We start from the raw sequence: 72,089 nt of genomic DNA, 5'->3' as shown, positions 1-72,089 counted from the left end.
GTTCCCTGCTGGGCAAGGGGGACTTTCCCACCAGTAGGGGACCACATTAATGGTATCCTCTTCCAGAACCTCATTATTCATTTTCCCAGGGCTTTGTAGCTTGAAGATGTATTCATTTATTTATTTTGCACGGATTATCATCTTTAATTGAAAACTTTTAGAAATCAATTTTTTATCGTGCATCTGGAGCGTATGTTTTATTTTGCCAGCTGTCCAAGTTGCTAAGACTTCCCCCCTGCTGGCTGGGGAAACAGATTTTATTTTAGACAGCAGCTATGAATCAAGAACACACTTGATCGTAAAGGTGTTCCCTGGCTTGTTAACCAAATCATTACAAGATAAAGGAACAGTTGGATATTTCTATGTTGACAAAAAGCATTGGCTTTCTTGTAAGGGTGATTTGCCGCTTCAGACATAATTAGGCCACTTAAGCACTTATCTTTGTAAGTCAATGGACTGGCTAGTCTTTATCCCTATCAGGAAGGATGTAGTTAAAAGAAAACCTCTCATCTCTAGCAGGAGAAGATGTTCAGCATTCCAGAGTGAGGTAGTTGCTACTGGTTATCGGACATTTTAATCCCTGATCCTTCCCAGCAATTTGGCTTGTGAGGTCACTAGACATTTACCATAGCAAAATAATTTTCCTGTTTCCCTTGAAATGGGATTTGACTGGTTCTTTTCATTTTATTTTTGTTTGTTTGTTTGCAGGGAGTGTGGTGTATGGCTAGACAATTCTCTTTCTGTCTTTTGCATTCTTTGTGTGTGTGTGTGTGTGTGTGTGTGTGTGCACATGTATGCAGAGACCAGAGAGGATTCTCTATCTGACTCTGGCTTGGCTATCACGAAGACAGGTCCACTTCTTGGCTTTGTCATAGTGTAGTGGGGGCTTGTGCCTGCTTTGTCTGGATCACACAGAAGGTTGTAAATACATAGTTTTCTGTCTTTCACTAATAAAGTTTGGCAGCCTCATTTGTAATAAGCAAGTGTGGAATTCTAAGATAATGGATTTGAAAGTTACAGACAATGGTGTTTAAATGGATAAGGGTCACGGACTATGCTACTTTGATGGATTTATATGGAAAAATGGTCAGAATTGGACCCACTTTGTTTTAAATTAGGAAGTAGACATAGTAATAACTCTACCACGAGGTTATGATGATTACTTGGAAAAGTTTGCTTCATTTAATTGCATTAACCAATGTTGTGATGAACAATATTTTCTAGTCTCTCCCTACCTTTGTGTGTTTCAATGCTAAATGTTGTTTCTTCCCCTTTATATGGGTGATTTATAGCACCTACTTGACAGGCTGTTGCTTTATAAGAAAATAGTGAGTTGTGACATGCATCTTCCACATTTCCTTCTACTCTGAGCTTACTCTCTGGTATATAAAATTATGTCATCTGATATATTTGGAAACATTTTAAGGAACCATTTGTGACTGAAATATAAATTGAAACTTAATTCCATTACCACTCACTTTCCTTGGCTCCATCCTCACTAGTGGCTTCCTTCGGATCTCTTCTGCCTCTAAATAGGGATAATTTGACTCCTTCATCTTTCCTCTTTGTATCTCCTCTCTTTCCATTGTTTCCTTGCTCTAGATAATAGACTAAACACTTCAGTGAATAAGAATAGAGATTATGGGCACCCTTGTCTTGCTTCCAATTTTAAAAGAAACACTTTAAACAAATCTTTCCTATTCAGAATAATATTAGCTGGCTATAAGTTTGTTGTGTATAGTCTTTATTATGTTGACTTTTCTCCCACTGCCAGTTTACTTGGGACTTTAAAAAATGGCCTTTCTGTGTTTCCAATGATTAATATTGTACACTTGACAGGCTGTAGAATGGAGACAAGCTTCTAAGGAATGCCTGTGAGAGATTATCTCTATTAGACTAATTGAGGTGATCAGACTCACGTTAGTTTGGCATGTCACAGTCCCACGGGCTGAGATCTTGGAATAAGAAAGAGAAAGTAAGTGCAGCAGCAGCAGCAGGAGCAGGAGCAGGAGCAGGAGCAGCAGCAGCAGGAGCAGGAGCAGCAGCAGCAGCAGCAGGAGCAGCAGCAGCAGCAGCAGGAGCAGCAGCAGGAGCAGCAGCAGCAGCAGCAGGAGCAGCAGGAGCAGCAGCAGGAGCAGCAGCAGGAGCAGCAGCAGCAGCAGCAGCAGCAGGAGCAGCAGCAGCAGCAGCAGGAGCAGCAGCAGCAGCAGGAGCAGCAGCAGCAGCAGCAGGAGCAGCAGCAGCAGCAGCAGCAGGAGCAGGAGCAGCAGCAGCAGGAGCAGCAGCAGCAGCAGCAGGAGCAGGAGCAGCAGCAGCAGCAGCAGGAGCAGGAGCAGCAGCAGCAGCAGCAGGAGCAGCAGCAGCAGCAGCAGCAGCAGCAATCCTCTCTTTTCTGCTTCCTGACTATGGACGTGATGTGACACATGCTGCCTGCTCCTGCTGTGATGCATTGTGACCCTGGAACTGCAAAGCGAAACAAGCACTTCCTATGCTAAGTTACTGTCATCAGGTACTTTGTTACAGCAAAGAGAAAACTAACCAACACAGCAGTTATTGAAATGATTAGGATATCATTGGTGCTTTTTAAAAAATGGATTTCCGTTGGGGATTTAGCTCAATGGTAGGGCACTTGCCTAGCAAGCACAAGGTCCTGGGTTCAATCCTCAGCTTAAAAAAAATGGATTTCCATATGTTGATCCATTTATCCTTGCACCTCTGGCAAGAAAACCTACTTGATTTCATTGTTTTCTGATCTGTCTTGATTGAGATTCTCTTCCTTTTAGTGTGTTTTGAGAATTTGGTCTGCGAGATTTTTTTCTAGGAATTCTTCATCTTCGTTCATCAGAGAAATTGCTCTAGTTTTCTGTTTTATTGTGTCCAGTTTTAGTTATGATATCAGGTTAATACTGGCTTCATAGAATGAGTTTGGTGGTGCCGTTTCCTTTCTGATTCATGGGACTCATCGAAGAGCATTGGTGTTAGCTGTTCTTCAGAGGGGTGGTGGATTTCACCACTGAGCACTAGGCGTGGGTTCTTTGTTGGAAGATTTTTTTTTTGAATTTTAATAACTATCACAAACATCTTGCAAAGAAGTAATATTAACTCGACCCAAAGTCTATATAACTCAGTGAACTTCTGTACATTTAGAACAGAGACATTTTCTTGCTACTTCAATCTCATTGCTTGCTATAGAGCCGTTTCAGTTGTTCGTATAGTTTTGATTTACATTTGGTAGGTCATATGTGTCAAGAAACTTAGCCATTTGTTCTGGATTCTCCAGTTTTGTGGAATATGCTTTCTCAGCATTTGCTAATGATCCTCTGGATTTTATTGGGGTATGCTGTAGTCTCTAATTTTAATCAGTTTATTTTTCTCTGTTAACTTGGATAGGAGTGGGTCGATCTTGTTTATTTTTTCAAAGAATTCTTTGTTTGGTTATATTGTTCTTTCACTTTCCATTTCATTGGTTTTTTTGCCATGATATTTACTATTTCTTGATATACACTGTTTTATGGTTTTGCTTGTTCTTATTTTTATAAGACCTTGAGTTGCATCATCAGGTAATTTTAGGTTATTTCTAATTTTTTTCAGATAAAGAATTACTGTATTTATTTTGTTTTATTGTTCTTTATTCTTGAGGATTTCATACACACATGCAATGAAACATTTATTCCCTCCACATTTCCACTCCTCAAAATTTCCTCTTGTTCTTCTCAATTTCAAATGCTCCCTCCCAACTTCATAGCCTTTGTGTTTGTAACTTATTGAGTCCAGTTAGTGTTGCCCATCTATTCATGGGGTTAAGGCCATGCACAGTGGCATGGGAATCCTACCAGTCACCAAATATTCAAAAGGAATATTTCCACCTCCTTTATTAACTATCTACTGCACAGAGTTCCTCAGTAAGACGTGGAGCATGGAGATCCTACACTCCCCACTCCACCAGAATTTTGGCTAGTTTGATCTTGAGCAGGTTTTATGCAGTTAACCCTAGCTTTTGTGAGTAGTTAATAGCCATGTCATGCCCACAGCAGAGCATTTCACAGCATTCCTCTTATCTCAACTCTCATATTCTTTCAGCTCTATCTTCCTTCATGGTCCCTAGCCTTGTATGGGGTTGATATAAATGTCCCATTTAGGGTTGACCTCTCAGTCTCTTATTCTTAACACATTGACCAGGTATGCACCACTTTGTTGACTACTTCCCACTGCAAAAGAAGGCTTTCCAGACAGAAGTTGAGAACAGCCCAGGTCTATTGGTATAAACAGAGATATATAGCAGGTTGTTTGGGCAAAACCATTTTGCAAAATAACAATATAAGGTTGCATGTTAGACCTATGATTTTTGTAGCCATGAGCATTTGAGCAGAATGACAGTACCGGGCATGAAACCTAGCCCCCACCAACATAGAGCAGACCTCGAATCTAATCAGAAAACAGTTACTTACCCTAGAAGAGTCATCCCACTATTGTGTCAGGGGCCACATCTTGCCAGTGGGTTGGTATTTCAATATTCAGGGTCCAGCAGCAGGTAAGACTATTGATGTCTCCTTTAACTCCCCAGCAGTCTACATAGCCCTTTAGGACAGTATGAAAATTAGCTAGTAGTAGGAAGTTTTGAGTCAGTTTGAGACTGATTTCTCTATGTGCTTCAGCCAAGTGTCTACACTCATAGCTATAAACCAAGCTTATGGAGCTCCTCTACCTAGATCCTAAAGGTGCTTGCTATATGTGCTTTCATTTACATTTGATTCTAGGATCTCCTAATTTATTCTCTGATTTCATCAACGACCCAGTTCATTCAAGAGTATATTGTTCTCCAAAGTGTTTGCACAGCTTTTGTGGTTTCTTTCGCTACTTTTTGTAGGTTTATTTTACTATGATCTGATATGATGCAATCAATTATTTCTACTCTTGTATATTTGTTAACATTTTCTTTTGTGGCCTAGTATGCTGTTTCAGAGAAAGCTCCAAAGTTTACTAAAAAGAATTTGTATTCTACATCTCTTGGATGGAGTATCCTGTAGATACCTGTTAAGTCTATGATATAGTTGGACTCTGAAGTTTATTTTTATTGATTTTTAATTTGTAAGACCTATGAAAAGATGACAGTTGGGTATTGAAGTCACCCATTATAATTGTATCAAGATCTATCTTACTTTTAATGAACATTAGTTGTTTATGCTATCAGGAATCCAAATGTTCAGTCTGCATATTTTGGTAATTGCTGCATCTTCTTGATCAATTGTGGCCTTTACTAATGGGTACTGGTGCTCTTTATATCTTCAGAGTAGTTTTGCTTTAAAGTCTATTTAATGAGATACCAGAATAGCAGTGGCAGCTTGGTTTTGTTTTCCATTTACTTGATAGAGTGATTTTAACACTCATTAGGTGAGTGCTCAATCAGTAGGTGTGTTTGTGTATTTCCTAGAAACAACATAGTTAAATTTTGTTTTGTAATCCATCCAGCAAAGATGTATGCAATGAATAATTGAAGAACTGAGATTCTATTTCCATTTTAGTTATTAGTGAGAGAAGTTGATTAATGCCTGCCATTTTGTTGACTCTTTCCTTGGCTGGTAGATTGTTTGCTTTTTTCTTTCTCCTCTGTAGGTACTCAAGGGTTTGCTTATTTAAGCATGATGAGTGTGATAGAATCCTTCCTCATCTTCCTTTGGTCATGTATTATTCTCATGAATGTATTATTTTCTGTGTTCTAATGGTTATGTCTTCATCCCCCTCTAGATATCTTGTGCACTTGTGGCTCTGTGGTTACAAACTGCCTTATTTTGTGCTGGTATTACAATTTCAGTTTTATCAGCTAGATTTTCTGATTATACAAGTATTGTTTGGTAGTTATTTATTTTCAAGGATTGAAATACAGTGGTCCAGGTTTTCTCAGCTTTTAAGGTTGCCGATGAGATATCTTATTTTACTCTGGCATGCTTGTGTTTGTAGTTGAGTGAGAGACTTGCCCAACTAGCTTTTAATATAGTTTCTTTCTCTCTATATTTTGACATATTGACCTAAATAAGTCATGGGTAAGTTCTTCTCTTGTCAAGTATATTTAGAATTCTAAGTGTGTCTTGTGGTTTGATGTTCCATTATCTCTCTAAATTTGCAAGGTGTTCTACATTTTTATGGAATCAAATTTTTATGACTTTGGGTTTTTAATTTAACTTCTTTCTTACAAGATTCTTTGGTTTTTGCCTTTTAATTTTGTTTTACTAGTGTATGTGTGTGTGTGTGTGTGTGTGTGTGTGTGTGTGTGTGAGCATGTGGAGGTCAGAGGACAATTTGAGGGAGTCAGCTCTCTCTTTCTGCCATGTAAGTCCTGGGGATTGAACTCAGGTCATCAGCTTGGGTGACAGGGCCTTTGCCTGTTCAGTCATCTCGAAGACCCCTGGCCACTTCATTGTTCCAGTTATGAGACATTAAATTCTGATTTACTTAATTTTTTGTCCATGGCTTATTGTATTACTGATGCAATATTTCCTGTATCCTTTCCTCCATCCCTTATTATTTCTTCTGTTTAGTCAAGCTTCCATTGTGGGTTCCCCCTATAGATAATATTGAGTTGTTACTTCCAAGATTTCTATTTGTTTTTCTTTTTAATCTAAATTTTGTTGATAAGTATTTTTTCAATGTTGCTGACTTTTCCACCCATATTTCAATCTTTTAGTACCTTTTTTTTTTAGTTTTTTCTTCATGGCGCTGGCTTTCTTCTCTAAGTCTTAGATTAAATTACTCTGCCTGTTCTTATCTTCTTTGAGAGTATTGATCTATTTTACTAATAAACTTGAAGTTTTCATCTAGAATTTCCACCTATTTGGGGATATTTAAATTCATTAGTTGAGAAATTGTGATCTTTTGGAGGAGTGATATTGCCCTGATTTTTCATGTTTCTTGTGTTTCTGAGTTATGATTTACACATTCACTAAGTTTGCTATCTTTTCTAATTTCATCTGGAGAATTTTTTTTATTGAATAGCCTACTATTGAGGGCTCAATTCCCAGCACCATTCAATGAGGAGAAAGCAACTGTTATAACATCAATACCACCAAACCATGTAAGATATGGAAACATACTTAGATTTTATTAAAGTTCACTAACACATCACCAGTAACTATGAAATTGAAAATGAGAAAACTAAAATAAAATGTGCTATGAAGTTGGAAGCTATTTGAGGAACTAACAAGATTGCTCAGCAGTTAAGAGCACTTCCTCCTCTTTGGGGGACCTGAGTTCAGTTCCTAGCACCTATGTCAAGCTGCTCGAAAACATTTTTAACTTCAGTTCCAGGAGATTGAACACTCCCTTCTGGCCTCTGCAGAGATAGCTACACATATCCCTCCTACACATGAATAAAAATAAATTATTTAGGGAAAGCATTGAAATGTGAATTTTATAAAGAAAGGAATTGGGGAAAGGAGAAAAATAGAAGAGAAAGCAAAGGCAGATTGAAGAAGAAGGAGGGTGAAGAATATTGCGTGGTGAAAGAAAAAAGTGCAGAACCAAGAGGTTAGAAAAAAATTTAAAAATAAAAAAATAAAAAGTAACAAATTCCTAATAATGAGAAAGTTTGAAAAAATTAGATAAATGTAAAAAAAGGTAATTAAAAAACAAAAATATGATAAAACCCCCAAGTAAAACCAAAAAGACACTATCAGATAAAGTCCAAATTCTACTAAAAGCAGAGTGGAGAAAACAAAAACAAACCAACTAATCAAACAAACACGCAAACAAATTAAAAAAAAGAGAGAGAGACAAGAAGCACAGAGGTCAATCAAGAAAAATGAGAAGAAACAGACGCGTAGTAACGAAAAATTCATAAACGAGATTATGTGGATATATGAAGGGGACTAAAATACAGTTTTAATAACATGAAAGTAAAAATACACAGAAAGTGTCATCACTAAGAAAGGGTGGGGAATAGAGAGTGTTTGGACTGACTTCTTCCTGGGTTCTTAAAAACTGGAGGCTGCCTGTTCCATGTGTGGGAGGAGGGAGGACCAGTAACATTTGGGTGAACTTGCCCTCTTTACGGCTTATGCCGTTGTTTTGCTGTCTTGGACAAGTGTATGATGTCCATCAGTGGGGGCTTCATTTAGCACTGTTCTCTTTGCATACTAGAGGCCTCTGCTGGCCACACTTAGATTTGCAGTCTGTGGGCTAGGCAGGGTCTCCCATTAGCCCAGCCTCCTCAGTTTGTACTTCCTTGGGTGACTCCTGTTCTAGCTGGGAAAGGGAGAGGTGTCTCAGTTGTGTTTACAGTGTGGGAAGCAACCACAGTACTGAGATCTGTACGGTTAGAGGGCCTGCCTTTGTACTTTCAAAACCTCTAAGTATCAATAACCCCGGAGGAGCGATACAGCTATGGGATGTCGAGTAGACACATGGGGATTCAGAATTTTCAGGCTCTGTAGCAGTGAACAGCGGAGTGGCGGCTCCAGGGGTAAATTCATCCATCAGCCTCAGACTCAGGGGTATCAAACTCCAGGGTTATTTCTGCTGGTGTGATCTGCCCCTAGCAATCAAGGGAGGGGTTGCTTTTCCCTTGGTACCTTACTACCTCCTGTAGTCTGCACATTGTGGCCTGTTAGCACCTGCCACCCCCATTCTCTGCCACCAAGAGTTTTTTCTCACCAGGGATGATGGCAGATGAAATCCAGAGTTCCCCAACTTCTGCTTGTTTCCTGTTTTGAAGCCCCAAGGGTAGTTTAGTTTTAAACAATAGATTCCTTCAGGGTTAGGCACCCGGCCACTTCCCTGTCAGTCATACAAACTAACCAAGTGGGATTCCTCTGAAAGACTGACCTATCCGTTGGAGGAATTGCTCTTTCTACAACCTGAAACTGCTTTGGAGGCTCCTGTGAGCTGTGGGCTTGTCTTGAGGATTGCCAGTCTTTTCCCACTGGGGTCACCTGTCTTACACTTCGGAGGAGTTTTCTGCATCCCTTTCCCATTGGGAGATGGTTGGCTGGAGCTGGGTTCAGCTGGGCTTCTTTTCTGTATATTATTTGCTTTTAAATACCTTTCAGGTATCCTGCCACCACCTCGGAGAATTTTGACACTCTTCCTCTCTTTCTCTCTTTGGACCTCCTCCCCTCCCGCCCCCACCCTCATTCTTAGCCCTCTCCTTCACTGCGTGACAACAGGCAGCTTCTAATCCACTGTCTTACCTAGAAATCTCAGGCCAAAGTATTCTAAGTCAGCATATCGTAAAGATACATGTACATCCATGGTTTTTTGCTACAGTGTTCACAATAGTGAAGATGTGAATCAGTATAGAAACTCATCAGTTAATGAATGGACAAAGAAAATGGGGCAAATACACAATAAGTTTTCTTCAGCTATAATGAAGTGTGGAATTATGGCTTCTCAGGAAAATTGATAGAACTGGTAATCATTGCATTGTTTAACCAGACGGAGAAAGAGAAATAGTGCCTACTTTTTCTCATGTAGAACCTGGATTTGATGTGTGTGTGTGTGTGTGTGTGTGTGTGTGTGTGTGTGTGTGTGTGTGTGTGTGTGTGTGTATGTGTGTGTATGTGTGTGTATATGTGTGTGTATATGTGTGTGTCTGTGTGTCTCTGTGTGTGTGTATGTGTGTGTCTGTGTGTCTCTGTGTGTGTATGTGTGTGTGTGTCTGTGTGTCTCTCTGTGTGTGTCTCTGTGTGTGTGTGTGTGTGTGTGTTTGTGTGTGTGTGTGTGTGTGTATGTGTGTGTGTATGTGTGTGTCTGTGTCTCTGTGTGTGTGTGTATGTGTGTGTCTGTGTGTCTCTCTGTGTGTGTCTCTGTGTGTGTGTGTGTGTGTGTGTCTGTGTGTGTGTTGGAAGCAGAAACTGGTCCATGAGAAGAGAGGAAGAGATCTTAAGTGAGGAGGGAGTAAGGGAGAGAGGTTAATAGAATATATGTGCCATGAAAACAGAAAGAAAGGATTGATCAGCAAGAGGGAGATATGGAGGAGCAGTGAGTATGGAGGATGAATTAGAACTAAATATAATGAGATATATAAAAATATCACAATGAAACATTATTTTGTATGGTAACTTAGTAAACCAAAAAATTAAAAAATAATGTCCCAATCATTTTACATGCCTACATTATGCTCATTGCTCAAACTATTAGGAGCTGGCTTTCTCTTGTTTACACCCTTTAGCATGCTAATGATAATCCATGCTGAATTTAACTGCTCTTTGATGTGCTGAGAATCCATACTGAGAGGATTAAATAAACAAGGCATTACGTTAAGAACCAAACTATGAGCGAGGTCGTAACTTATCGATGAACTCTTGTCGTCAAGACATATGATTCTAAAAGTAGGGAAACACTTAACTTTTAATGTTAATAAAGGATGGGAAATAGTGGGTGATGTGTGTACTGCAGTCTTGGGATGGAGCCACTTAGGGGCCAGGTTACTGAGGAAGAGTTGAATTGAAATTGAGCCTCTTTGCAGCTCAGCCATGGCTTATTGACATGATTCAAGTCATTGTAGATTATCTCCCCCAATGTGAAGGTGGCAGAGAGACTCAGTACTGGCCTCTGATGATGTGCACCTACAATGCCAGAGCATATCTTTCCAAATAGCCTATATACATGGTGGTGAATAGGGTCTTCCAGGGATTTGAGTAATAGTCTTTTCCATTCTCAAGAATAGGGTCTCTCTCTGTCTCTCTGTCTCTCTGTCTCTCTGTCTCTCCCCCTCTGTCTGTCTCTGTGATATATTTGTATATTTTTAGTGAGCTGGTCAACATGGCTGTTTCAGAGGCTCCAGCTATATGTATGTAGTTCACAGATTCAGTTCCCAGGGTCCCCTTTATCCACTGTATCCAATGAAGGTTGGGAGTTTACAGGGGGACCTTGTCTTCCTTACTAACATGTCCATGTGGTACTTGATACATTTACATACTTGCAGAGATTTCTGGAAAAAATACGAACAACTAATTATCTTCAACTCATAACCCTAACCGTAATCCTACCACAGGATAGAGTAAGGTTTACTATTATTTGTTAAATTTCTGCTTGTCTATCTCTGTCTGTCTATCCTTGTCTCTGTCTCTTTGTCTGACCCTCTCTCTGTCATGTATGTGTGTGTGTATGTTGTGAATGCTCAGAATGAAGTCTTTTCCATCATCCCTGAACACATCTTTTCCCACATAAAAATACTGTCAGCTTTCAAACACACACACACACACACACACACACACACACACACACACACACATACACACACACAAATAAGATTTGCATCAACACAAACTGAAAACTATACAAAAAATTTTAGCTCTAAAAATGTATGTGGCTCATACAGAGCTTATTGATGTCATCTTGCTGAGGTAACTCACGAAGTAGCAAGTTATCTTATGCTACATACTGATAGTCTTGGATGATAGTTTATTTTACCCTCATTGTACGTGTAGGGGCACCTCTAGTACTGTTGAAATCTGTGCAAAGAAATGTATCATGGTTCATATGACCTTTTTTCTGTCCATCCAAAAGGAAAAATACAGGTTTGTGTGTGTAACTCCTTGCACATGTTGTAATAATGAAGTAGAAGTGGGAAGAAAGTGGCTTAGTGGTTGGAGCTATGTGCAGAGAAAGAATCTGAAGAGGACATCTCTTCTCCCCCACCCTCTCCATTTTTTTTTTTTTTTGAGACTTGATATGTAGCTGAAGATGACCTTGAACCTCTGATTCTTCTGTGTCTACCACCCAAGTGCTGGGATTGCAGTCACATTCCACCACCCTAGGCCTTCTGTGGTGCTAGCAATAGACTCAGGACTTCCTGCATGCTAGGCAAGCACTCTCCCAACTGAGCTCCATCCTCAGCCCAGAAGATGCCCTTTTTGCATAGGATTTGTAGAAAGGACAATAGAGAACCAGAGGCTTGACAGACAATTCCTGAGGAAGTTTTATTCTGGGGGCAATAGTAGCTACACAGAGTGGGACTACAAATGTATGGAAGGGAAAATAAACTTTTTAAAAATATGTTTTTCTTGTGGCAAGAAACTTAGTTCTACTTTTAAAACGTCAGGGCTGAGGAGGTGGCTTGGTGTATAAAGCGCTTGATATAGAAGCTTGAGGATAGAAGTTTTAATCCCCAGAACACATGGAGCCAGGTGTGGGAGCAAACTGTAATCCCAGTGGACCTGCACAGAGATGGGGGCTGGAGACAGGAGCCTCCTCAATCAATAGCTTGCAGGCCAGGTAGACTGTGTTTGTAATAGTAAACAATAAGACGGTCTCAACCAAGCTGGAAGATTATCACTGATGTCTGAGGTTATTTACTGAATTTCACATGCACTCATATTTACACACACACACACACACACACACACACACACACACACACTTCAGAAAAGGCCGGTAAAAATTTCCTTTTGCCACTGAGGACAGCAGGAAGTAGCCTGATTTTATGTATGTATGGATATTTATTCTAATTTATACAACATGTTTCTTTAACTGTCATTCAAGCTTTCAGGTCAGTTATTAATATTACATTTCTTGAAATTATTTTCTGATTTTGTTTCATTCTGAGATAGAGGCCAGTGAAAGTCTAGAAGTGGGCTTGTGGCCCCGATCTGGGAAATTTATAACAAGAGGGTCTCCTTTCTCTTCTGGTTGCCTCTCTCTAACCCCAGCCCCACCGCCACACACTTTTAAATAATATCATGATTGCCCACAACCATGCAGCAGCTTGTGGGGTAGTTTGAGTAAAAATGGCCTCAGAGGATATCATGTTTAAATACTTGGTTCCCAGTTGGTAGAACTTCGGGGAAGGATTAGGAGACATGCCTTGTTGAAGGAGGTGTATCACCCCGGGCAGGCTTTGAGATTTCAAAGTACTCATGGCAGTCCCAGAGTCTCTTTCTGCCTTCAACTTGCAGATGGAGATGTGAGCTTTCAGTTGTTTCTGCCCACGTGCCTTTACTCTGCCATCATGGACTCTGACCCCCTGAAGCCCAAAGCCTCAAATTAAACAATTCTTTCATAAGTTGCCTTGGTCATGGTGTCTTATCACAGCAATAGAGAAGTAGCTGAGATGGCCCCTCTGTGTGATGGGCTGACAGTGACAGAATGCAAGGGCAGAAAGAACTCCATTCTCTGTGACTGTTGAGCTACTGAACTATTTCTGTACTCTCACCCACCCAGGCATTCTGTCCTCTCTGCACACACTGACATTTCCTTCTTAGCATGCATGCATATGCTGTCTTCCTTCATTTCTATTTTGAGTACCTCAATGAGGTCTCCCCCATGCACTCTGAGCATGTGTATTTGTGTGTGTGTGTGTGTGTGTGTGTGTGTGTGTGTGTGTGTGTGCATGTACATGTTCAGGTTTGTGTGCTCATGCCTGCACTCACATGTATGAAGGCTGGAGTGTGAGCTTGGTATCATTTTTCTGGCACCACTTTTATCTATCTATCTATCTATCTATCTATCTATCTATCTATCTATCTTTCTATCTATCTGGAACAGGGTCTCTCCCTGGCTTGGAACTCACCAAATATAGCCTGCTAACCATGGCGCCAAGGTATCTGCCTGTCTCTACCTCTGCTGTGCTGGGATTACACATGCCCATCCATCCCCATGCTTTTTAAAATACAAGTTCTAGACATTGATCTTAGATCTTTGTGCTTGCAAAGTGAGGACTTTGCTGGCTCTCTCTCCAGTGCCCCCTGATTTCTTTATAATCTCCCTTATCTCTTTACACTCAATGTGGTATGTGTCTATATCTCACTTGAACATTGGCTCAGAGAGGGCAAGGCCTCTTAGATGAATTGGATACATGAGTGAACTGTTGGTTCGCCTTCGTCTTTCTCATTCTGTTCATTCTGATTCTGCCCTGATCGATGATGTCTTTTCGTCCAGTTTCTTTCGGTCTATTCCCCTATCCCTTCTTTTTAAAAGGGGAGAAATTTCAGTTCTTACTTATTCTTTTTTAAAGGCAGGCCTCTTGCTTCCCTTCTGATGCTATTTGGTAGCTTCCTATTTTGTTTCTGCATCAGGCCAGCCTGTTGCCAGGCAGCATGGGAAGCTGTGCTCTGCAGGTACCGACTACTGCAGCACCTTAACCTTGCAAAGAAGAGCCAGCGCAGACAGCCTGGGGCAAACAAACATACAGGCAACCAAGCCTTCTTCTGGGTCTGCATCTTTTCCACACACTTCCTCCCACCCCTGTTCACCTTCTTCCCACCAGGAGCCTACTGGGATCCTGATGCTGTACACTCTCTCTAAGAGAATGGATTACTCATCTGTAAGTGTTTGTTCTTCCTTCAAGCACCTGTGTAAGGATTTGCAAGAAAAGCAGTTTAAAGTCTAAAATACCTAGAAGTCTGTCCTGCACAGGTTCTTGTAAAGATATATAAAATTGGACTGGCCTCTCTAACTTCCTTCTTTCATCTGAAACACCTGAACACTAAGACTCACTTTGTTGTTGTAATGACTGTTAAATGAAGAGAGACATAGATGGTCCTTACCATAATGCATAGCGTAGCAACCTAGTTTTTTTAAAAAAAATGACTTTACATGGGGTTGAGTATGTAGCTCAGTGGTAGAGTACTTTAGGCCATAGGTTTGATCTTTAGAATGGAAAAACAACAGCAACAACAACAATAACAACAACAAGAATAAACTAGGCCAAAAGAGGTAGATGTTCAATGTTATGTTGATGTAATTTGCCTTTTAAGCATCCTTTTAGTTCATTCAGTAAGCCACTTCTGTTCAAACGAATAGCCAGTTTTGCTATAAGCATGGAATTGGGAGCTGCTGGACATGAGACTAAGCCAAGTAGAAAGCAATATTCTAAAACATCAATACAATCATACACCTGGATTCATTTCAACCAGAGCCTAAAGCTTGGGTCCTCTCAGCACCCTGATCCTTCCTGGAAGGCTGGAGAAGCTGTGTAGCCCCGGATTGGGGCTTTTTGCTCTCCACTGTCAATTGGGCTTCTGTCCAGGGTGGGATGAGCTGCAAGAGCATGCCTGAACTACATGTCCCTAGGCTTGAATCCCAGTGTCTCATCACCACTCACTCTCCTCCCTCCTGGCAGCGGGGTGAGGATGAGGCAGGGCTGCCAGTCCACTCATCTTGGATGACACTGTATGTCAGGAAAGTGAGAAATGGGACAGAATGAGTTCCTGCTGGCTCTTCTTCATTGTGCTCAGTTCTTTACATTGCATGGTATGGGAATCCAGGGGAGGGATGGAAGAGAGCGCTGCCTAGAGACAGGTGGAGTCTTGCCAGTACCTCCAGTGATGATGGAGTTAGTCAGCAGAGGAAGACCTGTTGAAAGGCCAGGAGTCAGCAGCTTCCTGGCTGTATGCAGACGAAGCAGTTTTGTTTACCAGAGAGAACTCCATTTAGAGAATCTGCAACAAAGGTTTAGGGCCAGGCTACTCTGAGCTGCCTAATTCAGACTGTGGGCTGGGAAGTCCCTGAGTATACTGCAGACAAGGAGGCTGGCTTTTTGGCCAGGATGAGGAGTATGGATATCAGCCAAAGAGAGATGGGGAAAAAAGGCTCAAATAAGGCCCCCTTTTCCCTTGAGACAGGGTTTCTCTTTGTAGCCTTGACTGTCCTGGAACTCACTCTTTAAACCAGGCTAGCCTCAAACTCAGAGTTCCACCTGCCTCTGCCTCCTGAATGCTGGGATTAAAAATGTGCATGACCACTCTTGGCTTAAATGAGCCCATTTTTACCTCCTGACCTTTGCATATGCTGTCCTAGGAACACATCTTTAGCTCCCACATCTGCACTGACTCCTCATCTCTTCATTCCAGTCTTGCCCTCAGAATATTTTCCCAGTGAGGCTTAAGTAGACTTCTCCTTTCTGTTAAACACTCCCCCACTACTTCCCATTGCCTGCAGTGTCTCCAAATGTTTCCTTAGTTTGATCAACATGCCTATGAGCTTCTAAGTCAATATTTGACAAATAAAAGAATAATTTCCCAAGAAATTCCCCCATCAATTCAGGTACCCACTGTGTAATCAGTTTCTAGACTATAAAATAGCTATTTGGATGAACCATATTCTCAAGTCACTGGCTGCAGCTTTGTTTTGGTCAAAGGAATAAGACTCAGGTGGGTCTGATTGGTATTCCATCCCCTGCTGCAAGTGGATGCTAATCATCTGCCAGTGTTTCAGGGGTCCCTCTCCAGGCATATCTGTCTAGTTAAGGGTGTGTAGTTAGAGTTTTCCTGCCTGGCCCACAGTCAGGACAAATCTCTCTCACCCCCCAGTCCCACAGTTGCTCAGACCCAACTAAGTAAGCACACAGAGACTTATATTACTTATAAACTGTATGGCCGTGGCAGGCTTCTTGTTATCTACTTCTTTTATCTTAAATTAACCCGTTTCTATTCATCTATACTTTGCCATGTGGCTTGTGGCTTACCAGTACCTTACATTTTTTCTTGTCATGGCGGTGGCTGGCAGGGTCTCTCTACCCAGCCTTCCACTTCCCAGAATTCTCTTCTCTTTTGTCCTGCCTATACTTCCTGCCTGGCCACTGGCCAAACAGCATTTTATTTATACAGAGCAATATCCACAGCAAGGGTGAGCTGTTTGCAAGAGTTACACTGGTCGTTTTCTTGTTATTTGAGCCATTTTCAGGCAAAATTATCAAGTGCATAATTAGGGGGTCAATGTTCACTTATTTTTACAAGAAGCATAGCAAGATCTGGCAGAGTGGAAGTTTCCTGATTTAACCATTAATGAGCTTCAGAGGCAAATGTAGGAATATTAACTTCTGGGTCTGAATGTCTTACCAGGCTGAAGTAAGTTCCAGGTGATAGAATTAGTCACTGGGGGATTGTTCCAGCTTCATGAAGAAGAGCTATGGACTGGACACAGTTAGCTCTGTCTTGGGTGGATTAGCAAGCTGTGGTTGGCTTAACCTACAGCTGGGCTGGCATCTAGCAGTCTCACTTATAGACTCAAAAATATGTATGGATCTCTAGCACACTAGACATTTTCCAGGTACTGTGGCATTCAAAGACAAGCATCCCTACCCTTACAGAACATTCGTTGCAGTCAGGGAAGAAACAGGATCAAAACAAGCAGAAGGAACAGCCTATGGAAGGCAACAGGAACATTTGACAAAAAGCAAGGAGACTAATGTGTCTGTGACTCTCAAGTGTGAAAGTCAGAGGGCAGGAACTGAGTCAGGAAGGGTAGGATGCAGACAGTGAGCCCAGGTCAGAGGAAGGACTTGTGTGTTTTAAAACTGTGTGAAATGTGAAGGTAATTCTAGGTTTCACATAGGAGTGGTGTCTCACCCAGCTTAAAAGTATCCCTGGATTGAATTGCTAGGTGCCTTTGTTAGGTTACCCAGAATACCAGATTGGAAAAATAGATTGAAAACATTGTCATCCATAAATGTGGCTGGACTCAGAGCCCTTTACATGCTACCGTGCCCTCTGTTCATTCAGACAAAACCCAAGAAAGAAATTTTAAGTGCTGGAATCCCTTTCCCTGTAAGAGATCATGATTATTCATCTCACTTTTTCTTATTTCTCCCATTGAAGGAAGCAAGAAAATTTAGGTAAGTGGCTCAGAGAAGTCAGCTTGTAATATCCATGCCAATCCTGCTCTGACATGTTTCTGGTCATAGCAGAATTCACTGGAGAATCTTGTGCTCCGATTGCCTGAATCATTGTTCTCTGCTAAGCTTTTGATGCTGATGCAATTATTCATTTCATGGCCTCTGAGCAAGGATTTCTATGAAACCCAAGGTGCTTTGTCTGACAGAGGATTCCTGTTCTGATTAAAAAAAAAAAAAGTCCCAGAGATGTGGTTTGTATGCAAAATATTGGACTTTGAGGGTTTTGGTTGATCATGGAGACAAGAGTCACATATTCTGGACCAGGTCTTCTCAGTGCATAGGATGGGTAGGATAGCTTGTTTTAGTGTACTTGGGGAGGGAGAGGAGTTACAGAAAGGCTATCAGGGAAATGTTTAATGGTACTAACATTGACTGAGCATTTGCACCCAGCCTCAATTGTGCCTTTATCAGATCAGCATGACCCCAAGGATTACTGTGCAGATGTTGTTCGAGATTTTCCTAGAGGAGAATTAGATGCACAGCCTAAAAGAGGCTCACCTGCTCACAGGAAAAGCTTCTATTGCTAGTGAATACAAACAGCTCAACAGAAATTCCCATTGCCTACTGCATTACCAAATGTGGCCCAGTTCCCAGACAAAGACCCTCTGGAATGAAGAGGAGGGGGAGTTTCAAGGAAGTCCTGTTGCATCTCCAGAACTGTGTACTGTCCACTTTCCTTATGACTGTGCCTACAGAGAACTATGGCTATTTATTAGGGTGACCACATACAAAGGAAGTGGGTATCATTAGGTTATTAGGAACTATTGGATGATGGAAACACAAAATGCCACACAAAATGCCACCACCATCCACCAGACAGGTAATCAACAGGATCTGAAGGGTGTGCTACAGTGGTCCAGAAACCCGTCTTGTAGTTATTTCTCCAGTTCCAGAAACTGTAGTTGGAAAAGGACTATCATTAATGTGGACTGAGTCTCCTCTTCCATCAAACTCTGTTAGCCTATCTTCTTCCAGGTTGCAAAATGTCCAGTTTGCCTATTGGTCAGGATGGTTCCTTTGTGCTGACAGATACTGTCTCAGGCTGTGTGAAGACAATCACCCACCATGGCTGTCAGGCTACCTACCTGTGAGGCATACAGCCAAGGATGATGGCATGTATGGCAACAGGCAGCATCAGGGAAGGGGAAACAGATCCCCATCCTGCCATTTCTCCCTGAACGTCTCTGGGCAAGCCACTTTGTCAATCTGAGCTTCAAGTGTCTTACCTTTAGGAAACAAGTAAGGCAAGCAATGGACCATAATGAAATCTCTCAGAGGACTTAACAATACGGATGGGAAATCCCTATGTTGGAGATTTAGATTCAGCTGGTCTGGGGCTGGAGTCACGCTCCCATATATTTAATGTCTCCTCTGGTGTTCAAATGAGCCTTCGGGGATGTGCCCTTCCATCTGAAATCATCCCCAAGGTTCATTTCAGCTCCTATAGGTAGAGTCTACATGATCTTTCCCATACTGAGTGAGAGAAATAGAGTTGGATGTATTTGTAGTCAAAGCTTAGAAGATCTTCCTGAGGGGAAAAATGGAAAGCCTCTATTTCTCAAATTAAAATCTATAATATGAGTCCTTTATAGAAGACACTTGATCGGTGAGACCACAGAGAAGCTGGGTCAGTGAATGTCAGTGTCCCTGAAATTCCTACTCTTACACCTAACATGATAGCGTTAGGAGGTGTGGTTGTTGGGGGGAAGTGATTGAGTCTTAAGGCTCCACTCTCATGAATGGGACTTTTGTCCTTTCAGAATCTTGAGTTCTCCCCATCACGCATTGCTATGCCAGCCTGGGCAGACTATGGTAAATCCAAAAATTACTGGCATTGTGAAGAACTCTAGGAGCTGTCTATGGTGTGTTTTTACATACTAGACACAGCACCAAAACTGCCCTTTTGTTCAAACTATACCCTACCGTAACCCTTCAAATGTGGTTTCCCCCTCCTCAGGGTCAGTTACTCAACTTCAAGTACAGTCTAAAAATATTAAATGCAGAGTTCCAGTAAAGAATAGTTCTTAAGTTAAATTACATGCTATAGTGAGGAATGAGATGAAATTTTACACCATTACTTGCCACCCAACAATACCAAGAATCATTCCCTTTTCAGAATATTCATGCAGAAAGCATTTTGGCCCCTATCAGTTACTTCATACCTACCTTGGTTATCAGATGGGGTATTGTGACCCAAAAGTAGTAATACTGTCACAGTTATCACAGTATATTGTGATAATTTTAAATGTCATGATGATTTTTGTGATTATATTACTATAGCATGTACATCTCTTATTCTAAAGTTAAACTTGACTGTAGGTATATATGGAAAGACATAGGATACAAGAAATACAGTCCTATACATAGTTTCAAGCCTCCACTAAGAGTCTTGGCATAGCACCCATGGATGGCTTCTAAGCCTTAATTAACTACAAATTATCTTTGTGACCTTAAAAAGGTATCCACCCTTCTTTTTGGGCAAGTTTACCCCATCTTCTGTTATACATATGTGACTCTGGGGTTTCTTCCAGATGAAATGCTCTATGTTACTGTGATTTTACAAAACTGATAGCTACTACAACCAGAGAGTCCCTGACAAGAGAGACTCCATGTTGTGACAAACCTTCCCAGACACTGTAATAATGGATTGTTGTTTCATCTATCTATCTATCTATCTATCTATCTATCTATCTATCTATCTATCTATCTATCTATTCATTTATTTACCTCTCTATCTCTCATCATCCATCCGTCCATCTGTCCGTCCATCCGTCCATCTATCTATCCATCTATCTATCTATCCATCCATCCATCCATCCATCCATCCATCCATCTATCTATCTATCTATCTATCTATCTATCTATCTATCTACCTACCTATTTATCTATCTCATCTATCTCATCTATCTATCTATCTATCTATCTATCTATCTATCTATCTATCTATCTATCTATCTATCTATCTACCTATTTATCTATCTCATCTCTCTCTCTCTCTCTCTCTCTCTCATCTACCTACCTACCTATCTATCTATCTATCTATCTATCTATCTATCTATCTATCTATCTATCTATCTATCTATCATCTATCTTGTTTGCTTGCTTGCTTATTTATTTTTTCACCTGGCTGTCAGTAATGAGCCAGTTTTGAAGAACTTTGAACAAGGGCTGCTAGATGGCGCTGTTTCCCCAGATTTCCTGGGAATCAGTTTCAGCAGATGGCTGTTGAAGAATTAACAATTAATGTCAGCTGTATCAGCCAAAGCCTGCAGAAAATATGTTATCCTCTAGAAACTTCAGAGAGCTGAGATTGCTCAATGATATTTTCCTGCCAGTTGATTCCTCTGCTGGCCAAAAATGTAATCATACATGGCCCAGCCTGTCTCCCAAATTGGTCTCCCAAATAATAATAATTAATAACTAGGGTAAACAAGGAAGATTATAATAAGAGAGTTTTATGCTGGTTTTCATAGCCTTATTAATTTTTCTTCTGAAAAGTTTTCTGCTCATAAAAGTTAGAAAATAGCCATTACCAGACTAGAGGATGGCTATGAGGTGAAACCAATCCTGATGTGAAACCATTGGCTGCAAGTTAAAGCAGGAAGCCACAGTGGAGGCCTGGGCTGCTGCTCTGCACTCCTGGGCTCGTTTACAAGGCAGGACAAGTGCAGGTTCAAGGGTATGGTAGTAGTGATTTCTTGACATTTCCTAACCTATTATTTTCTGATGAGGCTATTTGAGTCGGAAACATGAACACCACAAATGCTACTCTCTCAGAAAGAGAGTCAGGAATCGAACAGTCAAAGAGGTTGTTATGTTTTGAATATGAAAGTGAAATGTCCTAAAACAGGCTCATGTGTTGTCTTTTGGGAGATTCTGGGAAACAGGAAGGTGGGGCCCAGCAGAAGCAAGTAAGGCCCAAGGTGTGTAACTTTGAGGGCTATTCCTAGTTCCCAGTTCCCTGGCCCTCTTTGTCTCCTGTCTCCCAAGTAGTGAAGCAACTGACTCACTGAAGGGTCCCACGACCATGATATTAAAGCTCAGACCCACAAGGCTAATCAACCATGGACTGAGTCTTTGAAACTACCAGTAAATTGAATTCTTCTTTCTTTAAGTTGCTTTTTTTTTTTTTTTTTAAAATCAGATATTTGGTCGCAGTGACACAGAAGTTCTATGGGGTCCAATTTCTCTAACATTTGTCAGCTTTATCATCACTACTTACTACATACAGAAGGTGCACTGAGGGAGTGAAGAGCTCTCTAATGAGGCCAGGATCTGGAGGGGAGAAGAACACTATCAGGTTACAAGATTCTGCATCCTCTGTCCCCTTCTGACTGGTTTTAATTGGAGGTATGTGTATATTGGGAAAAGTGAATGCTGTTCTGGCTGGGCTCTCTTTAGTCATGTTCTGAGACACAAATTCTGCTCCTTCCAAGCTTTCTCATTTTTCCTTGCTGTCTGGCTCCCCCACTTCTTTCTTGCCTGGAATCAGAAGCCTGTTACAACTAAATCATTGGCTGCTCACCTTCCCTCTGTTGTGCCCCTAGCAGGTCATTTTTTCAGGGGGTGAAGACTTAAAGAATGAGACCTACACATCTCCTTCATATTTTCCTTCTGCATAAAGTTTGCCTCCTGAGAATTCCTGGGGTGCATTGTTTAGATTTAGAAAAAGTATCTCAGTGCTCACTTCTCTGGTAGCATCTAACACACACACACACACACACACACACACACACACACACACACACACACACACACACACACACACACACACACACACCATTTGCAACAGCTCAGATGCCAATCAGATATTGATAGTGGGGGTTGGTTGTTTGAGAACAGAACATCTCCCTTTCTGGCAAAGAAGGGCAAGTCCCCTTGACTGAAGCCACCAATTATTTTATTTTTGTTGTCTTCTCCTTCCAGTCCCAGAAGCAGCTGGAAAGAATGCAACACACCATGACTTCCTAGAGTGTCCTGCTGGCTCCCTGAGGCTTCTAGGCATTTGCCCATCTGGAGAGTCCTCTAGAGCAGGGGACCTAATTAGGTGTCATCTGGCCACCTGAGAAGGCTCTGTGGGCCTCTCCCCACCTGCCCTCTTTTCCAGGCAGGACTCTGCTCTGCCAGCTGTGGATCTCTGGAGTTGGTTTGGTTTAGCAGCTGCCCTGGTTAATTATTGGATTGCATGGTCCCCAGGTGGCTGCCTCACACTGGAGGGGAGGTGGGAAGAGACTGGGAGTGCCTAGGGACATAAAGGAACAGGGAGGGGAATGACGTGAGAGGGAATAAAAGAGCAGTCCAGGGAAAAGGAAGGAGGGAAGATCTGCAGGAGCTGTGCAGTTCAACTCTCCAGAGCAGGAGTATGAGGAAAGTGTCCACTGACTTATAGCAGGAACACGGATTTCCCAAAGGAGTACCTATGTGCTATACTACCCTGCCACCACCAAATTGTATTCTAAAGTCTTGTCCCTTTACCCCTTTAGCACCATTACCCAGTCTTACTCCAGTCCAGGAATTGAGCAAATGTTTTTCATTAAGAAGAACCTGTGTGTGTGTGTGTGTGTGTGTGTGTGTGTGTGTGTGTGTGTGTGTACATGTACACTGGGGGAAGTACAAGGGGTTTGGAAAAAAGATTCTTATTTGATGTTGCTGGAATTTTAGGCTTCAGGAATGTGTGTGTTGTAGTATGTTCATACCTCTTGGTTTCTCTACTGTAGGGCAGCTGGCTGTAGAGTTGTGTACTTGCCCATAAGCAAAACAGATACGCTCCCAGCTCCCAGGGTGCTTTCTGTTTGTCTTCTGGGCAATCACTCCAAAAGCTAAGACAAATGAAGGGGAATTAGATAAGAAAGTAAAGCCATCCACAGGAGACTGTGTTAGCAAAAGAAACATCCTCTAACTTGCTGGAGTTCTGAGGCAGTATGAACCTCTCTTGCCAAAGAACTGAAGCAAGTAAACCCATAGTTTCCTCTTCAGTAATATAGGATATCATTTGATGCTATGAGATAAGGATAGGTAAGAGGACTAGGTAAAAATGAACTCAGTATAGTTTTTATCTTGTTTTATCCATGTGTGTTACCTTGGATCAGCCTTTGTGTTTCCTCTATGTGTCAAGGTTTCCATACTGACATGAAAATATCATATATGTCCCTTTTAGTGGGCCAGAGTTAGCATTCTCTGATAACATTCAAGGTTGAAATATTTTGTTTTTACAATTTGTGAAACTGTGTCCAACACAGAATTTGTTTTCTTCCCCATTCCATAGCTGTTATAGTGTCATTGAGGGTGGTTTCATGTGAGAGAGGAAACCGTGTATGCCCTGCACACAAGAAGGGTGGGGGCAGTCCAGATGTGCAGGCTGTCAGCTATGGCAGTAATTGGAAGCATGGTGGGATTTCCAGGGTGGTGGGAGACAATCTCCTCAAGACTTTCAAGTCTTCTCCGGTTGACTCATGACTGCTCATCCCCTGTTACTCTGTGACTGAGATGGGAAGCTTCAGCCCAGGAGAAAGGGTTCAGAGATCTGGATCTGTCAAGTGAGACTCAAGAGCCATTTGCCTCAAACACTAGGTCCTGGCATTCCATTAGTTCGAGATTGTCTTTTTTGTTGTTGTCTTTGACTCCCAAGGTCCTCTGGGATTAAATCCCAGCTGTACAGAAAGACCAGGGGGAAGCAGCGAAGGAACAATTGAGGAGAATATTTCAGCTAGATGCAAAATGGTAAGAAGATGAATGGGTCTAACTTTTCATTCATTCATTCATATATTTTCGGTTTTTCGAGACAGGGTTTCTCTGTGTAGCTTTGCACCTTTCCTGGAACTCACTCTGTAGCCCAAGCTGGCCTTGAACTCACAGAGATCTGCCTGCCTTTGCTTCCCAAGTGCTGGGATTAAAGGCATGCGCCACCACTGCCCAGCTGTGTCCATCTTTTTAAATTACTCTAGAGCCAAGATAGATTCTAGAGGATAACTGTTGCTGTTCCCTGTAGATCAATGAATATCACATCTTTGTCTTCCAGCTTAAAATGAAAATGACCAAATTTATAATTGAAGTCCATAGCTCTTCAGGGGGACTTGGTTTCTGAGAATTGATTTGGCTTGATTGTCAGGCTGCAGTAGCAATACTACACTCCAATGTCACTGAGGGATGGAAACCCATCTTCTGCTTGGCTGCCCTTAAGCAGAAGGAGGACAGCATAGTGCCTTATAGGCAATTCAATCTGATAGCACCATTCCTTGTTTTGAGCTCAAACCTGCTTTCTTGAAACATATGTTCGCCAAGATATGCAGGATAAATATAACCTTTTTTTTTTTTTATCAGATGAAAAACCTTCAGGTAGGTGAAGCTGATAATCACCCAACCTTTTTTCCAAGATGTAAATTCCATAGATGTCATGGTAATGAACTCTTCAGGGTACACCCTGGCTCTTTAGTATTTAGACCTTTCAGTATTCAGGAGGGAAAATGATGGAGACATTCCCAATATTTTAATAGGGAAAAATTAATATAGGGATTTTAAAATACAGATTACAGAAAGACAGGGGTGTTGAAATGCCAAACATTAGGCAAGTAGGGACTGGTAACTTCTAGAAGAAGCTGTCATCACTGGACATGGAGAATGAATAGGAGAACATGTACCAGAGCCCAGAACAACAAGGGTGGTCACCCAGGGCAGAACAGGTACTATCAGAGGCACCATGAGCAAGGCAACAGCGGTCCTATCCAAAGACATGAGCTACAGGTGCTGGAATATCTGAAAAGCCACTGCCTGCCTGACACTCAGCCTACACAGGCTGCCAATGTGTACTCATGCTGTGTCTCAGCAAGTGAGCCCAAGAAGTGTCTAAATGAAGATGTCAATGGCACCCTAAAATCACTGGAGATGAGCTGCCATTTGAGGCAGGAGAGATGCTGAGAGTGCATTCAGGAAGAATGTTGCTTCTACATCCATCCCACATTACAATTCAAGGCTGTCCCTTGGCAGAGTTTCATTGGAAGGCAGCTGTTAAGAGACTTGGACAATGTGTGTTCCCAGGGTCCCAGGTTTTCTAATAGAACAGATGATAAAAGAGAGGGAATAGGAGCTGGGGCAAATACCTTTACACATTCATGAAAGGTAAAACTAAGAATTGAAGACAAAACTGTGTGAGATAGAATGAGGCTTAGGCAGAGCAATTTCTTCCCATGCTTTGACAACAGTGTTATCAGTAGTCAATATAGATAGATGACTTATTTTGAGTTTGCAGTCACCTTTATTAACATAAAGGAGATGAGGCAAAAATCACATATACACATGTATATATGTAATCTCTTCCCTAGGAATTCTTTCCATTTATTCTGATGACAATATACCTAGAAAAACTGCTTTTTTTCTTTCATGTACCCACTTGGCTGTTGATCAGTTATGGGACCTTGGCAGCCCTGATCACTAGGAGGGTACAGGAGACAAGCTTTGACAATAGAGCAGAAACACTAAGGGACAGATGGCTGGTGGACTACAGCCTTCATAGCCATTCTGCACAGAGGCAGGCTGTGAGCTCTCTAGTTCCATCCTGAGAGAATGGAAGAAATCCTTCTTGTGTAGTCATCTTTTTTTTTGTAATCATGTGCTCTGCTCCAGTTTCTTCTGATGAAGTCCTTTCTTGCTTCTGTTAGCCAGAGTCTATTCTGTTGCTCATAAGTGAAGAATCTGGGATGACATGTATTTTCTGTATTCATGAGACACCACCTGCTTGGTGGATAGCTATCTAATACAAGCTTAAAAGGCAGAAGCACACTCTCTATCTTTCTATCTTCACAGACAGAAGCAAAATGAATTATTGCCAACCTAGGAAGTGAACTTGTGGTCATGAGCTAAAGCAATCCACCTGTTCTGCTATGGAGTTCCAGACTGATAAATACATGGAAATCACATTGGGAGAAGAGCCTTTGATGCAGTTATATTGATGTGAGTATTTTGTTTAGCTCTTAACAAAAATAACTTAATTTTTCCAAAAATATTTAAGTACCTAAATTTTCATTTCCTGGTAATGTGAACAGTGAATATCTTAGAGTCTTGTCCCATCACTGGGTTTCAATTTATTGCACTTCTGGCATTCACTCAGGAATGGGATTACAATCAGCAATGTAGTTTATGTGTAGTTATGCCAACTGCCATTTTTTTTTAAAGAAAGAATTATTTATTACATATACAGTGTTCTGCCTGCATGCCAGAAGAGGGCACCAGATCTCATTACAGATGGTTGGAAGCCACCATGTGGTTGCTGGGAATTGAACTCAGGACCTCTGGAAGAACAGTCAATGCTCTTAACCTCTGAGCCATCTCTCCAGCCTGCCAACTGCCATTTTAAAGATTTCTTTAAAATTAAAATTTTCAGGGCTGCCAAACTGTCTTCAAAAGAGTTGCACCAAACTGTCATGTGCTTGGTTTCTACACAGTTATATAAGTCATGAAAATATGCCTAGTATACAGGGTTATTCTTCAGAATAGGATCCTGGGGCTACAGAGTTGCAGCATTGCATGGTACATAGAATGGCATTTATGTAATGTGTCTCCGGTAGTTAGCAAACCTCTTCAATGAAGAAGACATTCAATCCATGTGTATCCACATTGTACTTAGAAAGAGTCTGACCATGGCTCTTGCAATCTGGGCCCAGGAGACAATGCTGACTTCTCATTACAACTTCTCAATGAGAAACGAAGCTGTTTCAGTAAAGCTCATTTAATGAGAATCAAGTTGGCAACAATAATTACATTTAATAATAGTGTTTTAATTACTACATGTTATTTAAATTTTTTTCTAGGTATCTTGCAGCTTTAGAAACAGGCTCATTTAGGGTGTGAATATCATCAAGATACATTTTCCATGTGATAATTTCACAACAGAACCCACTTTTATATAGTTAATGAATGCTAAAACCCTATCTGTTCCATGTTTTTTTAAACTCAAAGCTTGTTCCTGTCCTCTCTTGTCCTCTCAGACCCCCCTTAACCATTTAGGCTTTTGAGTGGCCAATCCACACCCCACACCTTCCTTTGCGATGTCTTCGACCTGGATCTGTGTGGCCTTGAACTCCTTTAGAGAAGCCTGGTTCTTCTTATCATCTTGTTCCCTATCTCAGGTTTCAATTTTCTACTAACCATATTCCAGCCTGAGAATCACTCTCCAGGAGAGAGAACACAATGGTCCTGTTTCTCTCTGTTAGCTTTCAGGATGACACTGTGGGCCCCAGCAACCGGCCTTCTGTTCCCCATCCTTCTTCCTTCTCTGAGCTCAGTGTGAAGACCCATCTCAGCCCTCACACTAGCACTTTAAGCCCCAGTGAGGTTTGCGCTCCATTGATTCTAGCATCCTTATAGCTGCTCTGTATTGCTTAGTCATACATACCTCCTTCAATTATTTCAGGCATTTCTTCTAAAAGCCTTAGATTATGGAACTCCCCATAGATTTTAAGAAGGTGTTTCCATATTTTTCTTCTTCTCCAATGTTATTATTGAGATACAAATCTTTTCTACGGAATTTCCTCTATAAGCCATTTTTAACTCTTACAGGGCTCATCTTGAATCATTCCTACCTTTTCTCTGGACTTTCAGACACCACATTTTCCTAAGCCCTAGAGGTTATTTAATTCTGACCAATGCTCCATTCAATGACTGTGAGGAACTCCAAAAGAAGGACACTGTCTATGTTCTCTAGGATGATTGAGTACATACACTATGTCAGGAACTATGCTAAGACACAGTGAAAGGGAAGTGGCCTCTGGGTTGAATTGTTCTGGGTCCAGATTTCTATTGGTTTTCTAATTACCTTCAGTGTTCAAGATTTGGGGAATTTTCAGCAAACGGGGTCAACTGTACTACTTTTAAGAGCTGTTGTAAAACTATGAAGAATACAAAACACCTTTAACTTGATGTTAGTTTCTGCTATTATTGCCTACACAATGTTTTTGATCTTTTAAGAAGTGTTCTTGCCCTAACTTCCATTCTGTAATAGATAATATGAGTTAGTACTAGGGTGTAGATGAGTTAAAGTTACAGTCAACAATGTTTAGACTCAGTATGAACATATTGGTGGAAACTAGCATACTGATTAAACTCACATGTTATGAAGCTAAACTGTATGGCTCAAAAACCTGTGGTACACATATTTGATTTGTGATCTGGGGTAAATAACTGCAGTTATTTGTGTTTCCATTTATGTAACATAAAATAATACTAACTCATGAAGTTGTTATAGTAATTTAAGTTCACATCTTTGGCACCCAGTGATGGATTAGCTCTTCTAACTTCCATGCTGAGGACATCTCCATGCTGCTACATCCAGTATGACTCCAGAGATGGACCTGACTGGCACAGTGAGCAAATGAAGAAAAGAAAGCTAACTAGATACACACACAGAAAAGTTGGGATCAGGGAGAGTGAGAACTCAAAGAAACCTCGATACTATGGAAACTCAGGTTTTTATTATAAAGAGTGGAACATAGAGATGGTGTTATTGCATTGAAAAATGAGGAGGCAGGCTTATGTTATATAGCTAGATCAATCTCAGTTGGAGCAATCTCTATAGGGGAGTGATCTTCAGTCTGTAAACATCCAGGTTGGGGAAAGCTATGGTGGACATTTTCTGCACACACTATCAACGTCCACACATGGGCCAGAAGGAAAGGCTTTGCTATTTCCCTCAGGGGATGAGACTCCTCAGCCATCCTGTATCAACAGCAAATATTCTCCCAGGATTTCATTCACTCAGGGCTTCCTCTGCTTCCCACACTGTATGAACTTAGAGCCGAGATTCCATAAGTGCCATCATTGCCTTGTAAGACAGAGCATCTGAAAGAATACCAAGAAACCATTAGGGATAAACAAAGCTATAGAAAAGAAACACAGAATGCCTCTGAAAATGCTGACAGGAAATCTTAGAGTAATGTAGCTCCACTGGGAGACATGAACTCTGTTGGAGGAGGAGTTCAAAGAAACAGCACTGTGAGAGATTACATTACAAGGGAAGGCTGAGTGTTTACCATGAATTTAGGGTGCTTTTTGCTGAATCATTATTGTCTGAGATGCCCATCCAGAGGCATATCTTCCTATAGGACTAGTCATAGGCATCATTCCCAAGATGAGGTGTCAGTGCTTACATAAGAAGGCATCTATGAGGCATCCATATATGCCATTCTCTTCCTTTTTTTTCCAGTTAGTCAATTCAGCTCCTTAAATATGAGAGATTGCACTGCAGGATTAACTCCAGGAAGAATTACAGAGAGGAAAAGCCCTTACAATAGTGTCAGTGCCTTTAGGACTGCTCCCTAGACACTAGAGAAACAGAACACTGCTTGGAGATTGGAATAAACACATTTTCAAATGTGGGAACCCCATCTGCATGAATGGGGTCCTTTGCCAGAGGGAAAGCACAAATGAACACTCTCTCCTCCTTCAATGTCCTAGTCATTCAAGTAGTTTACCAAAATATGATGTCCTTGATTATTTGGGAAGTGGAGAGGGACCAGTAAGAGGTGGGGGAAGGAACAAGAGAGGGTAATGTAGGTGAATGTGATCAACTGTGTGAAAATGATTAAGGGACATCATAATATATATGAAATATATAATTGTATACTGAATGCTACACACACACACACACACGGTTTGTACCTGGGTTAAACATTCTACAAGGCTGATTGGCTGATTATAATTTCTTTGATTGTAGAGACCTAGAATGTAGCAGGCCCAGAGACTGATTATTCTGGGCCATCTTTATCCCTCTTAATATTCATTTACTACCTACTTCGGTGTTTGACCTGATATTCTTATGACTCTCAGGTGAAATCCTCTTCGAAATGTGTAAATAGACCACCAGTATCTACCAAATACAGGCTAAGAATGTCATCAGATAACATCTGAGGTCTATGGCAGAGGTTCCCTATGTTATTGTAACTCATGTTTCTGCCAATGTATTTTGGAGGTGCCTTGATTCATGACTTTCTTTGTTCTTGAAAAACTTCATTAAGTGGTTGCCTCCCTCCTTTGGAAGCTAGTCCTTCATGGGGAGATGATTACAGAAGAAGCTGGGAAGAGAGTATAGGGGAATAGCAGGATACAAATGACTTTGTAAGTTTTCTTGTCAATAGTTTGGTTTTTCAGCAGGCACAGCTTTGTGCCATGGATAGGTATGGTACATACTGCTATGATTATCTTACCTCTTCAGCTGTCCTCAAGTTGGTTTCATTCCTTACTGAGCACAAGTTGGAGAAAGTCTGCTAGTCCCCCTGAGTAGTCCTTACTCAGTAGCTAACACTATTGATTTATCAGGGCTTCTCCGTGTTGAAAGTTGCCCGCTAAGGTCTGCAGTCAAGAGTTCAGCTTCATAGAGGGAGCCCAGAGAGCATTTATGTGGGGACCTAAATTGTCTTTCTTGGGAGAAAGTCTTGTTATTCTCCCTCTGAGGATATTGTGATCCTGTTGGACCCTGAGCTTGCTGTAAGGTGGGATTTCTCTTCCTCTTTACTAGGAAACATCATCCAAATTGACTTCCTGGGCATGGTGGACAAATGGGTGCACTGCCCTTCACTGACATCATACTTAATTGCATTGTGTTAGTTTCTTCTTTGATAGTAACCACCCATACCCACAATCACCTACGTGCCTTGTTTCCTCGACTGTTCTCTTGACAGAGAACTATCTGACACTCTGACACTACCACCTATGCATGTCTGTCTATTTATGAGAATCTTTTCCACCTCCAGTAGGTTTCTGCATTATTCCAGCCAAGTCTTTTGCTGCTGGTGCATTCCTTTCTCTGGGTGGACATTCTCTGTCACAATTTTTAGTCTTGACTCTCCCTGTTGTATGAAACTGAGGGGAGGGAAGTGGGACACTGGCATGGCCAAGTGTCTCTCCTTGATGGCTCCCATCCTTGGCTCCTTTTTGCTTTTCACATTTATAATGAATGCTCTCCCTGACAAGTGCATTTTTGGTTCAGGTCTTGTGCTGCTATCTGCCCTGTTGGGAGATGGCGTGCCAACTCTAGATATAGGCAAGGGCCTTTTGCATTTACTTCCACTCTTACAACTGCTCTGCGCTCTCGCCTCATAGCTTACTCACGGACTGATGAGCACTGCAATGCTGGGCTCTGCAATAGAGGAGGCAAATGTGGCAGCATACAATGCTAACAGTAGCAGATGGCACAAAAGTTTCCTTTAGAATCAGATGAGCAGTTATTTCTCCTGGTGCAATTTTGTTATTGAGTTTATTCTCATCGTCTGGCTAGAAAAATCTATCCTTGTGTTAACTTATCATGTGCTAGAATCATCTTGCTTCCAACATTGGAAACAAAGAGCTATTCATGATATCAATTTAAAATACTCTCCATATGTTCCCGTGTGTGACCGTCAACTCTGATATTTGGAGCTGGCCTCTGTGCTAGAGAAGCAAATACTTACCTCAAAACAACAACCACAACCAACAACACTACCACAATCACCACCACCACCACCACCACCACAACAAATACCATAACAACAACAACAACAACAACAACCAGCACCACAACAATCACCATCACAACAACAAGCACCATCACCACCACCACCACTACCACCACCAGAACAACCACCACCACCACCACCACCACCACAACCACCACCACCACAACAACTACCACTACCACAACAACCACAACCACCACCACCAGAACAACAACCACTACCACAACAACCACCAACACCACCACAACAACCACCATCATAACAACAACCACCATCATAACAACAACCACCACCACCACAACAACAACAACAACAACCATCATCACAATAACAACCACCACCACCACAATAACAATAACCATCATCACAGTAACAACCACCACCACCACAACAACAACAACAAAAACAGCAAGTTGATTAAAACTTAAAACCTCAGAAATTTAAAAGAAGTTAATACTTCTTTGGAATTTGGGGGGAGTTAAATAAGTCAAATAAATTTCAAATAAATTAGCCTTATGTTAGGCCTTAAAATCTTGAAGCTAATCCTTATTTCCCAACAGCTCAGAAATGGTACCCTTCAAGTCTACCCTTGCTCATTTTTAAGTTTTCATTTTCGATTTCCAGTGGAAAGTATAATTCATCAAGCTGTCTGGAAATTGAATGTAAGTGGCTCAAAGAGCAGTTTAAGAAAATGTCCATGGCAGCTGGAATAGAAGTCTCCCTGTTATTGCTGTCAGCAGCAGGACCTCCTCCATTGTTGCTACATCTTCCTTCACTATGGTTCTGGCCATCATTGTCCATCAGTTTCATATGTGTCAGAAGTGGCATTGTATTGTATATATTTGACACTTCCCCTATCAGGAATGCTAGCTGCTGGTACCACAGAATTCTAAGAGGGCAAAGGGTCCTTGGATGGTCATCTTACTCAGTTCTTTGTTTTCTGGGGGGGGGGATACAAACAGAAGGAATTGTTTTCAATCAAATCTCCTTTGTGATGAGGAGGATGATAAAAAGATAATGGGCATCAACAGGAAGTTAAAATGAAATGCCTCTTCTCTATTCACAGCATCTCTAGTTAGTAGTAAAGGACTGTTCATGCTTCAGGAAAAGGCCATCACAGGTAATTTTTTGAACCCTGCCATAATCTTCCTATTGTTGAGAGATGTGCAGTGAACCTGATTATTTCTCAAAGAACTGTCATTTTCCCAAGAGCTGGCATTTTCAGCCTCTTGAAGAACACCAAGCACTGTTATCACAGCTCTAACTTCAGCAATCAATCAGAGGGTTGAAATATTAAAGCTGGAATATATAATTTCATAGGGGATAATTCACTTTGAACTGTAACACCTTCCTGTTTAAACAAGGCGGTCACAATCTGCTCCTTCTGGTACTTCCAGTTCCTCTCCACACTCACCTCACCTTCTTCTCCAGCTAAAGCAAATAAGAATAGGAACATGAGGTATGGAAATGCTGGGCTTCATTGGTCCACTGGAAAGAGGGTCCATTGCTAGGCCTGTGCCTACTGAAAGGATCCATGTAGAGAATCATGGCTTGATAGTCCCAGATGTGCAGTCTAACTGTGCTTTTCTGCACTTATTCACAGTTGATTTTTTTCCATATCCTCTTGGAAGGTCAAAATTTTAAAAGAAAGATATATTTGTCACATATATGTATACATATATATGTGCACACATATATACACATGTGCCTGGATGTGTGTATGTGCACTGTGTGTTTTTCTGATGTGTGTGGAAGCTAGAAGAGGACATAAGATTCCCTGGAACTGATATAGATAGTTGCAAGTACCATGTGATGCTGGGAACTAAACCATGTCCTCTGCAAGATCACTAAGTGCTTTTAACTGCTGGTCCAGAAGGTTAATTTATAGACACTCTGTGATTTCAGAATTTTCCTTTTTACTACAGGCAATCTTTGGTATTTTTCTCTTTATTCTCCCCTTGCAACTTATACTCGATGTTCTGGAAAACAAACCTACTTTTGGGCAAGGGGCTACTAGAGAACCTGGCCTGTCTCCTCTCACTGTGCTCTAACTCCAGGCTGGAACAGGAAGCTATATTTAGATTTTTAGTAAAGCAAAGGAAATTGCTTACATAGTGTCTTAGTTAGGGCTTCTATTGCTGTGAAAAGACACCATGACCATGGCAACTCTTATAAAAGAAAACATTTAATTGAGGTGGCTTGATTACAGTTCAGAGGTTTAGTCCATTATCATCATGGCAGGAGACAGGCAAGAAGACATAGTGCTGGAGAAGGAGCTGAGAGGATCTACATCTTGATCTGCAGGCAACAGGAAGTGAATTGTATCACTGGGCATAGCTTGAACATAGAAGACCTCAAAGTCCCCACAGTAACACACTTCCTCCAGCAAGGCCATATTTACTCTGACAAAGCTACATCTCCTAATAGTTTCACTCTGTATGAGCTTATGGGGGGCAATTATATTCAAACTACTACGCATGGTGACTGCTACTGTTGCTGGAGGTGGATGAAAGTGATGTTGAGGGCAGGGGGCAGGGTATCAGTGACAAAGGTCCCACAGTTGGAAGCAGAGTTCTGTTGAGTTCATGAAGACCATCTGATTCTTTCATCACTGTGCAGAGGCAATATGAATCAGAATCTAGTTAAAAAGATCAGGCTTGTTAGATAATTATATTAGGTAATTACAGGAACCCAAAAGTGGAAGTCATTTGAAGCAACTTGAGAGAAAGGAAGGGTGAGGAAAGAAAATATTTACACAGTATTTATCATCTGCTACTATTTGTGTTATTCCTCAATTAATCATAATAACAAGTTGGAGATTGGTGTGAAGTCTATTTTATATACAGGAAGTGTAGGCAAGGACAGGTGTAATTAAACTTGACATTTGTTAGTTTTCAGGCCATGTACTTCACAGGAGATTAACTGAACACAAATATCAATGTTGGGCATTGAGAGATCCCCATGAGACAGAACCATCTTATGGCCTTCACCTCTTGACTGATTTGGATGAGCCAGATGCAAGCTATTCATGCATTCCCATTGGCCTTGGGCCAGTAACTCACAAGTCATCACATGGGCCACATAAAAAGAAATAACGCAAAGAGAGGTCTGGCTGGGGAATTATTAGAAAAATGCTTTCCATGTTTTGTGTATGATGCTCAGGATAGTATACTATGTAGATATGAATTCTGGAACCAAAGTAGCCATTGGTTAACCTTAGGAAAACCAACTTGGAGATGAAAAAGACATCACAGAAGATAAAGGAAAGAGGCTCAAGCCACTGTCTTTGTGATATGGTTGGTTCTTGATTAAATACTCTATAAAACTTACTGTGATTTTGAATTTATAGAACATGACTCAAATTTTCACTCTATAGCTTCACGCAATAATCATCCAAATTTTAAGTGATTAAAACCTGTAATTCTAGGCTTTAACTTTGACTTCAATATCAATCCTTTCCCATGTGCATCTGTTGCTATTAGTGGTAAAACAGTTAAATATTGTGCACGCTCCATTAGAAAGTGACCTCAGTTTTCAGCAGGGGATTAAATCAAACAAATGGCCAAAAAAAGATGATCATGACTGTTGTTCAAAATTGAAGTGGGAAAAGACATGACAGGATGGAGACTCATCTTAGAGTTATTATGGTGATGTTTCAGGAATTTGGTAAAACCCTTACATGTATACCTTCAGCAAATGTTTGCTTAAGCACCTACTCTTGCAATGAGTATTAAGAATATAATATGGCTGTCTTTCTGAATCTGGATACCTCACTCAGAATGATTTTTTCTAGATCCATCCATTTGCCGCAAACCTCATGATGCCATTGTTTTTCTCTGCTGAGTAGTACTTCATTGTGTATATGCATCACATTTTATATATCCATTCTTCAGTTGAGTGGCATTTAGGTTGTTTCCAGGTTCTGGCTATTACAAATAATGGCTGCTGTGAACATAACTGAGCATGTGCCCTTGTGGTATGATTGAGCATTCCTTGGAAATATGCCCAAGAGTGGTATAGCTGGGTCTTGGGGAGATGGATTCCCAATTTTCTAAGAAAGCACCATATTGATTTCCAAAGTGGCTGTACAAGCTTGCATTCCTATCAACAGTGGAGGAGAGTTCCCCTTGTTCCACATCCTCTCCAGCATAAGCTGTCTTCAGTGTTTTTGATCTTAGCCATTCTGACAGGTGTAAGGTGGTATCTCAGAGTCGTTTTGATTTGCATTTCCCTGATGATTAGGGATGTTGAGCAATTCCCTAAATGTCTTTCAGCCATTTGAGCTTCCTTTGTTGAGAATTCTCTGTTTAGCTCTATAGCCCATTTCTTAATTGGACTGTTGGGCATTTTGATGTCTAATTTCTTGAGTTCTTTATATATTCTGGATATCAGCCCTTTGTCAGATGTGGGGTTGGTGAAGATCTTTTCCCATTCTGTAGGCTGTTGCCTTGTCTTGTTGACCTTGTCCTTTGCTCTACAAAAGCTTCTCAGTTTCTAAAGGTCCCATTGAGAGATTGTTTCTCTCAGTGTCTGTGCTACTGGTGTTATATTTAGGAAGTGATCTCTGGTGCCAATGCATTCAAGAGTGCTTCCTACTTTCTCTTCTATCAGGTTCAGAGTAACTGGATTTATGTTGAGGTTTTTGATCCACTTGGACTTAAGTTTTGTGCATGGTGACAGATATAGATCTATTTGCAGCCTTTTACTCACTCATAGGTGGACACTAGATGTAAAACAAAGGATGACTAGACTGCTACTCACAACTCCAGGGAGGCTACCTAGAAAAGAGGACCCTAAGAAAGACACAGGGATCACCCAATGACAGAGAAATGGATGAGATCTACATGAGCAAAGTGGATATGAGGGAGGGGGTAATGAAGGGCAAGTGTTGAGGGAAAGAGAGCTTAGGAGATCAGGAGATCCTAGCTGAATCAAGAACAGAGAGGGAAGACAAGGAAAAAGAGACCGTGATAAATGAAGACCCCATGGGAATAGGAAGAAGCAAAGTCCTAGAGAGGTCCCCAGAAATTCCCAAAGATACCTCCACAATAGACTACTGGCAATGGTCAAGAGAAAACCCAAACTGACCTACTCTGGTGATTGGATGGCTAAACACCTTAACTGTTGTGGTAGAACTCTCATCCAATGACTGATGGAAGCAGATCCAGAGATCCAAGGCCAGGCCCCAGGTGGAGCTCCAGGAGTCCAATTGGCAAGAAAGAGGAGGGATTGTATGAGTGAGAATTGTTGAGACCATGATTGGAAAAAGCACAGGGACAAATAACCAAACTAATGGAAACACGAAAGTTCAAATAAATTTCAAATAAATTACCTTATGTTAGGCCTTTAAAATCGTGAAGCTAATCCTTATTTCCCAACAGCTCAGAAATGGTACCCTTCAAGTCTACCCTTGCTCATTTTTAAGTTTTCATTTTCGATTTCCAGTGGAAAGTATAATTCATCAAGCTGTCTGGAAATTGAATGTAAGTGGGCTCAAAGAGCAGTTTAAGAAAATGTCCATGGCAGCTGGAATAGAAGTGCTCCCTGTATTGCTGTCAGCAGCAGGACCTCCTCCATTGTTGCTACATCTTCCTTCACTATGGTTCTGGCCATCATTGTCCATCAGTTTCATATGTGTCAGAAGTGGCATTGATTGTATATATTTTGACATTCCCCTATCAGGAATGCTAGCTGCTGGACCACAGAATCAAGAGGGCAAAGGGTCTTGGATTGTCATCTTTACTCAGTTCTTTGTTTTCTGGGGGGGATACAAACAGAAGGAATTGTTTTCAATCAAATCTCCTTTGTGATGAGGAGGATGATAAAAAGATAATGGGCATCAACAGGAAGTAAAATGAAATGCCTCTTCTCTATTCACAGCATCTCTAGTTATAGTATAAGGACTGTTCATGCTTCAGGAAAAGGCCATCACAGGTAATTTTTGAACCCTGCCATAATCTTCCTATTGTTGAGAGATGTGCAGTGAACCTGATTATTTCTCAAAGAACTGTCATTTTCCCAAGAGCTGGCATTTTCAGCCTCTTGAAGAACACCAAGCACTGTTATCAGCTCTAACTTCAGCAATCATCAGAGGTTGAAATATTAAAGCTGGAATATATTAATTTCATAGGGATAATTCACTTTGAACTGTAACACCTTCCTGGTAAACAAGGCGGTCACAATCTGCTCCTTCTGGTACTTCCAGTTCCTCTCCACACTCACCTCACCTTCTTCTCCAGCTAAAGCAAATAAGAATAGGAACATGAGGTGGAAATGCTGGCTTCATTGGTCCACTGGAAAGAGGGTCCATTGCTAGGCCTGTGCCTACTGAAAGGATCCATGTAGAGAATCATGGCTTGATAGTCCCAGATGTGCAGTCTAACTGTGCTTTCTGCACTTATTCACAGTTGATTTTTTTCCATATCCTCTTGGAAGGTCAAAATTTTAAAAGAAAGATATATTTTTCACATATATGTATACATATATATGTGCACACATATATACACATGTGCCTTGATGTGTGTATGTGCACTGCTGTGTTTTTCTGATGTGTGTGGAAAGCTAGAAGAGGACATAAGATTCCCTGGAACTGATATAGATAGTTGCAAGTACCATGTGATGCTGGGGAACTAAACCATGTCCTCTGCAAGATCACTGAATGCTTTTAACTGGCTGGTCCAGGAAGGTTAATTTTAGACACTCTGTGATTTCAGAATTTTCCTTTTTACTACAGGCAATCTTTGGTATTTTTCTCTTTATTCTCCCCTTGCAACTTATACTCATGTTCTGAAACAAACCTACTTTTGGGCAAGGGGCTACTAGAGAACCTGGCCTGTCTCCTCTCACTGTGCTCTAACTCCAGGCTGGAACAGGAAGCTATTTTAGATTTTTAGTAAAAACAAAGGAATTGCTTACATAGTGTCTTAGTTAGGGCTTCTATTGCTGGGAAAAGACACCATGACCATGGCAACTCTTATAAAAGAAAAACATTTAATTGAGGTGGCTTGATTACAGTTCAGAGGTTTAGTCCATTATCATCATGGCAGAGACAGGCAAGAAGACATAGTGCTGGAGAAGGAGCTGAGAGGATCTACATCTTGATCTGCAGGCAACAGGAAGTGAATTGTATCACTGGGCATAGCTTGAACATAGAAGACCTCAAAGTCCCACAGTAACACACTTCTCCAGCAAGGCCATATTTACCTGACAAAGCTACATCTCCTAATAGTTTCACTCTGTATGAGCTTATGGGGGGCAATTATATATTCAAACTACTACGCATGGTGACTGCTACTTTGTGCTGGAGGTGATGAAAGTGATGTTAGGGCAGGGGGCAGGGTATCAGTGACAAAGGTCCCACAGTTGGAAGCAGAGTTCTGTTTGAGTTCATGAAGACCATCTGATTCTTTCATCACTGTGCCCAGAGGCAATATGAATCAGAATCTAGTTAAAAAGATCAGGGCTTGTTAGATAATTATATTAGGTAATTACAGGAACCAAAAGTGGAAGTCATTTGAAGCAACTTGAGAGAAAGGAAGGGTGAGGAAAGAAAATATTTACACAGTATTTATCATCTGCTACTATTTGTGTTATTCCTCAATTTAATCATAATAACAAAAATATGATGTCCTTGATTATTTGGGAAGTGGAGAGGGACCAGTAAGAGGTGGGGGAAGGAACAAGAGAGGGTAATGTAGGTGAATGTGATCAACTGTGTGAAAATGATTAAGGGACATCATAATATATATGAAATATATAATTGTATACTGAATGCTACACACACACACACACGGTTTGTACCTGGGTTAAACATTCTACAAGGCTGATTGGCTGATTATAATTTCTTTGATTGTAGAGACCTAGAATGTAGCAGGCCCAGAGACTGATTATTCTGGGCCATCTTTATCCCTCTTAATATTCATTTACTACCTACCTCGGTGTTTGACCTGATATTCTTATGACTCTCAGGTGAAATCCTCTTTGAAATGTGTAAATAGACCACTAGTATCTACCAAATACAGGCTAAGAATGTCATCAGATAACATCTGAGGTCTATGGCAGAGGTTTCCCTATGTTATTGTAACTCATGTTTCTGCCAATGTATTTTGGAGGTGCCTTGATTCATGACTTTCTTTGTTCTTGAAAAACTTCATTAAGTGGTTGCCTCCCCTCCTTTGGAAGCTAGTCCTTCATGGGGAGATGATTTACAGAAGAAGCTGGGAAGAGAGTATAGGGAATAGCAGGATACAAATGACTTTGTTAAGTTTCTTGTCAATAGTTTGGTTTTTCAGCAGGCACAGCTTTGTGCCATGGATAGGTATGGTACATACTGCTATGATTATCTTACCTCTTCAGCTGTCCTCAAGTTGGTTTCATTCCTTACTGAGCACAAGTTGGAGAAAGTTGCTAGGCCCCCTGAGTAGTCCTTACTCAGTAGCTAACACAATTGATTTATCAGGGCTTCTCCGTGTTGAAGTTGCCTGCTAAGGTCCTGCAGTCAAGAGTTCAGCTTCATAGAGGAGCCCAGAGAGCGTTTGTGTGGGGACCTAAATTGTCTTTCTTGGGGGAAAGTCTGTTATTCTCCTCTGAGGATATTGTGATCCTGTTGGACCCTGAGCTTGCTGTAAGGTGGATTTCTCTTCCTCTTCTGGGAAACATCATCCAAATTGACTTCCTGGGCATGGTGGACAAATGGGTGCACTGCCCTTCACTGACATCATACTTAATTGCATTGTGTTAGTTTCTTCTTTGATAGTAACCACCCATACCCACAATCACCTACGTGCCTTGTTTCCTCGACTGTTCTCTTGACAGAGAACTATCTGACACTCTGACACTACCACCTATGCATGTCTGTCTATTTATGAGAATCTTTTCCACCTCCAGTAGGTTTCTGCATTATTCCAGCCAAGTCTTTTGCTGCTGGTGCATTCCTTTCTCTGGGTGGACATTCTCTGTCACAATCTTTAGTCTTGACTCTCCCTGGGCTTCACAATGTTGTATGAAACTGAGGGGAGGGAAGTGGGACACTGGCATGGCCAAGTGTCTCTCCTTGATGGCCCCCATCCTTGGCTCCTTTTTGCTTTTCACATTTATAATGAATGCTCTCCCTGACAAGTGCATTTTTGGTTCAGGTCTTGTGCTGCTATCTGCCCTGTTGGGAGATGGCGTGCCAACTCTAGATATAGGCAAGGGCCTTTTGCATTTACTTCCACTCTTACAACTGCTCTGCGCTCTCGCCTCATAGCTTACTCACGGACTGATGATCACTGCGATGCTGGGCTCTGCGATAGAGGAGGCAAATGTGGCAGCATACAATGCTAACAGTAGCAGATGGCACAAAAGTTTCCTTTAGAATCAGATGAGCAGTTATTTCTCCTGGTGCAATTTTGTTATTGAGTTTATTCTCATCGTCTGGCTAGAAAAATCTATCCTTGTGTTAACTTATCATGTGCTAGAATCATCTTGCTTCCAACATTGGAAACAAAGAGCTATTCATGATATCAATTTAAAATACTCTCCATATGCTCCCGTGTGTGACCGTCAACTCTGATATTTGGAGCTGGCCTCTGTGCTAGAGAAGCAAATACTTACCTCAAAACAACAATCACAACCAACAACACTACCACAACCACCACCACCACCATTACCACCACAACAAATACCATCACAACAACAACAACAACAACAACAACCAGCACCACAACAATCACCATCACAACAACAAGCACCATCACCACCACCACCACTACCACCACCAGAACAACCACCAGAACAACCACCACCACCACCACAACCACCACCACAACAACTACCACTACCACAACAACCACAAACCACCACCACCAGAACAACCACTACCACAACAACCACCAACACCACCACAACAACCACCATCATAACAACAAGCACCATCATAACAACAACCACCACCACCACCACCACAACAACAACCATCATCACAATAACAACCACCGCCACCACCACCACAACAACAACAACAAAAACAGCAAGTTGATTAGAACTTAAAACCTCAGAAATTTAAAAGAAGTTATTACTTCTTTGGAATTTGGGGGGAGTTAAATAAGTCAAATAAATTTCAAATAAATTAGCCTTATGTTAGGCCTTAAAATCGTGAAGCTAATCCTTATTTCCCAACAGCTCAGAAATGGTACCCTTCAAGTCTACCCTTGCTCATTTTTAAGTTTTCATTTTCGATTTCCAGTGGAAAGTATAATTCATCAAGCTGTCTGGAAATTGAATGTAAGTGGCTCAAAGAGCAGTTTAAGAAAATGTCCATGGCAGCTGGAATAGAAGTCTCCCTGTTATTGCTGTCAGCAGCAGGACCTCCTCCATTGTTGCTACATCTTCCTTCACTATGGTTCTGGCCATCATTGTCCATCAGTTTCATATGTGTCAGAAGTGGCATTGTATTGTATATATTTGACATTTCCCCTATCAGGAATGCTAGCTGCTGGCACCACAGAATTCTAAGAGGGCAAAGGGTCCTTGGATGGTCATCTTACTCAGTTCTTTGTTTTCTGGGGGGGGGATACAAACAGAAGGAATTGTTTTCAATCAAATCTCCTTTGTGATGAGGAGGATGATAAAAAGATAATGGGCATCAACAGGAAGTTAAAATGAAATGCCTCTTCTCTATTCACAGCATCTCTAGTTAGTAGTAAAGGACTGTTCATGCTTCAGGAAAAGGCCATCACAGGTAATTTTTTGAACCCTGCCATAATCTTCCTATTGTTGAGAGATGTGCAGTGAACCTGATTATTTCTCAAAGAACTGTCATTTTCCCAAGAGCTGGCATTTTCAGCCTCTTGAAGAACACCAAGCACTGTTATCACAGCTCTAACTTCAGCAATCAATCAGAGGGTTGAAATATTAAAGCTGGAATATATAATTTCATAGGGGATAATTCACTTTGAACTGTAACACCTTCCTGTTTAAACAAGGCGGTCACAATCTGCTCCTTCTGGTACTTCCAGTTCCTCTCCACACTCACCTCACCTTCTTCTCCAGCTAAAGCAAATAAGAATAGGAACATGAGGTATGGAAATGCTGGGCTTCATTGGTCCACTGGAAAGAGGGTCCATTGCTAGGCCTGTGCCTACTGAAAGGATCCATGTAGAGAATCATGGCTTGATAGTCCCAGATGTGCAGTCTAACTGTGCTTTTCTGCACTTATTCACAGTTGATTTTTTTTTCCATATCCTCTTGGAAGGTCAAAATTTTAAAAGAAAGATATATTTGTCACATATATGTATACATATATATGTGCACACATATATACACATGTGCCTGGATGTGTGTATGTGCACTGTGTGTTTTTCTGATGTGTGTGGAAGCTAGAAGAGGACATAAGATTCCCTGGAACTGATATAGATAGTTGCAAGTACCATGTGATGCTGGGAACTAAACCATGTCCTCTGCAAGATCACTAAGTGCTTTTAACTGCTGGTCCAGAAGGTTAATTTATAGACACTCTGTGATTTCAGAATTTTCCTTTTTACTACAGGCAATCTTTGGTATTTTTCTCTTTATTCTCCCCTTGCAACTTATACTCGATGTTCTGGAAAACAAACCTACTTTTGGGCAAGGGGCTACTAGAGAACCTGGCCTGTCTCCTCTCACTGTGCTCTAACTCCAGGCTGGAACAGGAAGCTATATTTAGATTTTTAGTAAAGCAAAGGAAATTGCTTACATAGTGTCTTAGTTAGGGCTTCTATTGCTGTGAAAAGACACCATGACCATGGCAACTCTTATAAAAGAAAACATTTAATTGAGGTGGCTTGATTACAGTTCAGAGGTTTAGTCCATTATCATCATGGCAGTAGACAGGCAAGAAGACATAGTGCTGGAGAAGGAGCTGAGAGGATCTACATCTTGATCTGCAGGCAACAGGAAGTGAATTGTATCACTGGGCATAGCTTGAACATAGAAGACCTCAAAGTCCCCACAGTAACACACTTCCTCCAGCAAGGCCATATTTACTCTGACAAAGCTACATCTCCTAATAGTTTCACTCTGTATGAGCTTATGGGGGGGCAATTATATTCAAACTACTACGCATGGTGACTGCTACTGTTGCTGGAGGTGATGAAAGTGATGTTGAGGGCAGGGGGCAGGGTATCAGTGACAAAGGTCCCACAGTTGGAAGCAGAGTTCTGTTTGAGTTCATGAAGACCATCTGATTCTTTCATCACTGTGCAGAGGCAATATGAATCAGAATCTAGTTAAAAAGATCAGGCTTGTTAGATAATTATATTAGGTAATTACAGGAACCCAAAAGTGGAAGTCATTTGAAGCAACTTGAGAGAAAGGAAGGGTGAGGAAAGAAAATATTTACACAGTATTTATCATCTGCTACTATTTGTGTTATTCCTCAATTAATCATAATAACAAGTTGGAGATTGGTGTGAAGTCTATTTTATATACAGGAAGTGTAGGCAAGGACAGGTGTAATTTAAACTTGACATTTGTTAGTTTTCAGGCCATGTACTTCACAGGAGATTAACTGAACACAAATATCAATGTTGGGCATTGAGAGATCCCCATGAGACAGAACCATCTTATGGCCTTCACCTCTTGACTGATTTGGATGAGCCAGATGCAAGCTATTCATGGCATTCCCATTGGCCTTGGGCAGTAACTCACAAGTCATCACATGGGCCACATAAAAAGAAATAACGCAAAGAGAGGTCTGGCTGGGGATTATTAGAAAAATGCTTCCATGTTTTTGTGTATGATGCTCAGGATAGGTATACTATGTAGATATGAATTCTGGAACCAAAGTAGCCATTGGTTACCTTAGGAAAACCAACTTGGAGATGAAAAAGACATCACAGAAGATAAAGGAAAGAGGCTCAAAGCCACTGTCTTTGATGATATGGTTGGGTTCTTGATTAAATACTCTATAAAACTTACTGTGATTTTGAATTTATAGAACATGACTCAAATTTTCACTCTATAGCTTCACGCAATAATCATCCAAATTTTAAGTGATTAAAACCTGTAATTCTAGGCTTTAACTTTGACTTCAATATCCAATCCTTTCCCATGTGCATTGTTGCTATTAGTGGTTAAAACAGTTAAATATTGTGCACGCTCCATTAGAAAGTGACCTTCAGTTTTCAGCAGGGGATTAAATCAAACAATGGCCAAAAAGATGATCATGACTGTTGTTCAAAATTGAAGTGGGAAAGGACATGACAGGAGTGGGAGACTCATCTTAGAGTTATTATGGTGATGTTTCAGGAATTTGGTAAAACCCTTACATGTATACCTTCAGCAAATGTTTGCTTAAGCACCTACTCTGCAATGAGTATTAAGAATATAATATGGCTGTCTTTCTGAATCTGGATTACCTCACTCAGAATGATTTTTTCTAGATCCATCCATTTGCCTGCAAACCTCATGATGCCATTGTTTTTCTCTGCTGAGTAGTACTTCATTGTGTATATGCATCACATTTTATATATCCATTCTTCAGTTGAAGGGCATTTAGGTTGTTTCCAGGTTCTGGCTATTACAAATAATGCTGCTGTGAACATAACTGAGCATGTGCCCTTGTGGTATGATTGAGCATTCCTTGGAAATATGCCCAAGAGTGGTATAGCTGGGTCTTGGGGAGATGGATTCCCAATTTTCTAAGAAAGCACCATATTGATTTCCAAAGTGGCTGTACAAGCTTGCATTCCTATCAACAGTGGAGGAGAGTTCCCCTTGTTCCACATCCTCTCCAGCATAAGCTGTCTTCAGTGTTTTTGATCTTAGCCATTCTGACAGGTGTAAGGTGGTATCTCAGAGTCGTTTTGATTTGCATTTCCCTGATGATTAGGGATGTTGAGCAATTCCCTAAATGTCTTTCAGCCATTTGAGCTTCCTTTGTTGAGAATTCTCTGTTTAGCTCTATAGCCCATTTCTTAATTGGACTGTTGGGCATTTTGATGTCTAATTTCTTGAGTTCTTTATATATTCTGGATATCAGCCCTTTGTCAGATGTGGGGTTGGTGAAGATCTTTTCCCATTCTGTAGGCTGTTGCCTTGTCTTGTTGACCTTGTCCTTTGCTCTACAAAAGCTTCTCAGTTTCTAAAGGTCCCATTGAGAGATTGTTTCTCTCAGTGTCTGTGCTACTGGTGTTATATTTAGGAAGTGATCTCTGGTGCCAATGCATTCAAGAGTGCTTCCTACTTTCTCTTCTATCAGGTTCAGAGTAACTGGATTTATGTTGAGGTTTTTGATCCACTTGGACTTAAGTTTTGTGCATGGTGACAGATATAGATCTATTTGCAGCCTTTTACTCACTCATAGGTGGACACTAGATGTAAAACAAAGGATGACTAGACTGCTACTCACAACTCCAGGGAGGCTACCTAGAAAAGAGGACCCTAAGAAAGACACAGGGATCACCCAATGACAGAGAAATGGATGAGATCTACATGAGCAAAGTGGATATGAGGGAGGGGGTAATGAAGGGCAAGTGTTGAGGGAAAGAGAGCTTAGGAGATCAGGAGATCCTAGCTGAATCAAGAACAGAGAGGGAAGACAAGGAAAAAGAGACCGTGATAAATGAAGACCCCATGGGAATAGGAAGAAGCAAAGTCCTAGAGAGGTCCCCAGAAATTCCCAAAGATACCTCCACAATAGACTACTGGCAATGGTCAAGAGAAAACCCAAACTGACCTACTCTGGTGATTGGATGGCTAAACACCTTAACTGTTGTGGTAGAACTCTCATCCAATGACTGATGGAAGCAGATCCAGAGATCCAAGGCCAGGCCCCAGGTGGAGCTCCAGGAGTCCAATTGGCAAGAAAGAGGAGGGATTGTATGAGTGAGAATTGTTGAGACCATGATTGGAAAAAGCACAGGGACAAATAACCAAACTAATGGAAACACATGAACTATGAACTCATAGCTGAGGAGCCCCCAACTGGATCAGGCCCTCTGGATAAGTGAAACAGTTGATTAGCTTGAACTGTTTGGGAGGCCCACAGGCAGTGGGACCAGGCCCTGTCCTTAGTGCATGAGCTGGCTGTTTGGAGCCTGGAGCCTATGCAGAGACACTTTGCTCAGCCTGGGTGAAGGGAGGAGGGGACTGGACCTGCCTAGACTGAATCTACCAGGCTGAGCTGACTCCCCAGGGGAGTCTTTGCCCTGGAGGAGATGGGAATGTGGGGTGGGTTGGGGGAAGTGCAGGGGGGAGGAGGAAGGACAGGGGAATCCATGGTTGATATGTAAAATTAAATTAAATTATAAAATAAAGCCCGGTGGTGGTAGCACATGCCTTTAATCCCACCACTCTCACTCAGGAGGCAGAGGCAGGCAGATCTCTGTGAGTTCAAGGCCACTCTGCCGCCTTTACAGAGTTCAATCAGTAGGGAGCAAAGGTGGATAAATGGCCCACATGGACATTTTGCCTTTGCATTGTTTTGTAAATGATCACAGTTTCTAAAGTTGGAATGATGGATGTGGTCTATGTAATAATGATTATGATTGCTACAGATGGGATCTGATTGTGGTAACTGACAGCCATGAGGAAAGCTGAGTTAGAGAAACTAATGGGATTAGGACTTGGAGGAAGTGACATACTAACTATGGTGTTAGATAAACAGGAACTAGCAATATAAATGTTGCAAGAAAAATACTGGGTTTGTGAAGTCTTGGGAGGGGAAAGAAACATGGGAATATGCTAAGGAATTGAGAGAAGGAGGGCATGGCTATATCAGAGTAAAGGAGGAGGAGAATGTCAAGGTGAGATGTAAGAGACCAAGCAGGATCATGGTGGACAATATGGGTCCTAGCTTTCAGTTTGGATTTTCCCTATGTGCAATGAAAAGCCAATTTACCACACCAAGCTCCACTTATGTACTTACCATTACCAAAAGATCTATATGTCTGTTTATCTTCTTTCTTTCTGTCTGTCTGTCTGTCTGTCTGTCTGTCTGTCTCTCTCTCTCTCTCTCTCTCTCCATCCATCCATCCATCCATCCACCCACCCACCCACCCACCCACCCACCCATCCATCCATCCATCCATCCATCCATTTTCTCTCTATCATTTATTTTCCCTTATAACTTGATAATAGCAGAGAGATATTCTATCTTGGATGTTCCAAAGACATTTTCAAACTCAACCTCAATATTCTCTCAAGCCAAAATGCTGGAATAAATGTCAACAGTAGAGATAGACAACATCTTCTTAGACCGATGTAACAAAATTGACTTGGGTTCTTCAGTATTTATTTCCTTTCTTCCCTTTGTCATTAATTTCCCTATCATTGCACAGTGACAGCTTCTATTAACTGAACAAAAGTTACCATGACAGAACTTTTATTATTTTCATCCTCTTATTTTTGACTTACCATGCTCTTCTACCATTTCTGTTAACCTGATCTGAGGCATTTTTCCCAAGATGTAGCTATTGCTTTAAATATAACCAGTTGCTGTTATGAATTTAATAACATTTCAATTTTAAACTTCACAAGAAAAACTTGTTTTACAGACATATTATAGTACTTAAATTTATCTTTTGTAATTACTCTCAAACATTAGTGTCCTATAAATTGAGCCTTGATTTGCTTCAATATAAAGATTGCTGAGACCATGGCAAACCTCCCATTCAGAACTGGAGCAGGTGTTGGGGATTTCCTTACAATCATGATGTTGTAGTGTATTCAGAGACAGACCAGTTTGCTTTCAGGAGTTACTTTCTCCATTTAAGGAATTTTATCACATGTAGATGATTTTTTTCTAATTATCATTGCTGTTGTGACAATTTTTCCAGAGTAGGAATAATATAAGCAGAATATGTGGTCCAGAATTTATTTCGGATTCTTTCAAAATAAATGGAACATCTTCTGTTCTGGAGGCCTGGCAAAGTAGTTTAAGTTTAAACTTGTTAGCTATTGTCATGGATAATCACATAGCCCTTCATTTCTCCTTAGCTAGCCAAGGGGAAATTTATACTATGGCAAATTATTTTACTTGCACCTAGGTAGAATAGCTTATAATTAGGTTGAAAAAGCCATTAGGATTGTGAGAAGAGAACATTTGGAATTTGGGCTACGTTTCACTGCTTCTGTTCTGTGATCTAAGTTTCTGACTGAAGTGTCTGTTGTGGAAACTAACAACCATTTCTATTTCTGCTTTTGGTAATTGCTTGTCCTGCAGTTGGCTGATGTATCTTGCTTAGAATCATAATGTTGCTGTGTAGCCACAGTATTGACACATGATAAGAAAGTTGTCTTTCAACAAGGGAAACAGGACAGGGAAACTGTGGTCTCATCAAAGAATATGTAGTCTGTGCAACATCTAGATCCAAAAGCTCCTCAAAGGTGAAATGCCAATCTTTTACACAAAGGTCCCACAACTCCACTTTATCCTCTATTAGTCCAAAGGGATGATTGAGAAAAAGGAAAGCAGTCATGAGAGCCGGCAGGTAACACACCTAGCCCTAGCTCTATTGGGTAATTGTGGCATTGCTTGTGTTTCCTAGTGTTACAGCTAGTTTGTGGTATATGGTTGAACACCAACAATTCCAAAGAGTTCGGATATGCAGCTAGACCACTCAGACAAGATGCAATCACAATCACTTCATAGCTTCATGATTATGTTTGACTGTTTGGTGCTGTTTGAATAAGATAGAGATGTAAATATCATATATGATGCATAGTGAGGAAATATCACCGTATCTTGATACTAATCGCAACACTAGCCTCACCCCACTTTCACCACACACTTGATAAAATTATGAAGATACCACACTGCAGAACACTCCTTTGCTGCCCAACAGTGTCCAAGAACCACAAACACTTTCAATGTCCCCAAATAACCTAACAGAAAGCCTAATTCCATACTATGATCCTAGAGCATTTCACTGTGACTCTGTGTCTCTTTTTGTGTGTGACCACTCTTCCCTGTTTCAATGAGACAAGATACCCAACTTTGTTCAACCACAGCCAGTGTTCCTGCTGTTCTTTGGCAGAAGGGCACTGACCTCCTCTTCCACTATTTCAGTAATTGCTAGCATCTCATTCATCCTATTAAATGTGCAGGAGTCAAGGAATTGTTCCTGATGTACCTGGTGACTTCATTTCAAGGCCATGCTCCATGATTTTACTGCACTAGCTCTAATCATTTCCTCCTCCACCTCTTCATTGCAACACGGGTGATCTAAGCTGTGAGCATCTCCTACGCTCCCTCATGTGATTGTCTCTAAATGGGCCAACTTGGAGCTACCTTGACTTTCCCTAATCTGTTTCCCACACTGTGGCCATGGTACTCCCTTCTCATTATAAAACTTTAAAAAGTCGTTTACTGTTGAAAGCTCTTTAATGAGCCTTAATTCTCAAGATAAAGATGCAATGACTTAACCACCATGGCTCACAAGATTGTAAAAAGTCTGGCCAATCTTTATTTTTTATTTTTAAAATACAGGGTCTCGTGGAACTTAGGCTGGCCGTGGAGTCAACATATAGTTGAGGAGACCCTTAAGCATCTCATCCTTCTCCCTCTACATTCTAAGTGCTGTGACTACAGGCATGCACCATCCCTGCTGGTTTATGTGGTGCTGGGGATTGAACCCAAGGCCTCATCCTTGCTAGCTAAGCACTCTATCAACCGAGATAAATTCCCAGTCCATTATTTACTCTCACACAACCTCATGCTACCCTTTCCCTCTTTTTATTCCCGCTACACTGAATTTCTTTTTCTTGACTACCAACCACATGTTCCTACTATCACAGGGTCCTTACACATTCCCTCTCTCTGGAGGTTCACTCTTCTCCAGCTCCACTAGTTAAATGATTTTCCACATTTCAAATCAGTTCCATTGCGTGACTGACCTGGGTAAGTCAATTTTGCTTACTTATATCTCATAGTACTATATAGTTCTTTGTATATGTCGGTAACACTTTCCAAATTTATAGTAATATCATTCTTCAATTTCTTTTCTTTTGAAGTTAAAAACTGTCATAGTGTGCTTCTTGTATTCATACTTATTTTGTCTTTGTACTTGCTAGCTTCTCGATAAATATTTGTGGGATGAGGTGCTACTTCTTTTCTGCTACTGCTGAGTTGCCTCATTTAGCATATGCTCTTCAGCTTGCCTAACTGTATGCATCTGCTCCAGTTACCATAGCAAAACAGCACAGATTGGGGGAAATTTATTTTCTCACTGTTCTGGAGTCAAGAGGACCAAGGTCAACTGTCAGGATGGAATCCTGATGAGAACTCTCTTCTTAGCTTATAGATGGTGGCTGTGCTATGTCACTGCACAGTCTTTTGTCTCTGCATGCTGCTCTGGAGAGAAAGAGTGACACTCGGTATGAATGTGTGCATGATGGCATCTCTCTGTGTGTGTGTCTCTCGCTCTATTTTTATTTAAGTATTTAGTTTTGGAAATAGGGCTCTTCCTTTTGTTGTAACATCAGTGTTCTTAGAGTTGGGCCAACCCTTATCACATCATTTAACCATAATCAGAATGGCCCAATGTGACATTGGTGGTTAAGGCTTCGCCATATGAATTTGTGGGCGACACAATTCAATTGATAGCATTAACCTTGAGATTCCTCATCTGTAACAGGGACAATCATGTAAGCCTGCTTCCTGGGAGATGTTATATGGGTTGATGGAAGTTCTGAATGGGAAAGCCCCTTGAAATGTAAAGACTTTTCCCTTTTATGGAAAATAGATTTTTCTCATACAATAATACATCCCGATTATGGTTTTCACTCCCTCTACTCCTCCTAGCTCTTCCCCACCTCTCCTCCCATATGGATCCACCCCTTTCTGTTTCTCATTAGAAAACAGACTTCTAAGGGATAAGAATAAAATAAGATAAATAAAATAAGGTAAAACAACAACTAACACATAGGAATAGGACAAAACAGACAAACAGACAGAAGGAAAAGAGCTCCTCCCCCAAAGGCACAAGAAACAGAGACCTACTTGTTTGCATACTCAAGAATCCCATAAAAATACTAAACTGGAAGCCATAATATATATGCAAAGGACCTGTACACTAAAAAGATATATATTAAAATTTCAAACAACAACAAAAAGCCCTGACATGACCATGACATTATGAAACAAGAAACCTCCAAAGATGCCATTGAGTTCATTTTCTGTTGGTCACCTGTTGCTGGGCATGCAGTCTACCTTTAGAGTAGTTTCTTTCCCTAGTGAGACTCCTTTGAAGAAAACTGAATTTTAACTTGCAAATGGTTATCAGTTGGAGATTGATAGCCTTCTAGATTGTTAGGGATGGAGGCATGTGTCCTCTTGTTTCAGTTCTCGGACTCCATCCTGCAGACTCATGCAGGCCCTGTGCGTGCTGCCACAGTCTCTGTGAGTTTATAACATGCATCGATCTTGTTGATTTAGAGGCCTTGTTTCCTTGATGCCCCCATTTCTTCTAGCTCTTACATTCTTTCCACCTCTTATTCCTCAACTTTCCCCAAGCTCTCAGAGGAGGGATTTGATGGAGATAGCCCATTTTCGGCTGAGTGTTTCAAGATCTCTCACTTTCTGCATATCATCTGGCTGTGGGTCTCTGTATTTGTTCCCATCTGCCGCAGGAGGAAGCTTCCCTGATGATGGCTGAGCAAGGCACTGATCTATGAGTATAGCAGAATGTCATTAAGGGTCATTTTATTGATGTTATCTTTTAGTAGAACATTAGTATTTGGTTTTGGCCATAGGTCCCTGGGCTATCTAGTGTCAGGTTTTTGGTCACCCAGGCAGTGTTGGGTGTGGGTTTCATCTTGTAGAATGGGCTGTAAGTCAAATCAGATATTGGTTGGTTACTCCTACAAGCTTTGTGCCACCATTACACTAGCATATCTTGCAGGCAAGACACAATTGTAGAACAAAGCTGGGTTTGTGTTTATGTTTCTCCTTTGATAGCATGCAGAGTACCTGCTGGTATCAGCCTCTAAGGTGAAGGCTTTATGTAGGCACCAGCTTGACTTCTTTGTGTCCAGTGAGTTGTGCACATCTTGTCTACAGCAACAGGGCCTTGTTGTAAATTTGTGGAGAGAAACATATAGCCTTAGCAACAGTCTGGGTTGCTTGGGAGGTTCCCATTGTATCTCTTTGGGTGAAAACTCAATCAGATGTAACCCAAAATGCAAAGATTTTACCTTTGGAAGAGGACAGGAGTCTGTTCCCAAGAGGGAGGATTGAGGTAAATTTCTTCTATGTTAGGTAAGGATGGTGTTAGTTGGTAACTAGAAACATTTTCTGATCATGAGATGGACTTAGAATCATTAGTCCCTATTGATGATGATGATGATGATTAACATCTGTGGAATTAGACTCTGAGCTGGGTGTCTTCCACTCTCCTCCAATTTTAAGGTTTGTTTTCTGTGCTGCTTCTGAATACTTTTACTCCAATTGGCCATGAGCCTGAGTTGATGTTCTCTGACCACATATATTAGAGGTTAGTAAATTACTAAAAGAGCCAGATAGTAAGTAAATACTTTTAGCTTGGCAAGCCATGCGGCTTTTTTTCAACCCCTGAACCCTGCTGTCACAGCACGGAAGCATCTGAGGCAAATGAAATGTATGCAGCTGAGTTCTAATAAAACTGTATTAATGACACTGAAGTGCAAATGCCATGGTTTCCATGTGTTATGAGACAGTATTCTTCTAGATAAAAAAGAATTTAAATATGTAAAAATCATTCTTCTTGGGTAAACATACAAAAATAGGCAGTGGGCTAGGGTTGGCAATCTCTGATATACACCATTAATTTGGAACCAGAAATACACTGATTTCCTAGGTATCTTTGGGCCAATGAACTGCAGTGATTGTTTTTCAAATCTGGTTAGAGGATCTACTCTTCCCTAATTTGACTTATTGGTTAGGCAGAACATTTACTTTATTGTTTCCATAAGTTTCATTTTACTGCTGGCTCTGAAAAAAACCATTTATCCATTTGCCAGGTTATAGCAGCTGATGCTAAGGCTCTTGAGCCAGATATAGGCTGTTCTACACTCTCTCAGCTTCTGGCCAGCCTCAATCCTGCCATACTCTCTAAGCCCCTTAGGTTCGGACAATGCCAAGCCCCAACCTTTAAACAGCCTATTTCAGTAAACATTTCTAATCTCCAGAATTGTAAAAACACCCCAGTGTCACGTTTATATTCAATTATAAAGCACATACTTGTATGTCAAGGAGGAGGCAAAATGTAACTGATGTTATTCTAGAAGCTTGTAGGCTGCTTGGTAAGAATGATTTGATCTTATTTCAAGATCTTGGTTAATGCCAATATCATAATTCACTAGAGATCCTCACACTGTAGCAAGTAAGAGTTTCTTTAAATACCAGGACATATATTAGTATAATTCAACCATGGGTATTTTTAGTGCAGGTAAATCATTTGATGATTAGGTCAATAGGTGTGTGAAGGGGCCCAAGAAATGGTTGAGCTTTTAAGAGCATTTGCTGCTCTTGCAGAGGACCTGGATTTAATTCCTATGACCCACACTGGGTGGCTCACAGCTACCTTTAACCCTTCTTCTGGCATCACATATTTTCATGCACATATGTAATGGCCATGCATACATTCAGGCATATACAGTTACTCATAAAATAAAAAATTCTTTGAAAAAAATTGTGCATGGAAATAGAATCTGAGTTTTTTTTCTTGGCTACAGAATCATTAACCATGTCCTCAAGCTCTTCTCTCTTTAACATGACATTGGCTAGGAGATGTCAGGTTTTGAGAAATGACTACTGGTTGAGAGCACTGACGATCAATTTGACAGTATCTAGACTCACGTAAGGGATAAGCCTTCAGGCATATTTAGGAGGGATTGTTTACATTTGGTTGGCATCTGGGCATACCTGTGAGGAGTCACCTGATTGTGTTAACCGAGGTAGAGAAAACTACACCAAGAGTGACAGCACTTGCCCTGGGCCTGCGTCCTGGACTGGATAGAAAGGAGAAAGGAATGAGCTTGTCATCCATGGTTTTGGGTTTCTGGGCTGTGGATGGAATGGACACAAACAGCTGCTTCAAGCGTTTGCTGCCTTGACTTCCCTGACATGAAGGACTGCATCCTTGATGTGTGACCTGGATTAAGTAAGCCCTTTCTCCCCTGAGTTGCTTTGGTCACAGCATTTTATCGCAGCCAGAGGATCATTGAGACACCATCTGTGTGCTTTATTATGGCAAAAAAAAAAAAAAAAAGTACAGAATAGCTTCTGTCTGGCCAAGGACAGATGGGCTATTCTGGCTAACAACACTTAAATTTTGTAGGTCCTGTCCTGTGGTCATCATGAGAAAAACTCTAAATTTCACTTATTAATATTTACTGATTATTTCCCACATATAGCGTCCTTACAAAAGAACTAATCAGACAGCTGCATATCCATATCTTGACTTTTAAAAATGTCAGTTTGTGTTAAAATTGGGCGTCCATCCCAGTGATTTCACATATTCCTTCCATTTAGAATAAATTCTTATTTATACAATAAATATTTGATTATCCACCAAGTAGAAGGAAAGCAAGGGATCTGAGGATTAAAATAAAAGGATTGACCAAAGTCCACTTAAAAATAGCATGCAGATTTATTTGTGGAGGAGGTAAGCAGTTTAAAATATGTTATTTTAGTGAGAAAAACTGTGGGAGTCCAGCTCCCACCTTTTGAAGGTTTCTTATGTAGTTTGAGTTTTCTTGCCTGGCCCACAGTCAGGACAAATCTCTCTCACCCGCCAGTCCCACAGTTGCTCAGACCCAACCAAGTAAGCACACAGACACTTATATTACTTATAAACTATATGGCCGTGGCAGGCTTCTTGTTATCTACTTCTTTTATCTTAAATTAACCCATTTCTGTTAGCTTATACTTTGCCACATGGCTTGTGGCTTACCAGTGTCTTTACATGTTGTTTCTCATGGCGGTGGCTGGCAGCGTCTCTCTGCCCCAGCCTCTACTTCCAAGAATTCTCTTCTCTCTTGCCGGCCTATACTTCCTGCCTGGCCACTGGCCAAACAGCATTTTATTTATACAGAGCGATATCCACAGTATTCTTAGGTGGAGCAGAGAGGAATGAGGAAATATTAGGTAGAAAGATAGAAAGAGATGATAAGAAAGACAGAGACATGAGATAGCTTTGGGAGGGCCCTGGGTCAATACCCAGTCGCCCAGAGGTTTATTCAAAAGGACTTTTTATAATATGCCAAGGAGAGAGGCAAAAGACCCGCCCCACCTCCGCAAGATCAAAGCACACTGTAAAGCCTAGTGTAGAACCTTCAAAACACCTGGTAACACACCAGTGTCCAAATCATCCCATTATGCAGCCCTGCTGGGTAAAGCAAGCTCAGATTCTCTGACTCTGAGTAAGGTCTCACTGGGAAGCCTCTGTGGGCCACCACAAAAAAATAACATAGCAGAGGGATGGACCAGCTACCTTAAGATTAGTGAGGCCTTATTACCTTGTCTGAAGAGGGAATTGGGGGTGGGTTGGGTAGTGAAGGCTGGGGGATGGGGTGGGAGGAGGGAAGAGAGGGGAATCTGTGGTTGGTATGTAAAATGAATAACTTTCTTAATTAAAAAAAGAAAAGGAACTCTCCACAACAGGAGAGATGCTTTCCTTTCAGGTTGCTTTTCCATCAACCAGATGTACTTGCTCTAAAAAATACAAAGAGAAAAAGAACAAAATCAAACAAACCAAACAACAGACAAACAAAAAGACTAGTGAGGCCAGTGACTGATGTTTTGAGGTAGGTAGGATCTGGAAAGCTCTGGAGGGGGCATGTGAATGGGGCAGCAAGGAATGAATTGTGTCATCGGGAAAACAATGGGAAGGAACATTCTAGGCAAAGTAGAAAGCAAATGCACCCTGACATCTCCAGAGCATGATTTTTTTTCTACCATAGAGCGCATCATATCCTCACCTCACTCCTAACCCTATTACCCCATTCTTCACCTCTTCTTCCTTTTTCTGCCTTTCCTAGCTAGGCTGGCATGCAATGGATTTGGATGAATAACTTCTGGGAGATGTATGATAAGTGAAGGAAGGGAGTTGAAAGAGAAACTGTTTACAACTTGTGGCGGTATATAGGCTTTTAAGCAGAAGTAAGTCATGGTAAGAAATACTGGAGTGGTTGTGGCCTTGATCGATAATTTATGTGGCATAGAAGAAGCTAGGTTTTAGTATGTCACTGAGGATGCCATGTTGGTAATTCAGTCTGCCTGTCATAGCACATGGCAACCCAATTAGGTGCTATGTGTTTCCTGATAGAAGATCCGCCCCTCTTCCCAATCTCCGATAATGTCCTAGAACAAGGCAGAGGATCTTGTATCTCTCTCAGCCCTCCTGGGAAGTGCCTGGAATCACTTAGCATCAGGGAAATTTGGCCAACATGGCAGATGGGTAGGAACAACACTTCTGCTTGGCCTGAGGTTGAAAATGAGGTAGGTTGCCATCATGCTGAGTAGGGATGGGGAAAACAGAAGCCCACAGGAAGGATGCCATGTAAGCTGCCAAGACATGTGTCAGGGAGAGCCAGGAGAGTACCAGAGGCCTGAGCCAGGAGCAGGAAGTGCTAAGTAGATACAAGGTTTCCTGCAGAACTCTGGCAATCAGAAGGAAGACTGTCAACCAAAAAGTGCCCTTTGCTCACAATCCAAGGCATTTTTTTAAAAACCTGGTCTAGCTCTTTCCAAAGCTTTTTTATTTGAAGCTATGATTGAAATGAAGATATCAAGGGATAGCAACTCGGCAATATTTCTGTTGACCAAATAAATATTGCAAAACCGTTTCCAGATTCCTGGAAGATAGCATGGAGAATTGGGGCTCCAATCGACCTGGGTCCAGTCCAGCTATCCCCCTTACACTGTACTTTGATTTTAGCCTTGCCATAAACTGACTGGACATAAATTTTCTAATGTATAAAAGAAGGTAAAGAAGAGGCTAACTAAATTATATCTAAAATTGCTTTCATACTGTGACTAAAAACCTTGTGATTATGTATATATGCTCTAAAGAAATTATCACATTTAAAATAATAGGAATATTCTGGTTACCGCTAGTCAGAACAGCAATTAGCATAAATCATCTGGGAAGCAATTTGGTAATCTATGCTAGGAGCCTTAACACTGTTCTTACCCAAGTAACCATTCAGTAGTTTTCTCTTAGAAAACAAACCCGAGAGTGTTCTGAAATCCAGAAAGGAAAAAAGAGACATTTCTTCTTCTATTATGTTTAAAAGTAAAAAAATTCTCAGCAATGGGTGTTGTTTAACTTACTATCCATAAAATGGATTAGTTTTCAGTCATTTAAGTGAGTATCAAAGCATGTAAATGATGATTTTTAAGTCAGTTTAACAGTAAATGGAGAAATTGAAGTAAATAGAGAAATATTCGTTATAATATTTAGTTCAGAAAAAACAAGATTCCAAGTTATATAAAGAATATGATTTCAATTATGTAAAAAGACATAAGCAAGCTGGAGAAATATTAATTTTGAATGTTTTGGGACTATTGATTTAATTTCTTTTTGTTCTCTTCTAATATTCTATAATAAGCTTTCATTACAATAAAAATTGAAATAACTCAAGTTTATGATTATTAGTCAGCCATATATATTAAGAAGCTGTCAGAAAAATGGAAATAACCACAATTATAGAACATCATTTGTTACATAAAGTGAAATCATGTATCACATAGTTCAGTGGTTGATGCATTACTAGAAAGATCGCTGTATCCACAGTCTAAAGCTCTAGATTCAAATTCCTCAGGTATCCTAGCTGTATGGCTTTAAACAATGACTTTCAGGAGTGTCCTGTTTGAACAGAGTTCAATCAACATTCACCAGAAACCCAAGTGCTGCATATTTGCGATATATGCAGTAGTGGTACTGTTTGAAACAAAATAGGATTCATAGCAATAAAACTTGCACACATCAGTGGGCATCACTGGTTTTCTGAAGTTGACCAATGTGTGGTAGTCAGTAAGATGTCACCCCTATAGGGACAGGAAATTGTTTATCTACTAATGGGTGGATTCGCTGAAGTGTTTATGCAGGTTAGAGATTTGCTGGCAAATCATAACAAAAAGACACAGTCAGAGGACTGTGTTCATAATCTGAGTTGGTCTTTTGCTCACTGAGTGGGGATAGAGAAGTTGTTCTTCCCATGTGCACCTCCATTTTCTATAGCTTTGAGTTGATATGCTATCACCTATTCTTTTTTCATATAGCACAGGCCAGACTCAAACATGCTACATAGCTGAGGATAAACTTGAACTTTAGATCCCTCTGCTTCTAATTCCCAAGTTCTGCAACTATGAGTGTGGCCTAGCTCTATTATCTTCTTTACCAGAGGGCGTGGTTGGAGAAAAGTTTTGTAAAGGGTATAACAAAGCACTAAGAATAAATCTCCAGCCCTATAGAGCCCTACCCTTGGTCTTTCATCTAGAATATAGGATTCTAATATTGGAAAGAAGTTCTCCATTTTCTGTGTGTCAAACCACCTCATCAGTTTTTATTATTGCTGTTCTCAGCCCACAGGCATATTGGATCATGAGGGAGGGGCTAAGGGATCATAGCTGATGAAAAATGGTCCTCTTACATACTTCACGTTTCCTTTCCCTTTCAATAGATGTACTTAAGAGCTGGGGTAGGTAGCGAAGGTGGGATGCCACAGTGGCCTCTGGGAAATAGGATGCTCCCAAACCCTTACTAGCCAGGGACTTCTGTCACCCTGTCCAAAGGAAGGAGATGAAAGGAAAGAGCCAAATAATAAACTGCTTTCAGGGAGCGTCTGTGAGATGCAAGAATAATTATGTTTCAGCGGCCCGCAGGAGGAGGTGAAGGGAGAGGAGGAGGCTAGTGAAATAGGGAGCTTGCTTAATTATGGAACAGATGCCCAGTAGCACCTTGGGGTGAATGCATTAAGGGTGGGAAACTGTCACCTCCCCTCTCCTCATATTTATTCACAGGATTCTGTGACACCCAGCTGGGGCTGGTTTCCTGTGGGGTTGGCCTCAGTTGGAAAGGTCTGCTAGTTCAAAGCCTTCTCCTTATTACTAAATAGGCTCTCCCGCCTGCCCTGTCACCCTGCTTTTCCTCTCTGCCTCCCATTGTGATCCTGGCACATCCCACAGGGCTTTCTCTGATTTCAGACAGCTTGCATTGTTTGGCTTGAACAGTTTGACCTGCAACGAATAGGAAGATGGGCTTCGGGTCTCTTAGGTATTCTGCCAGCCTCCACTCTGTTCTGTGACCCACCCAGGGCCAACAGCCAAGAGCAGCATGTGCTCCAGAGACCCAAGTCTCTGTCCTGCAGCTCAGACATATGCAAATCAGGTAGCAGACACAAAGAGCAGAGGCCCCAGATCTGACGGCCCTGCCCTGCCGCTGGCTTCCCAGGCGTTGTGTATTGTGCCCTGACCACAGGGGTTTGGGACCCGAAACAAAGGTAAAAGTGGGACTGGGACGTGGCGCGGGATGTGGCGCTCTCTTGGAGCCCTTCTTTCCCCTTCACTGCCCCTACAGCAAGCTCCGGCTGTCAAATGATCCGATGTGGAAACCCAAGGAGGGAAAAGACTTGGATTTTAGCCTCTCTCCACATCTCAACCTTTTGCACATATGAATCACTGCTCCGGAGGCCCAAATAGATCCATCTTTGCTGTAAAAGAAATACCTTCCCCCACACTGCAGCAGCCTCACCACTCACTGATTCATACTTCTATCAGCGTTTTTCTCGCTGCTGATGTTTTCCTGTGGTGGTCCTTTGTCTCCCTGGGTAGGCTTTCAATTTCTGAAGAAGCCATGTACCTTTCAGAGTCATCCCAACACACAGTAGCCAATTAGGTGCGGTTTCACCCTACTTGGCACAGGTCCACAGTAAGTGACTCAGATAGAGGGTGAGTAGTAAAGTCAGATGCCCTTGTTCATTAAACATGTCTGAGATCTCCAGCACAAACTCCCAGAGCAGTGGGTGGAGAAACTACAGGTATATCCCCATACTTCCTAATTCAGTGGCAATTTTTCCTATATAGAGGAGATGATTGAATACTGTGAGTAATTTCAGCCAGATAACACAAGTGAACTCATTGGAAACCAAGCACTTACCACACCGTTGGCTTTATCATTATAATGCTGTCATTATTATTCTCCTAATTTCAAGATGTGGGCTGCCAATTAGATTCCTAAGCAACTGCTGAGGTCACCTAGCCCAGTGTCCTGCCACAAAGGCAACAAAAGCTGAGGTAAAATGCTAAATCTAGTCATGCTACAAAAGACACTGAAAGAATGTGAAACTAGTGTGAGGCAGTCATGATGCTGTGGAGACAGCGTGGGGTCTGAAATAATGCGATCTGCCTGGCACTGCATCCTGACATCTCTAACCTTCCTTGAGACCATTTACAGCAGAAGCTGCAAATCAGCTCCTTGAGGGCTGTCTTCCATCTTTCAGGGTTCGGGCTGCTTCCCATGTAACTTATTTATTTAATTTTTATTTTTTGAAGGTTTATTTATAGTTAGGTGTGTGTGAGTGCATTGCCTCTGGAGGGCAGTAGAGGGCATCAGAGCCTCCAAAGCTGGAGTTCCAGGCAGTTGTGGGCCTCTTGGTGTGAATATTAGGATTCGAATTTAGGTTCTCTGCAAGACCAGGACATGCTCTTAACTACTGGGCAATCTCTCCAGTCCGTTTAATTTAGTTTTGTAAAATGTGGTGTCAGTGTTTGAAAATCAGGAACATTTACCACAAATAAAAAAAATTTGGCTTTTGGTTTTAAAACGTGGAATGTTTAGAAATAACAATACTTCTGTTGCACTTGGAAATAATTAGCCGAGGTCTTTACTTTAGACTTGGGAAATCCCTGGATCACTGCACTTCTCATTATGCCCTAATACCACCTCATCTCTATGCTGGGCACAGGTGCCACTTATGGTTGCTGATTTCTTCCTTCCTTTTTTCCTCCCTCTTCCCTTTCCTCCCTTTATCCTTCCTCTCCTCCCTCCCTTTATCCCTCCTTCCCTCACTCCCTTCATCCCTCCTTCCCTCACTCCCCTCATCCCTCCCTCCCTGTCTTAGTCAGGGTTTCTACAGGACCATGACAACTCTTACAAAGAAAAACATTTAGTGGAGGTTGGCTTAGTTTCAGAGGTTTAGTTCATTCTCATCATGATGAGAAGCATGGCAGTCTGCAGAAAGACATAGTGCTGGAAAGGAGCTAAGTGTTCTGTATCTTTATCTGCAGGCAGGAAAAGTAGACTATGTGCCACACTGGGCATAGCTTGAGCATATGAGACCATGAAGCCTGCCCTGACAGTGACACACTTCTTCCAACAAGGCCACACCTCCTAATAGTGCCACTTAGGATGGGCCAAGCATTCAAACACATGAGTCTATTGGGGGAATTCCTATTCATACCACCACATTCAATTCCCTGGCCCCCACAGAATTTTAGCCATAACATAATGCAGAAATGCATTCAGTCCAACTTCAAAAAGTCTCCATAGTATCTAATAGTCTCAACATTGTTTAAAAGTTCAAAGTCTCTTCTGAGATTCATGCAATCTCTTAACTATAATCTCCTGTAAAATCAAAATAAAAAAGCAGATCACATACATTCAACATACAGTAGCACTGGCTATACATTGTCTTTCCAAAAGGTAGGAAAGAAAGCATAGTGAGGAAATACTAGACCAAAGCAAGACCAAAAACCAACTGGGCAAACTCTAAACTGTGCATCTCCATGTCTGATGTCAAAGTGATCTTCAGATTTCCAACTCCTTTCAGCTTTGTTGACTGTAACACATGGCACAGCCATATCTGATGGGAAAAGGCAAAACTCAAAGCCAGCACAGCTGTTGACAAAGATCTAACAAGGCTGAGCTGCATGGTGGCTGTCATGCCACCTTTGACTTTGATCTCCACTTGTTGCATACTTGGGGCACTTTTAATAGTCATACAATTTGGGGGTATTGGATTGATGGGAAATTTTATATGGATTATTTATGCCATCTTCTAAGAGTATTGCTTGTATGCTTCCCCAGGAAAGTCCTGAACATATTATCCTGCTCTCTTTTAGGGAGATATCCTTATCCTTATCTACTTGAAGGTCTTCCTTATGCCTTGGAGGTTGTGACACACATAAAGAAGCCAGAGGTCTCTTTATGAGGCTATGAGACATTCTTGAAATATCTGTCCCTGTACTTACACAGGAACAAGATATTCAAAACAAAGTAAACGCAAAAAGGTCAAAAACTCAAGCAAGATTCTGTGGGCTAGAGGAGTTGGCCACAGATCAGATTGCAAATTTCTTTCCACTGCATACTCAGGCAATTACCATGGCACATGCAGCAACAAAATTAGATTAACTGAAGTTACCTTTGCCCTACACAGAGACTTATATTAATGAGCAAAGTGTGGAGTGGAAAGATGATAGGAGAATGAGATGTCAGGACCTCCCTTTCTTAGAAAAGTTAACACATGCAGAGTCACTGTAACGTCGTATGACCAAAGAACAACAGAATGCCAAGACTAGACTTATAAACAAATTCTATAAAGATATAAAATATAAATATTGTATTATGCCAGAATTTGAATAATAACTACAGAAGCTTTGGCCTGAGAATTTTTCTTGGGCATTGTAACCTTTAAGAGTTAATAATATACTGCTTGGGATATGGCAATATGCTCAGGCTGGTTTGATTTTGTTTTGGTCTAATGTTCTTTTAGCTACAAAAGCTACCAGTCTGAGAATAGGCTGTCATATGCCTCTAGATTCTTAAAAATTAGGTTATAGGGTTAATGGATAAGAATAACTCTGTTTATTAATGATATCAAAACTTGAGTGAAAATGATTGGAAATGATAACTCTGTCCTGTCAGTTTATCAATGATGACTAAAAGATGAGAACAGGAAGTGAACACACATGTCCAAAACAAAAAATGATATGATCTATGTTTTGGAATATCATGAATGTATCCCTGCTTACTAACTTCTGTATAAACAAAGAAGCACCTCTGGCTGCTAGTCAGTCAGGTTGCAAAATTCTGCTGACCAGCATGGTCTGGCTCACCTCCTTCCTTCACCAGCTCCTTACATCCTCTATGGGGACCTGTCCCACCAGGGATGGCTCCCGTCAGAGTAGGACAAGCCATGTCAAGATGCACTTCCTCTCTGTCCATCTCTCCTAAAATAAAACTAAGATGTGTCCCATGTCTGACTCCTGGCATCACTGCTCTTGCATCCACCCATCTTTAGACCCTGCCCTCATCTGGAGCTGAACTCCAGCAAACACACTTCTTTCTCTTGGGCTGGTTCCACTCCCTGTTAGCATCTCTCCTTTGCAGGTATCCTACACTTTTGGCATCTCCAACATCTTGGAGTCTCCAAGGCAATCCAGGCTTCAACTTCACAGCTTCAAACAATGGCCTCCTAGGGACACCCCTGAATGCCTGACCTCAGTAGCTTTCGTTAGTCACAGAGACAAAAGCCATATCTCTTTTCTTCTATCCTTGACTCTAAAGCCAGAACTGCAAAGTTCTGCATGCTGGGGTTGGAACATGGCCCCTTGTTCAATTACATCTTCACTAGCTTTCTGTTTTTCATGGTTTCATTTACTGCCTAATCTTGGCTGTTCTGTAGACCAGGCTGGCCTCAAACTCAAGAGATCTGCTTGCTGCTGTCTCCTAAGTGCTGGGATTAAAGGTATGTACCACTGTGTCTGGGCTTAAGCTGTTCTTTAATTCCTTTTCACAAGTTAGAAAGTTAGCTGGGTGGGGTATTGCCCCGAGATCACCACTCCCTTTATTCCATTTAACTTCAGGCTTTCCTTTAATCTGTTTATCTCTGTGAACAGAGGACTTATCTCTATTCCACTTCCTGGTGCTCCATTTCTTCTCAATCTGTACCTTTTGTATTTTTCCTTGTCTAGCTTGCCCTTTTTCATTATAGGGCTATATAAGCATCACCATTAATAGCCACACAACAGAATCAACACTAGATTATTTTGAGATCTCATCTGCCAATGAAATTAATCCAAATCTCTTCACTTTAGCTTCAGGCAGACTTTTTGGACAAGGACATTCTCCAAAATTCACAAAACCAGTCTCTAGGCCATATACTAACATTCTTCTCTTCTGAAGCCTCTTAAGCCAGGCCTCTACAGTTCAAATCACCCCTAGCACCACTGTCATATTCTTATTTGGATGGCCCAATTAAAGCATTTAACTGCTTTTCTAACCCAAAGTCCCAAAGTCTACATTGCTCCAAACAAGAACATGATCAGGCCTATCAGAGCAATACCCCAGTCCCTGGTACCAACTTCTGTCTTAGTTTGGACCATTCCTATTTAAATCAACCGTATTTACACCTCCCCTTCTTCCTTCCTTCCTTCCTTCCTTCCTTCCTTCCTTCCTTCTTTCTTTCTTTCTTTCTTTCTTTCTTTCTTTCTTTCTTTCTTTCTTTCTTCTTTTGTTCTTATTCTCTCTTCTTTCCTTTCTCCAACCCTCCCTTTTTATTTCCTTCCTTCCCCTCCTTTCTCTCTCTTACAATTTTTGTTCCCCCATCTCTTATTCCCTATTCAACAAAAATGGGACTGAAAAGGATTAATATTTAGCCTTCAAAATGCCACTATCTGAATCTTGTACTTTCCTTCCATCATGCTTGTCCTCATATCACTTCATTCCTGCGGTCTTCCCCTTGAGTCTGTGCATTCTCAGCAGTTAGAAACTGCTTGTGTTACAGCCCCAGTCAGCACTGCTCTATATAACATGTACTGTAGGACTGATGCTCAATTTCTCTTACAGTTCTATGTACACAGAAGTAAATGAGACGCCTCATCAGCCAGAATGGACCAAGCAAGGTAACAAGATTAGTGGCATCTGCATTTCAAGCCTATAAATGCTGTACTATTAGGAGGCAATGAAAGCAGTATGCTTTAGCCAATCTGTACTGTCACAAAGAGTTAAATGGAGAAAGAATGAATGGTTACAAGTCAATCACTTCCTTACTCCCTCCCACTAGGAAAGAAGAAATTAACCTCACTCAGCACAGCCTGGAAACCAATTATCAGTCAGTGCTCAAGTGAATCAGTCATCCTGTTTACATGCACATCATCCTGGGAGATGCTTTCTCAGGCTTCTTGTCAACCCCAGGAGCAGTGCACTGGAAGAACTGGGTCTTGTGTGGCTGACTCAGGCACTCCTACCAGTGATCAACTAGTATTTGTCATTGTTTCCTTCACATGCTTTGAAGCCTGGGAGTCAGAACATTATCCTAGGCCAGACAATGCGCTGGCCCATAGCCAAATCCTTCAAGCACTTGCTTCATGGTCCTACCTGATCACCATAAAGGATGTGGTTCCCCACTTAACCCTGCTTTTTAGCCCCATGAGAATGGAGAGATTTGCCTTTCTCAGGACTTCAAGAGCCCCTAAGCAGGGAGCTGAATAAGTAAAAAAAAAAAAAATGAGAGTCTCCCTTTTGCTGAATGTCTGTTTGTCCTCACTCTTGTTGGTAAGTTCATCTATCCTGCCACTAAGGCCTTACTTCACTGGCATTAAAACCTGCTTCTTCAGGATTCCAATGTAGACTGAGCTGAGATGTCCAGCCTCATAGACAACAGAACTACTGAATTCTTGTTTTTTTCCATCAAGAGATGGCTGTTGCTTTACTACCTGTACAACGACCTGTAAACTATACCAATAAACTGTATGTAAATGAATATATATGTATAATATATATAGTAAATATATATACTGAATATATATATATATATATACACACACACCCACACACTTGCACACATGCACGCATACATACATACATACACATATTTGTCTTGTCAAGGTAAAAAAAACTATCCATTGTCCAGTGTCAGGTATGAGGTACATCCCCCTCAAATTGTTGGTCAGAGGTGTTTAGAGACTCCTCCCATCCTCTGAAACTATGTTGGTTATTGCCACTGCTCTTGATTCCCCACTAGAACTTGACTGTAAGACCCTATTGCTAAAGATGCTACACACATTGGTCAAAGGACATGGAGAAATGAAGTTGGTACTGAGCAGGAAGCTTCCTCCTTGCTGATTAGCTCTCACAGTACTGGAAGGTGTTTTGTAGCCTGCTGGGTTAAAAACATATTTACACTCTTACCAAGCTATGAACCCTGTGAATTCCGATGATGACTGAGGTGGCTAGATAGAACCCTGGGTACAATAGTGGCATAAACATTATGGAGTAACCAACTGCTTTCTTTAATTAGATTTAAGGCCTGCTCCAAAGGAGGAAACACATGCCTCATACAGTAAATCTAGCTAAAAATCCATGGTTAGGGAGCTCACAGGTCCCAGAGGTGAACCTACTGGTATGCCACCAAATGGATATAGTAGCTACTGCTTTCTAGCTTTGTATATTTCTACCCATAGATGAACACAGCTCTCAGACCTCATCAGAGAAGTTTCTTTGTGAAGTAGATGGTGGTTAACATGGAAACCGACAACTAGCCAAGGTGTCAAGAACAACGGACTGTGGGGTGCTCAGCCGCAGATGGGTCATTTATATCACACTCCTCCCCCAAGGCTCAGGGACAGTTGCAGAAAAAGAGGCAAAAAGTTTAAAGAGCCACAAGTTGGGGAGGACCAGAGTGAAACAGAGTCTACAGGCCTTGTTAGGACTGCTATGCTCATGAACACATACAGCTGTGGTTACCTGCACAAGATCAAGCCAGTGAATACTCTAGCAGAGACTGAGGAGGTGTTCATGAGCTCCTATACCTAACAGTAGCTATGGGCAGTTGATGGCTTCTCCTGGAGGGACAGTCAGTTTTCTTTAAGGGTGTGAGTTCTTGTGGTTGAACACATCCCAGTTAGTAGTCTCATATTTATGGGTATATGGACAGCAGAAACTGGAGCCCATGGGTTATTAGAAAAATGAGGACATAGAGTTGGGGGATGTTGGGAATGTGAGGGTAGATCTGGGAGGAATTACAGAGAAGAGTTGAGGGTGAACATGATTGAAATACAATGTGTGAGATTCTCAAATAATTACTAAAAAATTAAAAAAAACCCTTCCTCCCTCAAGTGTGGCTTTATGAAGTGTACATTGTTGCATTTAGTACAGAATTACTGTTAAACACTCCTGCAAAGGGCTGCTTTAGCTACCTGGGCCTGTTTCTGATGAGCATGTCTCTTCATGAATGCCTTGATTCTCCGAGGATCTCCCCAACCCTCTCTATCCTTCTTCATCTGTTTAATTTGGTTTCTGTGCACTTTGAACCCTCGCCCTGGAAGACATGACATAACACCATCTATTTCTACTTAAACTGTTATTCAGGACATGTTTGAAATGTGCATTATTCATGTATTATTCATGGGCATTATTGGAGATCAGTGCAAATCAGCTTTATTGGGCACCCTGGAGAGTGCAGCCGAGTCGTGTGCACTTATAAATTGGATGGTATCATTTCCTGAAAAGCGGTCTTGCTCTGCCTTCTGGGGGAAAAATGACAGTTTCGTGGAACTGCCAAGAACAATCGTGCTTTTGAAAGAGATCACAGAGCCATTTCATTTGACATTGCATGCACGTAGCTCAGCAGAACCCTTCGTCCAGGTTTGATTTACTTGGTTTTGAAACCTTTCAGACCTAGACTTGGTTCAAAACCTTGTGGAAGTCATAGGAGACTTGTAGGTTTCAAACAATAAAATAAAATCAACTAACTAGTTTTCAGTCTGTCTCACTCAGGGAGCCAACTCATAAGGCTTCTGACATAAGTGACAGAAGCAGATAGTGTGAAGACCTTGAGCTGACATGGTGGTGAACTGAGGTAACTGTGGTACCCTGATAGAGCCGTCTGTCTCTTCCCCAAGTTCCCCACTCCCTTCACTGGAGGAGGTGGTCCATACACGGGGCAGTGGGAGTTTGCCATGCCTCCTGCTCTTCTGAGACTACTTGCATTTACAAGAATATAGGATAGACACATTTCTAAACAGTCTTAGTAAAGAAGAAACACAGAGCCAAATACAGGGGTAATAGCTGAAGAGATCAGAGTTAGTGAAGAGCCACTGACTACCCTTTAGCTTATTACCAAACCATAGTTTCCCACATGAGAGAACTTCTTCCTGTTTAACCTGTGCTTTTATTGCTTTCTTGTTCTGCCTTCTCATTGGCTCTAAGCCTAGCCACATGACTTCCTCATCACTGCCTGTCTATACAGACCTCCAGGTCTCTATGGTTGGTACTGGGATTAAAGGCTGGAGTCACCACGCTTGGCTGTGTCCTTGACCACCCAGAGACTCTGCCTGCCATGTGATTGGATTAAGGGCATGGGCTACCACCGACTGACTTCTGTTCCTGGTTTGCTATTGCCTCCGATCTCCAGGCAAACTTTATTTATTAACATTCAAATAAAATCACATTTCAGCACAATTAAAATATCACCACAACACAGTGGCCATCATAGGAATATATCTGTTGTGAGTGGTCAAGGCTTGTGGACCAAGAGTAGGAGACATTTGGGAACACACAAGCTATCTCATAAGCCTCTCTAGATTAGATTATACTGCACATAAAGGTAGGGTCTTCTAGGTGTCTGGCTAGGGCAGGCTCCCTGCCAATCTTTGCAGATCTTGAAGTTTTATAGTTTTGGCTTGAGCATTTCTGTATGCCTCAGAATATCATGGTGGTAGAGTCAGTTTCTGGAAATCCTTGGACAGACATGTACTGAACTGACATTTTAGCCAAAAGCAGGCTGGATTTGATAAGACGATTGAAGCCTTTTGGCTCCATGAGTCTAAATTGTCATCATCATAAAAGCAGCTGCTTATGCCATTGGTTGGATAGAGTTTATAGACCGCTATGGTAGGTGCTTCCTTGGTCTTATATGTTGAAGTTCTCATGTATGTTTTAAATGAAGCCATACATGTGACTCCTTATAGTAGTATCTCAAAGTGTCAGGGCCCAGTCAATCTCAAATTTTGGCTTTTGAATGTATCCACTTAATTAGAAGTTGGTGTATGTTTGCTATTGTATCACAGAACTGTATTGGGCACAGGGGATGAAGCAGCTGGATGGCAGATTCACTTTTGTGCATGTGTACATGTGGATGTATGATGAGCTAGGTATGAGCATTTCAGGGAATTAGGTCTAAAGTCACCACTCAGATAGAATAGGAGAAAGTAGAAACATTATCAGAAGAAACAGTACAAGTTACTAGTCTAACACTGTTAAAGGCTGCTTGGAGCACAAGCCAGAAAAAAAAAAAAGCTGCACAATTGTGGTCCTGAAGGAGGATGATAACTGTAGGAAGAGGCAGTTTGTTAGTCAAGTGCTTGGATAAAAACACAGAAGCAAGAAGAGGAAGTTGTTTAGGCAATTTGGAAGCAGTTCTGTGCTGAGGAATATGATGGATGTAGGGTTCTGAGAGAAGAGAAGGTTGAGGAAGAAGTGATATTGGAACAGAAAAGGCTCAGAGCTTGAGATGTCTTCACTGAGGAGATTGAATTGCTGCAGATTTTAAGCAGGACTGTGCACATCTGAATGGCCACTGTGAAGAGAGTGGAGGCTGGATCAGAGGGGAGCAAGATGAGAACCATGAAGGCCAATTATAATGCTGTTCCCAGAGTCCAGAGGAGCTGGGACTCTCACAGACACTGGCAGAGGTGGGGAGGATGGAGCAGATGTAGTCTCTGAGAAGGAGGCAGATCTAATGAGTGGCTGGGTATAGGGCTGGCAGAATGGCTCTCCAGTTACAGTGTGGGTGACTTCATGGAAGGTTATCTGGAGATAATGAACCTGAGAAGACCCCCCCCCCAAATAAAGAAACCCAAGTTGGAAGAATACATATCACCTCAAGGAACAGTGTAGAAAGAGACTGAGCTTGTATTAATGGAAAGGTGTTTAAAATGTAAACCAAATAGCCCACAACTGCCATGCCAACCCACGGTTCCATGGAACAGTCGGTCCTTGTTTCTCATCAGTATTTGTCCATGAGGACACAAGGCATCTGCTTCATAGGACAGTGACCATGAGGCCTTAGGAGTCACAGATGAAATATCCCATAAGATTCAGTAAAACAGAAGGAGAGTGAACTCTGGAGTCTTAATTTGAATTTATCCTAACTCTGCATGCTGCCTACTTTGGAAACAAAAATGAGATCATTTGTAGATTTAGACTTTTCAAGACAAAATATTCAGGTAAAGCAGAGGAGTGGGGCTTTGAGCAAATGTCATCATTTGATGCCTAAGGTAACCAAATAAAACTTTTCAATTCTCTCTACTATGGTAAGAATATTAAACTAATTCCTTTTGGACAGTATAAAGCATATGGTGATGTCAGTTGTAAAATATATTCCTGCAATAAAATTTAACAAGATCCATAAACAACAATCCCCAATAAGTTAATTCTAATCTTAAGGTCATGTGTGCATGTCTAGGGTATAGATCCATCCTTTATCATTCTTTAGAAGTCCCTCTTCTTGCCACTCTGTAGCCAGCTCTCCAATTCTATTTGTTCAGCCCATTGCCATGGCATCTCGTTTCCTATGCTGCTCACTCTTCCTATGTGGACCCATGTTTTCCAGGGACTGAGAGTAACGGAGCGGCTGACTCCAAAGGGATAGTGCATGTCTGGGAGTGACAGAACTGCTTTTTTTCTGTGCCAGTGGTGGTGGTGACAGATCTATCACTCTATACCTGTGTTAGCATTCAAAGAACTATGTACCAAACAGTGAATTTTACTGTTGCTAAAATTCATTTAGAAACTGTACAACAAATAGAACACTGCCTAACACATCTAGGTGTTTAATACATGCTGTACTTTGTGATGAAGAAACAATTTCTGGTTTGTAGGAAATGAGTGTTTCCCAAAGGCAAAACATTATTTGCTTATGGACTATTATTTGAATGAAATATGCTTGATTATAAAAAGACTTTCTGGTCTTCAAAATAGCATTATGTTTTGTAGGGATAGCATACTGTCTCTTTAAAAGAATACCAGGGAAATCCTGGAACCAAAGCACCTAAATGC

Source organism: Onychomys torridus, chromosome 13 (genome assembly GCF_903995425.1).
Source record: "Onychomys torridus chromosome 13, mOncTor1.1, whole genome shotgun sequence".
NCBI classification, from domain to species: domain Eukaryota; kingdom Metazoa; phylum Chordata; class Mammalia; order Rodentia; family Cricetidae; genus Onychomys; species Onychomys torridus.
Note: the sequence above shows the minus strand (reverse complement) of the source record.